This window comes from Balaenoptera physalus (assembly GCF_965194825.1).
Source record: "Balaenoptera physalus genome assembly, chromosome: 2".
Taxonomy (NCBI): Eukaryota; Metazoa; Chordata; class Mammalia; order Artiodactyla; family Balaenopteridae; genus Balaenoptera; species Balaenoptera physalus.
The window spans coordinates 6,272,329-6,344,180 of NC_138883.1; the positions used below are offsets into that span (position 1 = coordinate 6,272,329).

General features: G+C 45.2%; 2 long non-coding RNA genes across 2 annotated transcripts in view; one reads left to right on the top strand and one right to left on the bottom strand.

The window, feature by feature from the left end:
- Positions 1–18,606: 18,606 nt before the first annotated feature.
- LOC309654874 lies at positions 18,607–29,566 on the bottom strand. The gene is made up of 3 exons (XR_014260477.1): positions 27,174–29,566; positions 21,651–21,860; positions 18,607–19,658 (listed from the first exon to the last, which is right to left on the bottom strand). It is a non-coding gene; the product is annotated as an uncharacterized lncRNA (long non-coding RNA).
- Positions 29,567–61,423: 31,857 nt separating this feature from the next.
- Positions 61,424–71,852, top strand: part of LOC309655104 — a 16,509-nt gene continuing 6,080 nt past the window's right edge. Inside the window, exons 1-3 of the long non-coding RNA XR_014260621.1 lie at positions 61,424–63,052; positions 63,466–69,304; positions 69,573–71,852. The exon at positions 69,573–71,852 is cut by the window's right edge and continues 6,080 nt beyond it. This is a non-coding gene — a long non-coding RNA (uncharacterized lncRNA). The remainder of the gene's footprint in view (positions 63,053–63,465; positions 69,305–69,572) is intronic.

Consider the following 71,852-nt stretch of genomic DNA (forward strand, 5'->3'; position numbering starts at 1 on the left):
ACTTTCTCTGGATCGTTAACGATGGAATGTCAACAGAAAGCTAGGCCTGACACCCCACATAAGAAATGACTCTCGAACCAAAGAGAGGAAAAAGGGAACGAATCAAAGGATCCTTGCTCCCTCCCTTCAAAAAGTCACACTTTACTATTCCTCTCTCATTTTCATCAATCACCAGGGCAATACCCCCTAGATCAATGCATTAACTTGTTTGTTTTTCACAATGAAGGGAAACTTCATAGCCCCATCATTCATTCCAGAGTGTAGGGGAAAAAAACAAAAGCCAGCCACCGAAATTTGCATGGTGCTCAATTATACATTAGTGAACATCCCTTGGCAATCTGTTCATATCAATTTAATTGGATTTTAATACTGCCTCTGATCTTGTTTTCTAATTAACAGCAGTGCTTGGAAATAAAGCAGGACCAGGCACCCAGCAACACCTTTGATCTCGACCATATGGAGCTCTACCAAGCTCTGGAAAAAAAAAATCTCCCTTTTGCCACAACTGTCCGAGAAAAGTGGGAGCCTCCAGATGGCCAGATACCGTGGACTCCCACACCCCATGGGCTGTCTCACCCTCTGATTGGTCCCCATGGCAAACGCAGAAGACTCGATTCTGGTGAGCTGGAGGCAAGTCCGTGTCCCCAGCCTTGGGTGAGGTGGATGGTTTTTGCAGCTCGGTTTTTGGGGACAAATATTTGAATAAACAAACCTGACCCCGTGAGGTCTGCTTTAGGGCGGGGTCTCACCGGCAGGACGGCGGGAGTGTCACATCCCCTTGTCAGATGCGCCTTCACACCTGCGTGGTACGCTTATGAAGCTGGTCTTCCAGCGGAGACTCTGGCTGCAGGAGGTGCCTCCTCTTTGCCTCTTTAAAAAATTTTTAACATCTTTATTGGAGTATAACTGCTTTGCAGTGGGGTGTTAGTTTCTGCTGTATAACAAAGTGAGTCAGCTATACATACACATATATCCCCATATCTCCTCCCTCTTGCGTCTGGCTCCTCTCTTTTTTTCTGTTTCTTAAATCCTTGGGTCTCGAACCTTACTGATTTTCATCTCGTGGGTTGACCATGTGGAAATCCTGATCAGAAACTGAGACAACCTGAGAAGAAAAAATAAGACCATGATTAATGAAATCAAGGGTGGGCGGGGTCCCAAGGGAAGCCGGGACAGTGCAAGGGAACAGGTGGGATGTGACCAGGGCCAGGACCTGCATCTAGGTCCTCTGTTCACCAGCATGGGGCCCTGGCAGGTGAAGAGGCATTAGGGGAGTTGGGTGTGGAACGATGGTAAAGAGTCCTGGCTCTTGGTAAAGATCCTGGTCCATAGTAACAGTCATGTGACCTTGGGCATGTCATTTAACCCATCCCTGTCCATAGTAAGAGTCATGTGACTTCGGGCATGTCACTTAACCTCTCTGTGGTGCCCCTTGTTCATGAATCATTCTGCAATTCTGAAATCCAAAAAGCCCCCAAAGTCTATTCTTCTGCAGGTTTATAGCAGACTCATCTGGCATCAATGCCTGACCTGAACTGATGTGAGACTCTTTGTAGTCTTTATTTATCCTGCTTAATTTGGATATTCATTCATTTTGCTGTAGAATAGTAATGTCTGGGATGATGGGGGGCAGCCCCAGACTCACCTCGGGTATTATGTATTTATCTTTCTAAGACCCAGAATATTCTGGATTCTGAACCACATCTGGCCCCAAGGGTTTGAGATAAAGGACCCTGGGCCAACGCCTGCCTTGGGGATGTGAGTTAACCCACCTACAGCAGTGATCCTCACCGGAGAGGGAGGTTACCCCCCAGGAAACATAGCCAATGTCTGAAGACATTTTTGATAACAACTTGTGCGGGAGTGTTATCATTGGCATCTAGTAGGGAGATGCCAGGGATGCTTACTAAACATCCTCAAAGCACACGACAGCCCTCAGGACAAAGAATCCTCTGGCCACGAATGTCAGCGGTGCTGAGGGTGAGAACTGCCCCGTAGATGCCAGCTTTCTTCTCGCTTCACACTCTGAGCCTCCCTTTCTACATATGCCAAATGCAGAGAATGGACATCTGCCTTTAAGGGTTTGGGGAAAATCGTATCAGACAGTACCAACGCATGATATAAATCTCACCACTCTATAGGAACACGAAGGACCATTTAATTATTCAAAGGATAAAATGTGTTTTCCATAACCTCTGCCTTCAGTGAACACTTACCCACTTACCTGTCTGTACACCTCGGGAACCAAGCAGCGTGCAAAACACTTGCAGAGAGAGACTAGGGTCTCATTTTCATGTAGCTTACAATCTAGTTCCTATCCGGTTAGAGGTGACCAGACCACTGATAGCTTGGTCTGTAATCTAGGTGTTCTTGAAAGCAGTACTTCGTTTGGCTTGTTTTAACCTTTAGATTTCCTGCTTACCAAAGAACTCCTACCAATGCACACACACCCCTTGTTACTAATTAGGGAACTTTGGTGCGTGGGCTAAAGCTCTTATAAGGAAACTTAACTTCAGTTGCGAGTCTGCCTGGCTCCTGCATTTCCTAAGCATCCGTCCCTGGGACCACGTCACTCCTACCAGAAGGTGTAACCCCAGCGCTGCCCTCTAGGACTAGCATCACCTGTGGTGTGGGCTGGGACAAAGGAACTCTCCACTCTTCTAGCTCAGCATCGCCTCTCAATGGGGCTAACCCACCCCTGCCATGGTGGACTGTTTGTAGCCTCTAGGTTTTGGCCTCGTCCCAGGTCCTGGTTTTCTAACTGGGTCCCAGTTTTGGGAACCAGGTTTCTCTGCTGGGGGTGATTCTTGGTGACTGAGGTCATTCCAATCCCTTCATGCTTGTGGTGGTAGAAAACTCCCTCAGACTGTGGCTCTGCTCAATGAATGAACGACAGACTATCCAGATGTTGCCCATCTATCCCTGGACCCTGTTCCTGGACTCCCACATCCCTGATCCTCCGAAGTGGGGCATGGTGTACTATGGCATAGGTCATTCTGGGATCCAGAGGTCAATTCACACTGTCACTACTGGAGCGAAGTGGTGTCTGCATGCAGCTTTGTCTGACTGCACTCCTCTCTACTCTGTCCCATGCTCACGCTACTGTCTGGCGGTTTCCACCCCACCTGATCTGTTCTGGAATCAAATAGAGTGTAGCTTTTGAGTCAGACTTTACTCATGTAGCACAAAGCATTTGAGATGCATCCACATTGTTTCGTTTATCAAGAGTTCATTCTTTTTTTATTGCCAAGTAGTATTCCATTGGATGGATGTCACATTGAAAAATTTTAGGTTGTTTCTAGTTTGGGGCAGGAAACATGAATAAACCTGTTATAAATATCCACATATAGGTTTTATGTGAAATTAGGTTTCTCTTGGGTAAATATCTAGGAATGGAATTACTGGGTCATATGGCAACATTTAATTTTATGAGAAACTGCTAAACTGCTTTCCAAAGCGCAGGTGCTATTTCGCACCCCTGCCTGCAACATGTAGGAGCACAGCTGCTTTCCTTCCTCTCGACCCTTGGTAATTTGTCTTTTTTGTTTTAGCCATTCCAAGAGGCGTATAGTTTGCATCTCCCTAGTAACTCATGATATTGAGCGTCTTTTCATGTGTTTATTTGCCATCCACGTGTCTTCTTTGAGGATATTCTTCAGATCTTTTGTCCATTTTGTTATTGTTTCCTTATTTTGAGTTGTGAGAGCTATTTATATATTATGAATACAAGTTCTTTATTAGATATGTGATTTGCAAATATTTTCTTCCAGTCCTTGGCTTGCCTTTTGAGTTATTAACAGTGTCTGTTGAAGAGCCTAAGTCTTACTTTTGATTAAGTCTGATTTATCAAATTTTTCTTTTAAGATTGTAGTTTTGGTACTGTATCCAAGAAATCTTTACCTAACTTAAGGTCACAAAGATTTTCTCCTGTTTTCTTCTAGAACAAAACCCGTCTTTAGTCTTGACTCATGAAAGGCTTTTAACATTTACTTTTGATTTCTTTGGCAATGCGTGTCCCTCAAGAACTTAGTAAGCTCCTGATCAGCTTGATTTGTCCCATTCTCCGTACCAGAAACCACACCCAAAGTCTTACCTTAGCTTGAACAGAAAGGACACGCCCTTAATCTGATCTTTGCTTTAAGTCACTTTATCCAACTCAGAGGATTTCCTGGGCTTTTGCCCCTCCAACTTTTAAAATACCGTTTCTATTTGGGACTAGAAGCAGTGGCTTTTCCAACCTTGGAAGGCCCCACATTTCTGGGCTTTCTATTCCCTTCCTATTCGGCTTGCCAACTGGTCAGTTATTTCCTGAGCTTATCTCTTTCTTTATAATCTCTTCTCAGATGTGTCCAGCTGTATCTGACATACACAGATTATTGCTCTGTTTTCAAGTTTTTTCCCTAGAGCCATAAATTCAGTAGGCACAGATTCTACCCTCCAGATTATCATAGGCAACTGTCTTACAAAACGCTTACCCCTGTATAACCTAGATGTCCATCCCTCCATCCGAATATATCTGTTTCTTTACTTTCCATGGGGTGGGGGGAGGGAGAGAGAGAGAGAGAGATAATGGAGGATAATTTTCCATTTTCTAAAGGTGGCCATTATGTCAAGCCCCATTCCACCGGCCAGAACCTAGTCACATGATCCTAACATAATTGTAAAGTATGCTGGGAAATGTAGTCTTTCTGTGAATCCAAGAAGAAGAAACAAGAGTGGTAGGATCTGGCTGCATGGACCCATTTCTTTGGCTGGGAGCTGGGGGCCCTTCCTTGAGTCAGATCGCTCCTTGCTCTCCTAAGGCTCATGTATTGAGTAAAACCTCAGCATTTCATTTAATTCCACCCATTCAGTGATTCCTTTAAACAAGCATTGGGGAGAATCTCAGAGTGGTAGGTATAATGCTGGCATGAGAAGTGGGGGGTGGGAGGGGTGGCGCTAATATTTCTGAAGTGGCTGCTATATTTCTAGCCCTTGAACTGATTAATTCCCACAGTGATAGACCTATTTTATCTCCATTTTGCAGATGGGCCAGCTGGTTCAGAAAGGCCATCTTGCCCAAGGTCACAGAGCTAGTAACTTAATCAACTGTGATTAAATCTTTTATTCATTCTAAGTGGCTTGGTTTTATTGCCTATATTTATACCCACCAGGTTATAGTCTGGTGGGGGAGATACAAAACCAAACAACTGCAATTCAGGGAGACAAGTGGACAAGGTATTGTCAGAGCACTGACCACTACACCAGGATGTAGGGGAGGCATTGGGAAATCTTCCAGGGGAAAGGGCATTTGAGCTGGGGTTTCATGGGGTAGTCAGGAGCTCACCAGATGGAGAAAGAGGAAAAGGTTTTTGCTACATATATTTCCCTGTGGCCTTTGCTCTAGGCTAGGCCCTACATGGGAGGGGCCCCCCTCAAATTTCATTTGGGGGTTTCTTGTTTTAATTTGTGATGCCTGTGATCGGGGCTTCTGGGGGAAGATCTAGAGGAAATTGCTGTTCTGAGTTGGCTGGGCTGTGTCCCCAGGAGGTGAAGATGTTCTGATAAGGTGCTGTGATCTTGGCCTTGCAGATTAGCCCCTCTGGGAGATAAGGGCAGAGGAGTTGCAGAAGGAGCTTCCTGCCGCGCTGATTGGCTGGCAGATCTGAAGCTGTGGGCTGGGCCGGCCCTGCGGAACCTGCTGATTCGGTCAGTGAAGTGCTGAGGCTGCACCTCTGGCTCCCTCCTCCAACACTGCTTCTCCAGTCACCTGGTCCACACAAGAATCCTTCGAGACAGTCAGGGCAGGGGAGGGAACTGGGTTTCAGCCCTGGCTCTGTTATTAGTTAGCCATGAGGCTGTGGGAAAGTCACTTCACCAAGGAAGGCCACCAAAGGAAGCCACTTCTGGGCTTCCTTTCCTGCATATAAAATGGAGTAATCAATCTTTACTTCAAAGCACCCTTGCTAGGAGTCAGCAGTTAATGAATCTGAAGTACCTACACAAGTACTTGGTATAGAATTGATGCTCAGTAAAAGGTGGGTACTCTTTTTATCATCTGTTATCCTGGCCTGATTGTGGCTTCTGGGTGTCTGTTCCAGATCTTTCTGGAGCTCTGTAGCAATGCACCAAGCCCTGGGGATACAGCTGTAACCAGTCCTGCCCCCTGGACCCTCTGGGCTTTTTCTTATGCCTCCCTTTCTCCCTTCCTCCCTCTCTCCCTTCCTTCCTTCCTTCCTTCCTTCCTTCTGATGCTGATTCACAAATAAAACTTTATGCCCCTGTTAGGCAATTTGTAAGCATTGCTGGGGCACCTTACCTGAACTCTGATGTCACACCTCTTCCAAGGGCATTATGAAAACAATTTGCTATCTAGAGGGTTCTGAATGCCTCAAATGGCAGGGGAGCTTTCCTCTCTGTGTTTCTGTTTCTCTGTCTCTGTCTCTATTTCCCCCTGTCTCTCTTTGTCTCTCTCTTTCCGTCTCTGTCTCTGGTGGCTCTGGTCCCTCTGTTTGCTCTGTCTCTGTTCCCTCTCTCTCTGTCTCTGTCTCTCTCTGTGTCTGTTTCCCTCCAACCTTGGGGGAGGAGCCACAGCTTGGGCTTGGGGAATGGGCACTCTCCAGGGGTAGAGAGAATGCATTTTACTAATTTACTCAGCAGCAGCTCCAGGCCTAGCCCCGGGCCCTGCTGGAAAGAACATTCCAATGTAGGCTAAAAACTTCAGAAACTAACAAGTGATAATATAGGAGGTGGTTATTCACATGGATTGAGAACGATCATACGAACTGCCAGAATATTAATCGGTGTGCCATGTTCATAAAAAGAAGGGAGGGAAGAGGGGAGCTTGAAATGACAGGGACAGAACAGTAAAACAGTTGATTCCTAACAGGAAACATTAAACATGCATACAGTGGTGGCAAACTGGGTAAGTTCACAGAGGAATTCCTAATAACATAAATTGGCTGTTAGCCCCTTTATAGACTGCTGCGTGAAGCTGGCATCTTGATTTGGAGTAAGTTGAGAACTTTAACCCTGTTAGAGAATGCCAATGGGGGAGGGGTGCCCTGAACCTTCTTCCCTCCCCTCGACATTCATCCTCATCCGAGGCATCAACTTGTGAAATCCACAAAGCAGGCAAAGAAGGCACCGCTACCTCCTTGGCTTCTCAATTCAAATGTTCCTCCTATCCTTCCTCTCACATTACATGCATTTCCCTCCCATAGCATACTGCAAATTTGAAGTGCTTATTTATTTGGAGTGATGTCTGTCTCCCCAACTAAGCTATAGACACTAATGTTTAAAAAAAATTTTTTTTTATTAAAGTATAGTTGAATTACAATGTTGTGTTAATTACTGCTGTAGAACAAAGTGACTCAGTTATACATAGGTATACATTCTTTTCCATATTGTTTTCCATTATGGTTTATCACAGGATATTGAATATAGTTCCCTGTGCTATACAGTAGGATCTTGTTTACACGCTATTGTTTTTGCCATGACATTCTAGGAGCTGGTTGTTCTACCTTGGAACCTTGGAGATCAACTTCCATTTTCACTGAGTGCTGCCTGCTTACATGCCTTGGGGGCTCTCCTGGGATGAACCTGTGGCCCCCAAAACAAACACAGCTCTGGTGTCAGATCTGGGTCCAAGTCCAAATTTTGCCTCCTAGAGTTCTTAACAGTGGGACCTTGGGCAAGTCTGATTTCATCTCTCTGCATTTCAGCTTCCAGGTCTGCACGATGGAGGGAAGAATCGGATGAGATGGGGTGTCACAAGGCTGCAGTAGGTTCCAGGTCTCCAGACCCCAGGCAGGGACTCTGTCCCATTTGATGGAATGTTCTATGTTGGTGGTTTTCAGAGGGGAAAGGGTGCATTGAGGCACTTGTCATTGAAGACAAGGAGAAAATACTAGGACTGTTATTTGTATTCATCTCAATCAACAATGCCTGTGTTTAATTTATAGATAAACATACACGTAGGAAGTATGTGCTCCAACACTCATTTTCTGATGAAGCACTTTGGAAGTGGTGCTCAGCTGATAGCCTCAGCCATTTAGGTACTGACCACCTTTTGTTTTAACCACTTTAAATGGGAAGTAATTTCCTCTTAGGCAGAGGCAATGCAATATGACTTAGCTTTGTCTCTGGAATTCCTGGTTCCCATTGGGACATCAGCTGATATCGCACTGGAACACTCTGGTGCCTTCCATATAGGACTGTTGTTTTTCACTGACACTAAATAGTCCCAGACTTCTCTGTCCTTTTTCAGGTCTTTCTGTCTGCTTTTCCTGGTTATTCTGTCTCTTTCTCAAACTGCAGCATAAAGGCAAGAGCCTGAGGGGAGAGTTGAAAGATTTGGGATTTATATTCCATCTTGGTCACTAACTTACTGGGTGACCTTAGGGAGATCCCATCTAGCCCCTGGGTTCTGGGTTCCTCACTTGTAAAATGAGTGAATTGGCCCAGATCATCATCTTGAAGTCCTTTCTAGCTCAGGGATGCTGTCACCTTTCTAGTTGGCCAGCATTTTTTTTTTTTTTTTTTCAGTATCCCCTTCCCCAAACGTGAAATCTACTGCAGGTTGGAAAAAAATCCCCAAACATACACCAGATGTTGCCTTAGGTCTTATGCATGAACAAAAAAAGTAAATAAGCATGATTATTGCAACAAAGCCCAAAGGAAGTCTTGAAGGGAGAATTGGAGGGCCTCTCCCTGGGACAAATGTGTGAATGTGCACATGCCTATGTTTTTGTACAAACTTTGCACACAGCTGTCTTAACTGTTGACAGGGCTGCAAGTCTGACCCTGGTTGGAGGGAGGGGCACTGGTCTTTGTGAGCAGAGAGCACTGCAGTGCAAATGCTGGATGTGAGCCTGGAGCTACAACTGTGTCCGAGTCCCAGGTTCTGAAGCAACTCCTAGAGCTGTTTGGGGAGATGGTTGGAATATAAGGCCAGGACCTCAAGGTGAAATGTCAGAGCTGGCTGCCAGGATGCTTGACTGTGAGGAGGATCTCTTTTCAACTTGTAGCGTAGAGTAACTGGCAGAAACACGGAGACATTCATTTATCAGGAATTTCCCACTAGTGTAAGATCCAGGTGAGTAATTCAGGTGAAAGGACCAGGGTTGTGGGTCCAGGAAGCACAGTCCATCATAATTTTTGACAGCTTTATTGAGGTATAGTTGACAAATGATAAACCACACAGGTTTAGAGTGTACAGTTTGATAAGTTTTGACATACATATACACCCATGTCACCACAATCCGGGTAGCAAACGTATCCATCACCTCCAAACGTTTCTCCATGCTTCTCTGTAAACCCTCCCTCCTGCCCCTCCCCACTGCACCTCTCCCTGCCCCGTCCTCGGGCAACCACCAATCTGCTTTCCGTCCCTAGAGATTAGCTTGCGTTTTCTAGAGTTTTATTTAAATGGAAGTGTACAGTTTGTACTCTTCCACACCTGGATTCTTTCACTCAGCATAATTACTTTGAGATTCATCAATGTGGTTACGAGTAGAAATAGTTCCTTCCTCTTTATTGCCAAGTAGGATCCTGTTGTGTGGCTGTACCATGATTTATTTATCCCTTCACCTGTTAATGGACATTTGGATTGTTTCCAGTTTTGTGTTAATACAAATAAAGTTGCTATGAACAATCATGTACGAGACCCTGTACCAACATATCTCTCTCTCTATTTTTCTTGGGTAAATACCTGGGAGTAGAATGGCTGGGTCATATGAATGGCTGGATTTTTAGAAACTGCCAGACTGTTTTCCAAAGTGATTGTACCACTTTACGGTCCCACCAGCAATGTATGGGTTTCAGTTGCTCACCAACACTTGGTGTGGTCAGTCTTTTGAATTTTAGACATCTTAAGAGGGCGGTAGTTCGTTGTGCTTTTAATTTCCATTTCCCGAATGGCTAATTATGTTGAGCATCTTTTCATATACTTATTTGCCATCCTTTTTTTTTTGGTAAATTATTCAGATTTTTGCCTATTTTAAAATTAGTTTTTTTTATTATTGAGATTTTAGAGTTCTTTATATATCTTTATATATTTTGCCAATTTTAAAATTAGTTTTTGATTATTGAGATTTTAAAATTCCTTATATATTCTGGTGATGGTTCTTTATCAGATATACCATTTGCAGATATTGTCTCACATTCTGTGTCTTGCCTTTTCAGTTTCTTATCAATGTCTTTTGAAGAGCACAGGTTCTTAATTTTGATGAAGTCAATTATTATTATTATTATTTTTTCCTTTAACAATTGTGCTTTTGGTGTTGTAGCTAAGAAATCATTGCCTCATTGAGGATTACAAAAATTTTCTTCTAAGAGTTTTATAGTTTAATGTTTTACATTTGGGTTTATCATTTGTTTTTAGTTAATTTTTGTATATGGTGTATGGATTGAAGTTCTTTTTTTTTTGCATTATGATTCTTTGATTGTTCTAGCACCACTTATTGAAAAGACTACCTTTCCTCCACTGAATTACCTTTACATCTTTGTTGAAAATCAATTTCAATTATGTGGGTTTACTTCTAGAATATGATTTATTTGCCTATCTTGACACCAATACCACACTGTCTTTATTACAGCAGCTTCAAAAATCTTGAAGTCAAGTAGTGTTAATCTTCCAATTATATTCTTCTTTTCAAAAATTTTTTTTTTTTTTTTTTTTTTTCCATTCTAGGCCCTTTACACTTCCATAAGAATTTTAGAGTCAGTCTGTCAATTTCTGTAAGAAAGCTTGCTGGGATTTTAGTTGGGATTGCATTGAATCTATAGATCAATTAGAGGAGAACTGACATCTTAATAAGAGTGAATCTTTTGGTTCATGATTACAATAAATCTCTTCATTCATTTAGACCTTAATTTTTCTCAGTAATGTTTTGTAGTTTTCTGTGCTCAGGCCTTGTACATCTTTCATTAGACTTATCTGCCAGTGTTTCTTATTTTTTAATGCTACTGTAATTATATTTTTTCATTTCAATCTGATTGTTGCCAGTATATAGAAATATAATTGCTTTTTTAATATCATTCTTTAGCAACCTTGCTATACTCACTTATTTGTTCTAGTCACTTTTTTTTGTATATTACATAGAATTTCCTATGTAGACTATCATGCCTGTGAATAAAAACAATTTTACATCTTCTTTTTCATCTGGATTCCTTTTATTTCTTTTTCTTGTCTTTTTGCACTGCTTAGAACTTCCAGTACAGTGGTGAATAGAAGTGGTGAGAGTGAAGTTCTGTGACTTGTTCCTGATTTTAGGATGAAAGAAGTCAGTCTTTTCACCATTAAATCTGATGCTAGCATATGTTTTTGGAAGATGCTCTTTATTGGATTGAGGAAGTTCCCTTTTATTGCTAGTTTGCTGAAAACTGGATGCTTGATTTGGCCAGATGCTTTTATATATTGATTGATGATCATATGGTTTTTCATTTTTTGGTCTGTTAATATGATGAATTACATTGATTGATATTCAAAAATTAAACCAACCTTGTATTGCCAGGAGAAAACCCACTTGGTCATGATGTACTTTTACATATGTAAAAATTTTTTAAAATAATTTTTGCATTTATTTTCATGTGGGCTATTGCACTATAGTTTTCTTTAGTATCTTAATCTTGTTTTCATATCAGGGTTGTGCTCGCTTTATAGAATGCACTTAGAAATGTTCCTCCTTTTATTTTCTGGAAGAGTTTGATATTATCTCCTGCAGTGTTTGAGTAGGATTCACCAGTGAAGCCATCTGGCCTGGTCTTGTCTTTTGCGAAAGTTTTTAACTAAAATTTCAATGTCTTTAATAATTAAAGTGCTGTTTGGGTTATTTATTTCTTCTGCTGTGAGTGTTGGTAGTTTGTCCATTTCATCTAAATTGTTGAGTTTTTTGCATAAAATTTTTAATAATGTTCCCTGATTATCCTTTTAGTATCTGTAGAATTTATAGTGATGTCACCTCTCTTATTTATGATGTTGGCAATTTGGTTATGTCTCTATTTTCCCTAATTAGTCTGGCTAGAGTTTCATCAATTTTATTGATCTTGCCAAAGAACCAGTTTTGGTTTTATTGATTTTTTTCTATTGATTTTTATTGGCTTCTATTTCTTTGATTTCCCTTCTGATTATTCTATTTCCTTTTTGTCTGCTTAATTTGGGGCTTATTCTTCTTTAGCTAGCTTTTTAAGGTGGAAGAAATCACTGATTTGAGACCTTTCTTTCATCTTTTCTAATATAGCATTTAAAGCTGTGCATTTTACCACGATACGTTAGCAACATCCTATAAATTTTGATTATTTTCGTTTTCATTTAGTTCAAACTACTTTCTAATTTTCCTTCTGATTTCTCCTTTGACCCATGAGTTATTTATTTAGTTCCAAAATTCTTGTAGATTCTCTAGATATCTTTGTGTTATTGATGTTCAATTTAATTACTTTGTGGTCAGTGAACATACTTTGTATGACTTGAATTATTGAGACTTGTTTTATGGTCCAGAATATGATCTATTTTGGGGGCTATTTCATGAGCACTTGAAAAGAACACATATTCCACTGCTGTTGGGTGAAGTGCTCTACAAATGTCAATTAGGTCAAGTTGGTTGATAGTGTTCAAGTGTTATTAATGATTTTCTGTCTGCTTGTTCAGTCAATGATTGAAAAGGGGATATTGAAATCTTCAACTAAACTTGTGAATTTGTCTGTTTTCCCATGCAGTTCTAACAGTTTTGCTCCACATAATCTGAGGTTTTGTTGCTAACTGTATAAACATTTAGGAGTGGAATGTCTTTTTGATGAATTAACCGTTTTCACTATGAAATGCCCTTTGTTATCTTTTTGTTATTCTTTGCTCTGAAATCTACTTTGTCTGATATTAACGTAGCCACACCCACTTTCTTTGGTTTGGTGTTAGGGTTTTTATATTTAAAGTGAGTTTTTTAGCATAGTGTTGGGTCTTGTTTTTTTTTTTATCCAATCTGACAAACTCTGCCTTTTAATTGTCATGTTTAGATCATTAATTTTGATGCTATTATTGCTGTGGTTTAAATCTACCATCTTGCTATTGGTTTCCTGTTTGTCTCATCTGTTCTGTGAACTTCTCCCCCCCTTCTGCCTTTCTTTGGGTTGAATATTTTTATTATGATTCTATTTTGTCTCATTGATTGGTTTGTTAGCCTACTTTTTTCTTGAGTTATTTTGGTGGTTTCTTTAGGGTTTTTAATATGCATCTTTAATTTAATGTATAGTATAAGAACCTTATAACAGTATACTTCTATTTCCTCTCTCTTGACCTTGTGCTATTGTCACATGTTTTATTTCTACATGTGCTATAAACCAACCCCACAGTACGTTGCTTTTACCTTTCCTTTAAGTATTGGGGTGGCCAAAAAGTTCATTCGGGTTTTTCTGTAACATCTTATGGAAAATCCTGAACGAACTTTTTGGCCAAACAAATAGTTGGTTATCTTTCAAAGAGTTTTGAATAACAAGAAAATCACCTTTATATTCACGCATGGAGTTACCACTTCTGGTGCTCTTCATTCTTTTGTGCAAATCCAGGTTTTCACTTACTATCATTTTCCTTCTGTGCAAAGAACTTCTAACAGTTCTTCTGGTGCAGGTCTGCTAGTGATGAATTCTTTCTTCTTTTGTGTGTCTGGAAAGACATTGTTTTTGTCTCAAAGTCTCCACAAATCTGCTGACAGTTCCCCTTCCACTTCTCCCCAGAGCTATAAGGGGATGTGTGGTGGGAGTGGCAGGATTTAGAATGATTTCTTTTCTTTTTTTCCAGGAATCTCATGATTATTAATTAAATTGAATTAATTAATTAAATTTTTTTTTTATTTTTTGGCTGCATGGCATGTAAGATCTTATCTCCCCAACCAGGGATCAAGCTTGCACCCCTTTCATTGGAGGCATGGAGTCTTAACCACGGGACTGCCAGGGAAGTCCCTAGAATGATTTCTTTTGTGTGGAATATTTTACAAGAACATAGAGGAATCTGTCCTGCACCCAATCATTCACTGAGGCAGGAGCCAATGGGGTTGATTCTCCATCCTGGAAGCAGGGGTGATAATGAGTAGTCAAAGGACAGTATATGAGGGATGGTAGTTTATCACTAGCATGAATCACATGATTGAGGAGGAGAGGACATATATTTTTAACCTGAGAAAACAGCCTTTTGGTGAACCAGTGATGAAGAATAAATATCTTTTGCTACCAAAATTAACATCTTTTATGCCTCAGTGACAAAGTTTTGGGTTTCCATGTTGCACTGAAGTCAAGTCTACCTTTCATGTCGTGTGGAAGGGACTAGATTTGCAGAAACTGTGATGGAGATTTCTGTCCTCTTGGCTATGGGGCCCATGTCTGGTTCCCTCAAAGGCAACCTTTTCCTTGTCCTCTAGGGAAAGACAACATCTCCTCAGCTCAGATGAAGTTCCAAAGTCTATATTTGCATGTGTAATTGGGGCAGCAAAAGGAAACTAGACAATCAACCCTCATGCTTTCTTATCAATTTTTCCTCTTTATGGTGAATTTTACCATTTGAACAGTCCTGGTACTCACACTTGAGCTCAGCCAATTTCTCGAAGATAGAACTTAGGGGGAGAAGCCACAAAAAACACAGTCAGGTATGGGTCACTGTAGGAGTCTCTAGACCCAGGCTGCCTCGGGTCAAGTCCCACCTTCCTCCTCCTTTCTAGGCCTCAGTCTCCTAGCTGTAAATGGAGTTTTGGTAGTTTCCCTTCCAACACTAATATTAAATAAATCTACCATCCAGACTATATTAATTCCCTCCCTTGTATGAGCACACATTGGATATCTTGTCTGTGTCTGGCATGTTGCCAATGTAGTCCTATATTTTCTTAATCAGATCACTTCATTTTTGTAAAAAAAAAAAAAGTTTTGTTTATTTTTCATAATGATTTTTATATTATAAAAATTAGCATGTTAATTATAGAAACTTTAGAAGGTAGAGATTTGCAGAAAGAACACAATCATTCAAAAAAACTCACACTCCCCAGAGATGACCACTATTTTCAATCTTTGGTTATACATCTTTCCAGTCTTTCTTTCCTGTGTATGTACTCACATTCTGCATATATTTCTCTCTCTCTTTTTTTTTTTTTTGGCTGCTTTGGGTATTCGTTGCTGCATGGGCTTTCTCCAATTGCAGCTAGCAGGGGCTACTCTTCGTTGCGGTGTGTGGGCTTCTCATTGAGGTGGTTTCTCTTGTTGTGGAACGCGGGCTCTAGGCACGCGGGCTTCAGTAGTTGTGGTGTGTGGGCTCAGTAGTTGTGGCGCACAGGCTTAGTTGCTCCACAGTATGTGGGATCTTCCCAGACCAGGGATTGAACCTGTGTCCCCTGCATTGGTAGGCGGATTCTTAACCACTGTGCACCAGGGAAGTCCAATCTTTCTTTTTTCTTAATAAAATGGCATTATACAGAATACATTGATTTGTAATTTTTTTCACATATTATTCTGTCATCAGCTTTCTACATAATTGAACATTCTTGCATCATGTCGTTTTTAATGCCTATCAAGTTTTCCTTTTTAAGATGTGCCATGATTTATCTAACCATCTCTGTTTTGGGACATCTTGAACAATTCTAGGTTGAACTTCCTAAAGTGGAGACTTTGTACCCATTTCTGATGATTTCCTTAGGATCAATATCTAGCAGCAGATTTCTAGAACAAAGAACATTTACTTAATTTTTTAGGCTTCGAAACATTCCAAATTAAAATCCAGAAAAGGTTTTATGAATATAAACTTCCATTCATGAAACAAGAAAGCATCTTTTTCCAGCTACCTTATCAATCCTAGGTATTATTTACAGGTTTCAAGTCTTTATCTGTAATTCTGAGATCCAAAATTTTCTGAAAATGAAAATTGTTTCATCATTTATTTGGTGGATGAATCTGACCTCAATTGACATGGAGATATTTATTGCCTCTATTTTATCTCATGTAGTGTGAATATTCATGTTTTGCCTTAGAACTATCTCAGTGTTGGATTTGGGGGTGCTACTTCACATATTTCGGGGTGAGGGGGGTGTTTTAGTCCATTCGGGCTGCTATAACAAATAGCACAGACTGGGTGACCTAAAAACAACAAATGTTTATTTTTACAGTTCTGGAGGCTGGAAGTCTGAGATCAGGGTGCCAGCAGGGTTAGGTGGAGGCCATCTTACCAGATGCGGACTTCTCACTGTGTCCTCACGTGGAGGAGGGGACTAGGGTGTTCTGTGTGACACCAACATTCAGACCCTAGTGGGATGGTTGCCAATGTTCCCCGTGTGCACCAACATTCCTTTCTAGAATCTGAAAATTTCTACGTTTACAGACACATCTGACTTCAGGAATGTCAGATAAGCAACTATGAACCTACATCAAACAAATAATTAACATATCAACAGGCAAACAGGATGCCTCACTTATTTTAACTTACATTCCCTTGTTTATTAGCGAGGTTAAATGTATATTATATATCTTTAACATCAATACTCTTTTTGGTTTTTGTGTATTTTGATAGAGTTTTTACTTGTCTAGAGAACTTCTTTGAAGGTCACTGTTTAATTCCTCAAGGGCAAGTGAAGGATATACTTTCAAAGTCCTTGCCTTTTGAAAATTCCTTTTCTTAGCTTCATCAATGGGCAGCTTCTTGGCAGGGATAGATTATTGGGTCACTGTTTCTCCTGTTCCATGGAGAAGGCTCCACTGGGTTCTGTCATTTGGGAATGTGGAGGAAAGGTCTGATGCTGAATCATTTTTTTACCCTAGTGTGGAATTTTTTCTTTTCATCCTTTAGATTAAAAAAAAAAAGTCACTAAGGCATTAGGCGCCTTAATTTTGTCTAGTACTTAAAACATGAAACCTCAACACAAAGAGAGATTTTCTTCATCTCAGGGAAATTTTTTTCTGTTAGTCCTTAAGTCAGTGCTGACTTCCTGTCTGACCTGGGCTCTCTGGAATTCCTGTATTGTAGATGTTGTGTCACTACGATAGAGTTTTCTTGCCTTATATCATCAGTTTGCTCATCATGCTGGCTATTGGTCCTTTTTCCTGGGTGGTGGTAGGATTTCTCCAGCTAATGCTCCACTGCACTGATCTGGTTTTCTGTGTATCAATTCTGTTCTTCCCTTTCTCTCTCTATTGCCTCCTTTGTGTCTATCTTCATGAATATTTCCTTAATCAGGAGGATGGTTAGAAGGGGGTCAGTGTTAGTTTTGAGGGCACCTGGCATTTGACCATGACAACGTATCTGCTCAAGGAGCTTTACGGTTCTTGATCTCAGTCTTTCCACCTGCAGGGTAAGTGGGTGGGAGTCTGACCGGATGCCCTCTGAGGCCCTTTTTAACATCATTTTTCTATGAGATATCCTTGAACTTACTGTGGAAAGGGGCCCGCTCAACACTTGCCTCCATCTCCCCTCTTTCCCTTCAACTGGAGACACTAACTGGCCGTTATACTTAGCGCTTTGGGCCACAACAGATTCCGATAAGGATACATTAAGGTGTATTCAGAGGAAAGTAGCCTTTGCTCCAGAATGCAAAAAAGCACTGTCCTGGGAGTTGGGGGTCTGTTGTGGCACTGCTCCACAGAGCCGCTGGAGTGAATCCTTTCTCTGTGTGTCTCGGCGTCCCCTCCTGCAATACGTATGAGCTCAACTAAGCACATCAAAACCCCCTTCCCTTCCTGCGTGACCCTGTGGGTCTGTTGGAGGATATCTTTCAATGAATGAAAATGGTAATCAGTTCTTTATGAGTGTGTTCATTTTTTTTCTAGGGGCTCTTCAAAACTGTGGTGAATATAAGACAAATGTATTCCCCAAGGCGCCTGGTGTCAGATCAACGCTCAAAGAGAAAGAGCACAGAATTTTTTTGTGCCTCATAGCTGAATTCACCTATTTGAGTTCACAAGGTTTGTCCACTTCCTGAGAGCCTCCAGGAGATGGCCTTTCCATGGGTGTTCAGTGTAAATTTCTAAACAATGAAAGCTGGCTGAACACAGGGTTTGTCCTGTTTGAGGGTCAAAACTAGGGGGAAAACCAGTTTCCATTGCAAGAGGGTTCAACACGGCAAATCTCAAGGGAATTTTTGACCCACAGTGACCTGAGTTTTCTGTGTATAATGAAACCTGCTTGGATTTGCATGAATTGGAAGTATGCACCGGGCTGGAAGTTCTACCTCTGAGAGAAGGCCTTGGTCTCTGACATGCCTTCAGCATCCTGCTCCCCGGGATGAGGTGCTGTGTCTTACGAAGATCTTGGGAGGCGGATAGATCATGGATCAGCTCAGCTCTGCCACCTTCTGTGCGACCGCAGACAAGTTATTTAACCATCAGGGGCCTCAGTTTCCTCATCTGTAGGATGGGAAATGCAAATGAGGATGGGGATACTAATGAGGTAAAGATCAAATTAGACCACACGTGAACACTATCTGCCATTCCTGTTTTATTCTTTAATGAGTTGGGGCCAGATCTAGATCTAGAACAAGTTTTCTCCACCTCAACACGATTGATATTCTGGATGAGTCTGCTAGGGGACATGGGGTTGTCCTGTGCCTTGTAGAATATTGTATTGCTGTCCCAATGTTGTGTTGCTGTCTACAAGCAACATTCTACAATGTTGCTTGTAGAATGTCAGTATTGCTGCCTTTTACCCAGTAGGTACCAGTGGTAACCTTGAGTTGTAATAACCCAAAATGTCCTGACTCAGCCAAATGTGCTGAGGGCCAAAAATCATCCCCAGGTGAGACACACTGCCCAGAAGCAGGCAAGGTTTCCCGCTGGACCTTGGCCCTAAGCACTCAGTAAGGGGGTGATTTTTGTGCAGGTAGAAAAGATTTGGTGGAATGACACCTATTTAAAATGATCTATTTCCTGTTGATGGAGATGGCATACTTAAATTAAGAGGCTAGTCTCTGATTGCCGGGGTTGGGTGAGAAGAAGTGACTTTCCAAGGTTACACAGGGCACCTTTCTTTCTGTGGTAATGAGCTTTCCATCCCTGGAAGGGTTCAACCCTGGGGACTCCCGGGCACGGTGCAGGGGAGCGTGCCAGGCCACGCTGCAGAAAGCCGATGTGCTGGTGAGAGCAGGGAGGTGTTCTCACTCTGGGGACCACACTCATCTTCCTTCTTTGGAGGCCACCCAACTGGTTCCCAGCTGTTCCTATCTCTTCCTGCCTCTCTTGGATCCGGTCTCTGTCTTCCCTCTGAAGCGAACTTGCTCTCTAAGTTCTAACAAGAAATACTATGATCTAACTTCTTGTGGCTTCAGGAGATACAAATCTGTGGTAACACTTCAAATTAAGTGTCATGAATGAGTAATTACTTTATGAATCTGAGGAGTCCGATTGAATGGGAATCATTATTGTGTGTTAATTACAATCCTGCTGATGATTAAAATTATATTTTGGTGTTTTAATAACTCTATAAGGGACATGTAGATAAAGCTCAGAGATATATACTGGTATGGATGTTTGTTAAACCCCCATAAACATTGGCATTAATTCAAACACGTACTTACTGTTTCATGGAACTTTAATGGAATTTACGTCCGAGATGGGTCAGGATGTCACAATAACGTCTGTGTCTCTTTGGAACCTGAATTCAGGGATCTTTTGATCTTTGTGGGGTTTGAGTTTGGAGCAAGCGTCTTCAGAGTGCACGGTGGCTGGGAAACCAAGAAGGAGATTTGGGTGGTTATGACATGCTCCTGTCAAATTTCTTCTGGGCCATTCCAAGGATCAGAGTAGAATCGAACTTGGAATCTTTCTAGAATCTGATTATTATTAGATCATGTACCTGTGAGCATTGAGTTGGTAGGAATTTCAAGACATTTATCCACCCATTCTCTCCCCGAGAGGCTGAGCGGGTGGGGTGCACCCAGTCCAGCCCCTCAGGTGTCTGTTTGCCCATGAGGGTCTGGTGAAATATCAGGGGCTTTTTACCTCCTCCTTCCCACTCTTCCATTGCCCCCGTCCTTTCTCCCACTCAGGGGTCTGCAAAAGCATCCTCTAGAAGTGAGCGTTAATTGGGAAACTCACACATCCTTGTCCTCTCTAGGGCATGGGCTCCAATGTTCCAACAGCCCAGGGCCAGCCCTGCCTTCCTGTTTCCAAACAAGGGAGCTTCTCTCCTCCCCAGAAGCTGAGCTCACCACTGGACATCCTGGGGATCTAGAAGGGGAGATAGTGGTGCCCCAGGAGCTAGATGGAGAAATGGCATGATCTACCCGAGGAAGCAGGTGGTTTTGGAGGGCCCAGTTGACGTGGCCATCTGAACATGGCTGTTTTTGGTACAGGATGTGTATTGGTCAGGCCCTGGCAGGAAATGGCACCCTCGAACTGGGTCATCTGGGGAGAATTGAGCAGATGTGCCATCTGCAAAAGGGTGAGCAGGGAGAAGGGAGCTTCTAAGAGATACTGCGGTGCCCAGTGCCCTGGGCTGGAGGTGGGGAGGGAGGGAAGGAGGGAGACCCAGGGAGGTGGGGGTGGAGCAGCCTGCCTGAGCCCGAGGGAGGGAGCTGGGGACCCAGGGCTATTAGTTTGCAGGGCAGCTTCCTGGGCCCAGAGGAGGATGCTGGAAGGCGGATGGGGAGAGGAAGAGAAGCACAGGGATGGAGTGTGGCTCTGTGAGGGGACCGGGGCGGTGCTGGCACCCAATGCTTGTAAGTGACCCAGGGGCAGTTCTGTAGAGGGTGTGACCTCTGAGATGACCTTGATGGGGGGCTAGAACTGGGACTGGTGGAGCTGGTGACAGCGGGTAGAGGTCCAGGAGGAGGAGTGAGGCTGGAGAGGAGGAAGCACGCAGGTTGGAAGTGGGGGGTGCAGGGAAGAGGAACAGGCGTGTGGGTTTGATGGGAGCCCTGGGTGGTGGTAGCCCAGGAGGGACAGGTGAGTTGAGAAGCCTGACTCAATTCCTTGCTGGTGAAAGAGTCTGATTTTACAGGATGTTAGCGTCCACCGAAAGGGGTGATGGGAGCAGGGCCATGTATGGGGAGGAGGAATATGGCAGGATGGATGGACTGGGCAAGGCTGGAGGCCGGGGAGTCTTTAGGGGTTACAGTGTTGGTCAAGTGAGGAGTGAATAGGGTTTGGTCCCAGTGGCCACTACAGGGATGGAGGAGAGGGGGACAGAGGGAGAGGGTCCGAGGTTCTTGTCGGAGAGAAAACTGATGGGATAATGGGGAGGGGAGGGAGGGGGGATGCCCTGGTCCCTAGACAGGTGATACCATCAGAGAGAGGCTTAAGGCTGGATGGAATCGGAGGGACTAACGACATTTCCCGGGTCCTATGGGTATTGGGGGTGTCGGGGTCTCCTATGGCCGTGATCTCACTGCATCCCCCACCTGGCTTCCCACCAGAATCACCTGCAGAGTCCATTAGATATACAGCTCCCTGGGCCCCAGGATCAGATGGCAGGACCGGCCTGGGAACCTGCATTTTAAGGTGCCCTCAGGACTCTCTGATGCAGCTGGGCTGGTCGATGCTGCTGTTATTTCCCTTCATCCTCCCAACGTCCGGGAAGGTCCGTGTGGTTTTTCCCTTCCATTGGTGTGGAAACTGAGGTATAGGTGACAGGACTGTGACGGGGCCAAGTCTCAGCCCTGTGGCCTCGTAGATCCAGGTGGGGTGGGGGCCGACTTGGATGCCTTTAATCTCACCTCTTGGGCTTCAGGCAGTTCGCTGGGATGTTGTCTTCCCCACGTCAGGGCTGCACAGGGGGTGGGCGAGAGGGTGCCAGGCCCTCCCTGGTGGCCAGGACCTTGGCAGACAGAGGCTGACAGAGTCCGTTTGGCCTCAGCAAGCCTGAACGGCTGGAGCTGGGCTGGCTGGTGGAGTCGGGCGGAAGGAGCTGGTCAGCTGCTGGGTCCCTGGAGGATTCGCCATGAAAGGATTGCAAGTAATGAAATGCGTGTGTACCCAACCCTCTTGAGCTGGAAACTCTGCCAAGTCAAACAAGTCATGCTTCAGGGATTTTTTCTGAATTCACTGTTCTCTACCCGGGCAAGGGAGGTGAGCTCAGTTTGTCTAACCTGTGAAATGGGAACCGATGTGGAAGTTTAGAGTCATACAGTCAGATAGACCTGCCAGTTGCCCCTGACCCTTAGTTTCTTCACCTGCAAAATAGAGGTGGCATGTCAATCTTGTTGTGTTGTTACTGGTGACAAATGACATCAGGTGAGTAGCACATACAGAGTGCCTAGCACGTTGGCAGGCTTGGGGCAGGTAAAAGTTACCCAATGTCACAGGTGCTTGGCCAAACCCAATGCATCGTGCAATTGTTGGTCAAGGCAAATATTGAGTGTCTATGAAGTGTCACGACTGTGTTCATTGCTCTGGGGATGCACACAAATATACACAAGTATCTGGACCTTGGCATCCAGAAGCTTCTAATCTCATGGGGGTTAGGAGGCAGCAGGGAGAAATCCAACTGAATGGACAGCACACATCTGCTTTCTCAACACCTTCTGTGTCTCACACATTGGCCTAACCCTTCTTTGGTACCTTGGAAAGGTAAACAAGAAAAAGAAGAAATTTCTTAGCATGCTTTATGGGCCCCTTCATGTGATGGGGCTGTCCGGGGATGCTTGTAGTCAGCCAGACTGAACACTTGACAACTTTTCCTGACCTTGTTCTGCACTTTCCCTTCTTTACGGCTCCACAGACTCTTATGCATCCTTGAAAACCCCACTCAGATGGTACTTCCTCTAAGAATTATTTCCCGACCTGCGTGGCCTTCTGGGCTGGTCAGGGGCTTTCTCTGCTATCACAGCCCGGTGCTGGCACCCTTAGAGCTCCGATCATGCTGCGTGGTGAGGGGTGATTGTCCGACCTCCACTAGATCGTCAGCCGCTGGAGGGCACACATTTAACTCAACTCTGTGTGTCCGGTGCCTAGCCCAGGATGGGGCAGAGAATAAAGGCCCGGTTGGTTAAAGGAACAGATGGACATAAAAAGGAAGAGATCAGAGTCCCCGCCTGAAGGAACACTCATGGGTACAGGGCCATCAGACTGTAAAAGCACAGGGTCACACATGATGGGGCAGGAGTAAGTGATGCACTGGGGGAACCCAGAGTCCTCAGCGGTTTTCCCCAGGGGACCCAGAAGGACTTCCAGGAGCAGGTGGCCTTTGAGATGGGATTTGAAAGGTGACATCTCACCCCTAAAACCATTCTTCTTTGTCTTGCAGGGTGGGGCCTAGGGCTGGAGTTCCATCCAGAGACGGGGTGGAGCCAAAAATGACCAATCGGAATATCCTCTCTGCCAAGAGGCAAACACACATTCTTCCAAGTAAGAGAGTAGGTCTCCATCCCTTCACGACCCAATTGGCCACAATTCACTTTCAACTCAGTCGAGATTTTCGCTTTCAGAAAAGGTGGGACAGGAGGGCTAGGGCAGGACCAATGGGAAATCAAATGGGGCAGAATGGCAGGTCCCCAGGCCTCAGACTGGCCCCGCCGGTTGGGGGTTCTGGGCAGTGCACAGGAATGGCATGTCGGGCTCGCTGCCCCCAGGAGATCACAGGGGAAAGAAGCAGACAGGTCAGGAGCTGATCAAAAGCCTTAAAGCCATCTCGCACCTCCCAGGGTCTCCTCTACAGAGACGGTCGACAAGGTAGAGGGCTGTTCACACACACGTGCGTGTTCAACAGCTGTGTGTGTGCCCAGCATTGTGAACAAGACAAAGTCCTGCCCCACGGAGCTTACATTTGAGTGAGGGAGCCAGGCAATTATCAAAGTGTTGCCGGTAAGACCTGGGGACTCTGGTAAAAATGACCTTCTCACTGTGCCAGAGGTTCAATGACATCTCGGGGGGACTCTGGGGAAAACTGAGGAAGAAGAAAATGGTAAAAAGGTAGGAAAAGCCAAATGCTTCCATGTCCAAAAGATGGGAACCTGGGAGCCTGGCTTCAAGGCTTGTGTGCTGGGGTGAAGATTCTGTCTGTACCTTCAAAGCACTGGCGAGGCCCAAGAACTTGTTTCGGGTGGGGATGTGTCACGTGATCAGATTGGCCTTTTCGAAAGATGACAGTGGTTTTGGCGTGGACTTCCTGGAGGCACAAGAGCAGAAGCTGTCCAGTGGGCAATGGTCCCAGTGAGAGACGATGTGGTTGAGACAGGGCTGCAGCAGGGCTGGGTCCACATGGGGTTCACTGTTAAATATTCCGTCTAAGCTTGTTTCCAGACGTGTCTCTGAGCAGTGCGCATTCATCCATTCTTTACTGAGTCTCTCTCTCCGAGAACGAGGTGGAGGTGTCCTCTGCCTTCCCGTTCAGTCCAGTAGAGTTTGATGCAAGAGCACAAAGGCTGTGCCTGGACCTCCAGGTCTCCATGCAACCCTGTGGCCAGTGCAGACCCCTGGGGAGCTCCCCGCCCAGGGCAGCCTGGTGGGGAACCAGGAGGCAATGATGGAGCTCGCTCTGCCCTCTGCGAGCCCTGAAACCCCCTGAGGAGCCGGGGAAGGAGCTCTGCCTGACTTGGTGCCTGCCTGAGCCCTCTGGCTGCAGAAAGCAAGGAAGGGGAGCAAACAGAACAGCACACACGAGGCAGGGAGGCCTGTGAGAGCCTGGCGTTTGGGGAGGGTGATTAGGTGTCGTTAGAAAGGGAACCGTCAGGAGGAGGCGGGGGCAGAGAGATGCCTGGCCAAGGTGGGCTGTTGGGAGGAGCCCAGGTCTGGCAGGTGGGAGGCGGGTGCTGGGGCGGGACGCAGCCTGGGCCTGTTCCAGGCAGTGGTGGGGCGCTTCCCGCAGGTGGCCCTTTGATCTCACCACAAATGGCCTATTCAGCATCTCCAAGACTGGGCCGGCTCCTGGCAGCCAGGGTGGGAAGGTGACAAGACACGGGATTTTCTGCCTGGTTCCAGGGTGAGGGATCCACTGCTCCGTGACTCTTACTGCCCACGTGGAGAGTAGCCAGGTTCCAGCTGCCGCTGGGATGGCCGCTTGCCAAGGATGCCCCTGACAGGCCTCCGGGCTGGCCGCCGGGCTGGGGGCAGGGGTGGGGTAGGGATCCCCTGGATGGGGGCGTGTGGGAGGGTTGCGTCCGTGTGCACAGCCCCTTCTGCCAGAACTGACTGACTGGAGCCCCTCCCGGCACTGGAAACATTTCCTTGGGGGAGACTCATTTGCTGGGAGAGACAAGGCTGGATACTGTGGCCCTAATACTGAAAAGGTTGAGGTCTCCTCCCCATCCCCCAACCTGCCGCTCCATAGTCAATACTCAAACCACAAGAGACAATCTTGTTTTGTTTTTTTTTTAAATGACACTAAACGGTAATGAGTGCTGGAAACAAGCAGCTTCTTTTTCAACTTTTGGGTTCTTTCTCTTTATTCATTTGTTTTGGGTGTCTCTGCTTCTCTGATTCCCTAGGAGTACATATTTAGAAGTCCTGTTGGATGAAGGATGATTCTGGAAAAAGGCTGGCTTGCAGATCACCGTGTTAAGAGAGGAAGCTTGGCTGCGGCTAAAAGGTGTTTGGAGGCAGTGTGTGGACTCACACAGTCCCGGTCTTGGACCTTCCTGTCTTCACCCAGCTGTGTGTCCCCAGGCAAGTCACATAACCACTCTGAACCTCAGTCTCCTCCTCTGGAACCTTGTAACAATACCCATTTGCAGGGTTGCTGGGAAGAGTAAGTGTGCTGACAGTGGTGTATGTATCCATAGTAGATGCTCAGTGAACATTAAATGCTCCCCATCTCTTAAGAAAGAAGAGTTGGCTTAGGAATAAGCTTTAATTAAAATGTTTTTGTTGTGCTAAGAAGAGGCCAAAAGTCACAAAATTATTTAGAGATTGTTTTCACTGAGTTCAAAAATCCAGGAGACTATTTAATCAACAGTCTGTTTTCTTCCTCACAGCCGCACTGATGTACTCATCTTGGAAGATGCAAATTAAGTAATTGAAGTTTTCAAATTTATTTTATTCATTACTCACTCATTCACTTATTCTGCAAACAAGTAATAAACACCTACTATGTGTGAGGTCTGGTGCTGCTCCCAGGGATGCCGAAAAGAGGAGGGAGGGAGCTTGGGGCTGTGGGAAAGGGCAAACTCATGTCGGATAGGTCCCTGCAATTTACTAACCGTGACCTCCAGTGAGTCATTTTAACTCTGTAGCCCTCAGTTTCCTCATTTGGATAATCAGGATAATAATACTTCCCTTGCAGGGTTATTGGTGAGGATTAAAGATAATGCATGTAAAATGCCTGGTGCATGGAGCCAATGGCAGCAGCCTTGGTACTAAGAGGTGGTCCCTGCCCTTTAGTGCCTGCTGGTCTCTTGTGGGGATAGCGGATGAGCAGATACAACCCAGAGTGATCTGTCCCGTGCAGAACTGCATCACTCTTTCTGCCTCTGCGTGCAATGGGTGGGACAGGTGGGCTAGAGGACTTCTCGGAGGAAACTGATCCAAGGACATTTCTTTGGGGGTGGGGTGTCTTTCTATCCTGCCCATTTGCAAAAGACCACGGAAAACGAACCGAGTCCCTGACATGCTTTTCAAGAAGTTGCTTAGCACTGCAGCAGAGCAGGGCACTGTCCCGAGTCCTGCGGCAGGTTCTTGGGGGGGTCTGGCTGTCTGGGTGCTGGGCTTGGATGAGTGGGAGCAGCTGCAAGAAAAGGCAGAACTAGTTCCTCCAAGTGTGTTTATCTTGCCGATCTGACCTCAGAGTCCAACCATCCTAATGATTTTTAATGACTATAATGTGTTCTCCCGTCTTGACTGGATCCATTGGCCACGCTACCCGATGGCCGGTTTCCCATGTGCGTCGCCCAGTGGAAGTTGGTTCAGATGCCAGGTGGGATTACGTGGTTGGGCTTTTAGCTAAAAAGGCTTTCACTGAGGGCTCCACGTGAGCTCAGGGGGATGGCTCCAAACCGAGCCCCTTGGTAAAGCCAGCTGGAAGGGGGCGCCGGCTTCTGGAACCAGCTTTGAAGTCGGGGAGAGCTGAGTGCAACCCCTTACTGGCTGAGCTCTCAGGAGACCAGCTCTGCCTCTCTGGGCTCTGATTCCTCTTGGTCTCCGTCAGCAGGCAGGACACGAGCTGTCCGCGTGTCTCCTGATCCCTCGCCCTCTCTGGGCTGGAGCAAAGTGGACGATGATTTCTCAAGCACCTCCCAGTGTCGTAATCCTATGACTGACTCTTTAGCCAGCTGGATCCCTCTTGCCAACACCCACCTGATAAATACCTGCCCGTGGTGGACGAGATGAACTTGGACAAGCAATTTCCCAAGAAGGGCTGTGGCGGCCTGGGGTGGCCGCCCTCCTGAGGCCTCACAGAGCTGGCTGAGTTCCACGGAGTAGCCTGGAAGGTCACTCCACGCCGGCTGCCTCCAGACAAGGAGAACCAGGAAATACCGAGGGCCCTGAGTCCTCCTGTGAATGCTCGAGATGCAATTGTCTCGGGAGAGGCAGAGATTTCTAGAAAGTGAGAGCTCCTCGTCAGCCAGGCGGGGCTCAGGGCCGCTCTCAGCCTCTCAGGCAGGTCCCAGCTCTGGCTTCACCTGGATCCACCCTCTTTTGTAAGCGGTAACATCCCTGCCAGCTGTGTCACGGGCACTCCGGCCAGAAAACGGTAGCGGCCCCGTGGCCCAGACCCTCCTGGGAAGGCCGTGTAGCTTCCTGACTGGCTGTGCAGGTGGGAGCCCTGTCCCTGGGGGTCTTCCATCCCCCCCGTCCCCACTTCCATTCTACAGACACGAGAACCCTGTAGCAGGCAACATTTGCAGCCACTTTCCTACGGCCTCGTGGCCGGGGAGGCGTGGGGCAGCTTTGTCCTGGGGCCTGAGTGCAAAGCCCTTGCTCTTATCACTGTCATTTCTTAAAAATCTTATGAGTGTTAGGTGAGAAACTTGAGGGCTTGAATTTGAAAGTGTCCCTTTACAGATGACACTGGTTTTCAGCTGGGGGCAATTTTGTCCCCCCATAACGGCCCTACACCCTGTCCTATTGGATTTATGTCCACAGTCACTTTTCCATCCACGGCTTCTGCACTGTTTTCATCTCTTACCTGGAAGTCTGCACTCTCCTCCTCGTCTCTCCAGGTCTCTCCTGGGTCAAATCTTTTGCTCAAATCACTGTGAAGTGAAGTGTATCTTTTTTTTTTTCTCTTCTAAATTTTATTATTTATTTATTTATTTATTTATGGCTGTGTTGGGTCTTCGTTTCTGTGCGAGGGCTTTCTCTAGTTGCGGCAAGCGGGGGCCACTCTTCATCGCGGTGCGTGGGCCTCTCACTATCGCGGCCTCTCTTGTTGCGGAGCACAGGCTCCAGACGCGCAGGCCCAGCAACTGTGGCTCACGGGCCTAGTCGCTCCGCAACATGTGGGATCCTCCCAGACCAGGGTTCGAACCCGTGTCCCCTGCATTGGCAGGCAGATTCTCAACCACTGCGCCACCAGGGAAGCCCCCTGAAGTGTATCTTTCTAAAGCCAGTCTTTGTTAGTACACTGGCCCAAAATCCTTCATGGCTCCCTTTGCTAACAAGAGAACATCACTTCCTTAGCGTGAGGGCCACAGTTCTCTACAACTGGGCTGCTTTTCCTGGGGTCTCCAGAACTGATGGGATTCATCCAGGCTTTGAGAGTATGTGGGTTTTCAGCAAGATGTGGGCTTGGAGGAGGAGACAAAAAGAGAAGAGAACATTGTCCTGACCGGGTCCTCTTGTTCCCTTTACTGTGAGGGAGGCATCCGTGTCCCATTTCACTGAAGGAAACTTGAAGCCCAGAGAGGGGAAGCGACTCGCCCGTAGTCACACAGGGACTCGGGACCCAGCGGGTAGTACCGCCCAGCAGGCAGACGATTGTGCCGGAGCTTTGGAGGCCCTGGGTGTGAACAGGGTTCCTCACTCCTGTGTGGCCTGGGAGGATTATAGGACAACACCCGCAAGGGCTGAGCAGAGAGTCAGCTCCCGCTGTCAGCTGGTATCACTATTGTCATGATTAGAGACACCTTTTGTTTCCAGACCCAGATCTGCCTGCACTCCTTGTGTGACCTTGGAAATTCCTTAAAGTCTCTGATCCTTGGAATAAAATGTGCAAAACTGGGCTGACAGCACTCCCTGTCCCCCGTCCCCCAGATGCTGGTGCTAAGGGCCTCGTGTCTTGCTTAGCCAGTGTGAACTGCTATTTTTATTTCCATCTCTCTGTAGAGGTTGTGAGAGTTAAAAAAAAACAGGAAAGGAGGTTTCAATGCTGAAGAAAGACGGGTGGGGACCAGGGGAGCTGGGAGTCAGCCCCTTAGTGATTCTGGCTTTGGGCAATTTCCCTGGGCTTCTCTGGAGGTGTTGGTAGACACCAAATGTCCCTCTTGCCTCATCTGGCTGGGCATTGCGACATCGGCAAGGGATGAAGGATAACGCTGTCCTGGGAGGGCCACCGTAGTCATGGGAACCAGGGAGAGCTCTCCCGGGAGTGTCCTGCAGGCGGGCAGGGCCTGGATGGCGGGGTGGGTGGTTAGCCAGGGGCCTGGCGGGAAGGACCTCGCTCTGCAAGTCATCACCTGGCAGGAGCGTTCCTGGCCTCCATTGAGCCACACCTGGTGACTTCTGTGTGCCCAGTGGAGGCTGGAGGGGCGGCCCTTGTCTCACAGGAGAGGGGGCAGGCACAGCCGGGAATCCTAAGGCCTCCGAGCTTGCTGGGAGGCGGGCACCTAGCTGCTCTCCCTCACTCCGCCATCCACTTGCTGGGTGCACCTGGGCAAGTCTGGGCTTTAGGGTTCCCGTCTGTAAAGGAAGCAACACACCTAGGCCTCTAACACCCTCATCAAGTGTAAATTCCTCTACTTTGGGCTCTTAGCTCCTTATTCGGCCCAGAGTCTGGCACATGGTGGGCCCCCAGTAGCTGTGATGTGAGTAAATGAATGAATGAACGGATGATGGATCAAAATACATCTCCCCCACTTCATTCCAGCCCACAGGATGCTTTGCACTGGGGTCAGCTCAGAGAAAAGTCATCCTCAAAGACAAGGTGGCTGCCTGGCCCAGGTACAAAGATGCTCTCAGAGAGGTGTCGGCGGATTAGGACAAACCAATTAAGGGCCTTAGTGTATTTAGCATTTTACACTCAATATACTTAAGGAGGAAGGGTAATGTTTTGAAATCAGGTACATCTTGGTTAATGTTGGTGTAAGTTATTTTTGGAGGTAGGGCCTGGACATGGAGGCCAGAGCTCATGTGTAGAGGCGAGTTACTGATACATGAGGTTATGTCTAATTACCTGAAATACCCTCCTCTGTTGAGTGAAAAATGCAGTTTTCATCAGCCCTGTATTAATTATGGCTGCCTAGAGCTGCAATTGGCAAAAGCATGTTTTTAGCTCATGACTCAAGGCTGACTCAACATTGGGGACCGTGCTTTCCATGGCCCCAAGCTGGGCTCCGTTTTTTTCCTGGAAACGCCTAAGTTGTTTGCCAAGCCCTTTGACCGGGCCCGTGGAGCTTCTCTGGGAGGCTCAGCACCTATTTTTGAGCCCCTGGCTTCCCAGCTGGGGGTGGAGGGTGGGGAAGTGACCCAAGCTCCCACACTGACTGCACGGCCACCTGAAGACGCCTTTGGAAAGGTGAGCAAACGACATTTAGATTCGAAGCTGTGGGGCTTGGATTTGAAGCCAGCATTTTCTGACTTTGAACTTATACTGTTTTTCCCATTGCTCTTTGGGGGCCTTGTTCAAGTCACTTGCAGGGCTCAGGGTGGCTGTCCCAGGAGCGAAAATGGTCTCAGGAAGGTGGATCTTGTTTCATCTAAGCCGTGGCCGTGCTACTCAGGACTGAACTTGTTTCTGGTTCCATCTGAAGGCCTTTAAGGACGTGCCAGATTATAAAATATGAAGGACTTTCTGGGTGGGGAGAGAGGACTTGGTCATAAATCCTGGCCTTGCTTCTGGATGGATTGATTGAAAATCCACTCCTGTTTGTGAGACAAACAGCTTCCCATCTCATTTATCTTCTTACCCGAGACTGTCTCCTTTCTTGAGTTGCCTCCCAGGTCTGACCTCAGAATGACTGCTCGGAAGGTTTCTAGGTGCCCGGCACGAGGGTGTGTGTGATGTGAGATGCCTGGAAAGCTCCCCGGACCCCCCCCAGAAAGCACCCATTTCCCTCCTGGCCACTTGGTTCTCTGAAGCTGACAAACCAGGTCTCATTTCTTGTCCTCTTCCAGCTCCACTCCTGGAGGTGGGACTCGTACACCCATTTGACAGATGAGGAAACCCAGGTTCAAAACGGCAAAGTGACTTTTTCCAGCCAAGATGAGAGACCAGGTTCTGGTTGGTTCAGACCTGCCTTGGACTTTCTGGAAAGGATGAGGTGAGGGTCCTGGTGAGGTGAGGGTCCTATTAATCACCAACCAGTACCCTTCCATGGGCAGCCAGGGCATATGATGGCCCAAGAGTGTAATCAGTGTAAGTTACCCTCTGGGTGGCGACTCCATGCTTAGCTCTTTGCATCCATGAGCCCATTTTCTTCCCTCCTAGGCACCTGAGGGTCTGGGTTTTATCATTCCATCTTTTCAGATGAGTAAAATGAGGCATAAAGAGAAGTTAGGCATCTCATTCACAATGACGCAGCCCAGATGCTCAGGGCGACCCAGCTCAACGTGGTCCAGCCTGACTGCAGCCCTTCCAAGGGCAGGTTCCTTACAGCTCCCTCTATGGCATGTCTCACTCATCGTGTGTGTGCTTTGAAGGACGGTGTGTGGGGAAGGAGGCCAAGGAGGCAGGGGCGAGACAGATGCTACCTCCTTGGGGATTTACAAGGCACACCAGCACTTTGAGGACCTGAAAAAGATCTGCTGTCATCGTGGAGTTAACTTTGTCTAACTCTCCAGTTCTCTAAATTGTCCAACCACAGAAAGTCTTTTCCTGTCTTTTTGTTTTGTTTTGTTTTCTCTTCTCTTCCTTTTCCCTTCTTTCCTTTTCTTTTTGCTCTCTCTCCTTTCTCCATCTCCTTCTGTATCTCTTTGTCTGTCCCTCTCTCTCTTCCAAATCACCAGAGACCGTAGACTCTTTGGGAAACAGGGCCTTGGGGTGCTGAGGAGGAAACGGCTCAGATTCAGCCTGAACAGGTATTCGTTTCAGCGCCTGCTTTGGGCCTGGTCTGGGGAAGCCTCACCATTCCTGCTGACAACCAGCACAGGCTCCGTCACCGTCCTCGTTTCCGCAGGGAGCACAGAAAGCTCCTGGTCGGCAGTGGCGCCCGTGGCTCCCAAGGCTGGTGGTCTGTGCCTGTGCCTTGGGTTCAGCCCCCTCTCCACTCCTCCCTCCCGTGACCCCGGATTCTTTAAATGTGTTGGGTTGGACCCAAGTTCAGCTGATGTTGCATCTTCTACTTCCGGCTGACCGCTGGCATCCAGTTACCCTTCCCTTGGCGTCAGCTCTTGGGCCAGAGGTTGAGACCTGCCCATCTGTTGTGAAGCTGGGGGTGAGAGGAGGGGGCCGATGGTGATGGCTCATCTCCATACAAATGAGCTGGCCAGTCCGCACTTGCACCCATCCCCACCACGGCAACAGGAAAGACGGGATCCACCAAGACTGTCTTCACGTCTTGTTCTCTGGTCAGAGCTGTTCCCAGCTGTCAGAGTGACATATGGCTCCCTGACACAATGGCCATTGCAACACTTTTCTTTTTCTTTTTTTTTTCTTTTTTTAAAGGTTTTGAATGCTGGGAAATGTTCAGCTCCTTCGAGATACCTTTTGTTGACTCTGATGCTTAATTCTCGTCTCCCAGACAGGGCCTTGCTCATCCTTTCCTCTAGCTGCCAGACCTGTTGTTTTTAATGTAACCTTTCTCTGACGATCTTAAAACAACCTTTAATCAAATAGTGATGATTCATTTCTGGATGGGACAGCAGAACAAAAAGTTTAAGATTTGCAGTTCCTCCTGGATCAACTCCCCTTTTATCTCCTCATCTCCTTCCCTTTCTTCCTTCCCTACCCCGCCCAGCATCCTTTGGCCTCTTCTTCAAGCCTCAATTAGCTGATGGGAGGGGCTGCTTGGTCAAGGGTGTTGTCATGGGTGGTCCAGACTGTTGAGGGCATTTGCTCTCTGCATCTTCAACTCTGGGGAGATGGTCTGCTGACATAAGTGGGAACGTCTTCCTAGGAGATTTCAAAGCATTGGAGACTCAACTGTTGTTGGTGAATTACAAAGAAAAAAAAAAAGAGGCAAAATATCCCAAAGGCACTACTTGGACAAGGGCATCTGACCTCACCACCGCCCCCCTGCCCCCAGCATTCAAATCCCATGATCTCAGGTTTCCCAGATCGTCAGAGTTTGCTATTGGTGGGCAGGAGTAACACAGCAGAGAGGAAGGAAGACAACTAATGTTTGTTGAGAGCTTCCTCTGTGCCATGTGCTGTTTTTGTGCCCACAGATTTTGTCACTCTGAGCCAATAATACTAACAATGAGGCTAGCAAACACACACAGGGCCACTATATGCTGGACATTGTTCTTGGTGCTTTGCGTATACTAATTTAATTTTCACAGCAGTCTTATCAAGTGGAGACTATTATTATCCGATTTTACAGTAGAGGGCTTTGGAGCACAGAGACGTTCAGTAACTTGATCAGGGCCACATAGTTCAGAGGTGATGGAGCCAGAAATCAAACCTAAATTGTCTGACACCAGGGTCTGTGCTACTTTCCCTTTCTTCAGACTGCAAATTACTTAATAGGGGTGGGTTCTCCCAGACTTTTGTAGGTGCTGGGGACAGGGATGTCGACCGGGGGTGGGGGCCTGGGAGGGCTGCTCATCTAGACCTCAGCTCTAACACCAATATGAGCACAATTCTCCCAAACATGCTTCCATGGGTGAGAGCACGAGTTGGGATGCTCTCTCTCGGGCCGGGGATGGTAGGGGGTGGCTGTGTCACCATGACACCTAAGCAGACCCCTGCTCTGGGGAAATGACAGGAAGTGGGCCACAAAATAAATCTTACGTGGACAGGGATGGACCGTTGTCAGTTACGGCTGCTGCTGTTGGACCATTTCTTATCGAGGAGCTCTCGTTGAGATCAGGAGGTAGTTCTGTTGACTACACAAGAGACTCTCTGTGGTCCTGGCTCTGGGGGGTTTCCGACCTTTATCAATTCACCCTTTGGTGGCCCGAGTTGCAGTATCCCTGCCGACGTTGTTCCAGCCAGTGAGGCAGAGATGGGCCAGGCCGGCAGGTGGGATGGAGGTGCCAGGATGATCAGAGGCAGGGTCTGGCCCCGAGTGTGGGAAAAGCGAATGGAATACTGTCCGGTCAGGTGTGTTCCTGGCATGTGTGTTTCCTGATGTATATTTGCATCTACTCTTGTTTCATCTTATTTCATTCTCTTTTCCTCTTATGGAACGGCTCCGTGCAGTGGGGGTCGATTTCTACTCTCCCAAGTGGAAGCAGAGATGAAGCGGCCCGTGGTCCACACAGGGCACGTGTCTGGAACCAGGATCTGCATTTTCCTCTGGGTTGGCCTGTGGTTCCACCGCTTGCCGGGCCTTTGCCTTCAAGCCCGTGGCTGTTCTTTCTTTCCCTTTTCCTTCCTTTCTCCTCCGAGTCTTTGGTGGCACAGGGTGGGCGAGGAGAGGGGGGCCCCCTTCTCCTCGGCCACTGCAACAGGTCTGGAGCCAGCTTGGCCTTGGAACATGCCAAGTTTGGCACCGAAAGCAGCAGCCCCTTTGGAGTCGAGATTTGGTTTCCTCTTGGAAAAAGGCTGCTTCCTGATTGCTAGAGAAGGAGAAGAAAGTCTTAAAAAGGCTCTGGTGTTCCTGTTGGCTTCCAAACCAACAGCCTCCAACATTTTGATGATTTAAGTGTCGATAGATTAAAAACATGTGGTCCATGTTTCCCCTGAATTCAAATGCATGTTGAACTTAAAGCAAAGTTTAAAAAAAATATATCAGAGAAATAGTCTGGGATTTACTCAATGCCCTGTTGGAAAACTTGGCATAAGGTATTTGCAGAGTACGTGGGCCCTCAGGAAATGTCTTCAGTTGGCCTGGAGGCAGAAGGGACTTGTATGGACCACACATCCCCCCAGGACTAGACCCAGGTTGGTTTCCTGTAGCTCTGCACACTGGGGAAGGCTGAAGTTTCGAGGAAAAAAAATAAAGCTTCAACATTCTCCTTTCTGGAGACCCCCTGCCATCCTAATTTTTCCCAAAGTATATACATATCTGGCCAGTGAGCATCTATGGGGCATCTACTAGGTGCCAGCATTCCTGGTGGATTTTATTTAAGCTCCTCGTGCTGGTTCTTTCTTGTCCCATGCTCCGTCCAGGGGAGCCACTCACTGTTCCCGCCTCTCCGCCTTTGCCCCTGCTGATTTCCCTACCTGGCATGTCCTTTCCCAGGCTTTATCCAGATCTTATCCGTTCACACCCACAATACACACCCCGATGCTTTGTCCAGAATCTGTGCTCCATCAGCATTTGGAGTGATGTCCAAGGACTCACAGAGAGATGAGCCTCTGGCAGATCCAGGACTTGTGATGAAATCCATAATTAGTCCTTCTTAGACTCAGCACGTTGGGCTGCACGGAGGGATGCTGGCGTTGGCTCCTGCCACCAAGCTCCACCCCATCATTTTGGGAGGGTTTTCTCTGGCCCCTTCCCTCTCCTTCTTTGTTTACTGTAGGCAATGATTTTCACTTAATAGAACAGGGAAGGGATTCCGCTTTCATGTGGTTGGGAAGCAGAGGCCCACACAGACATCCATGGAGCTTATGGCCAAGCCCGGGAGTTGGTAAATTCGTTGGGGAGAGCCCTGATCCCAACAGCTCGCTGGGAACAAGGCCTATAAATAGCTGCTGCCAGTCAAAGCGTAATGATTTCAATCTTCTCGCTGTATAAATAAACAGTGTTGTTCAGGAGTTCTCCTTGGCTGCAGTTTTGGCCTGTATGACTCAAAGGCTTGCAGACGATACAGCTGGAATTTTCGGCGAAGGCAAAGGAACTGACGTTGGGGGAGTGACTCCCGTGTACCCGATCCCGTGGGAGACATTTAAATAGGTAAGCCCAGTAAACCCTCCTGCCGACCCAAGAATCAATATTGTCCCCATTCAACTTAAGAGCAAGAGGAGATCCAGAGACAGCAGGAAGCGTACCGGCGATCAGAGGCCAGGGACAGGGAAATGAACTCACATCTGTGGGGTTGCAGAACCCTGGCTCCATCACGCTCCCTCATTGTCTCAGGCATCCTGCAACAACACTACAAGATCAATATTTTTGTAAGACTTGTGTTTTCCCTTGGTAATATAAATAACACGTTTTTTTCTTTACAGGAAAGTTTGAAAATGGAGAAATGCACCAAGAAAATGAAAATTACCTGTATCCTTGCCACCCAGAAAAAGACACATAAATATGTTTTGTTTACGCTCTCCTGATGTTTAGACAGATAAGCACTTAGATCTGAGAAAGAGAGATGACCTGACAGACGCACGCACTGACGGATAGACATTTTTAAAAACAGAGCTGAGAGAAGAGAGCAGACTCTGTTTTGCAGGGTTTTTTGTTCACTTAACATTGATGATGCGGCTCTGATGGCCACTTTCTGTGGGGGCTCAGGGAGGTGAAATGACTCGTCTGTGCTTACACAGGTGGGTAGGATCCACTTGCCTTCCTGTCACCTCCCTGCCTCCTCTCTCTCTTTCCCCATATTCAGGTGCATTGGGACATAAATCAACAGGTCCATTTGTATCTTTCCAGATGCACTGGATTGCTATAGGTTCATGCTCCAGTCCTGACTCTGTGACTTACTAACCATGTGACCTTACAGGACTCAGCTTTTTTTGTTCATCTCTAAAATGGGTACATTTTGATTCAAAGTTCTAGTGAATCTGAAAGTGTTGGGTGAAGAGCGCTCTACAGATTATCTTTCCAGTTTTGGGAACATGGTAGAGCATAGGTTTGGGTTTTGAAAAGCTAGTTTTGCCACTGGTTTACTGTGAAAGCTCGGGAAAGCCATTTAACCGCTGTCTCAGTTTTCACACCTGTAACATGAAGACAGTGATATCTCCCTCATGGAATTGTTGTGAGGATAATAATAATATCCTGAGGTTTATCCTGAGAAACTGAGGATTGAGATTATGCAGCTAGGAAAACGGATCTGAGATGCACAGATACCATTTGAAACTGGAAATCCTTTTTCTATACAAGACTCAAGTCAGGCTTCTGGTTAAACGAAGTTGGATAAGATGTTTTTCTGTATTACTGTCACTCAAAATGTATCCCAGCCAACAAAAAATGAAATGAAACAACTTTTCACTTTCCTAAAAACAAGGAAAAGTCACAAACCCAAATGGTAGAACATAAGGCATATTTTCCAAAACCTGTGAAATGCAGATTATTGGAGGGTGCCCAGAGCTGGTACCCAACTCCTTGGACCCTGAGCAGGAAATGTATTTCCCCAAGAGTAAGTGACCCAGAGTTAAAAGGCACATTCAACAACCCATTGCTTATGACAACATCATCTAGGCCATGGGCAGGTGAAGTCCCTGTGGACTCAGTTTGACACCATGCGTTGATGGAGTGGTGGAGGGACAGACATGCTTGGTCCATGCCTGGACCAAGGTTCCTGGTTTGAGGAAAGTGCTGGATATAAAGAAAGGTGGTGGAGGACAGAAGGCAAGAAATTCCAGACCAAGTGCAGAGACCTTCCCTTTCAAAAGGGAAGTTCCCTTTTGAAAATCAAACAGGATAGAGACATCCCTCAGACATCTCTCAGGATAGAGACATCCCACATGGAGCAACAGACAGGCCCCAGACAACAGACAGTGTCCAGAGTTCCTTATCTTTCCCCTCTGCTCCAAGTCAACACACAGTTACACAGAGGAACTAGGCTGTGACCTATTATACCATAAAAATGAAATAACTGCAAACATGGAGGGAAAAAGTTGTTCATCAAGAGGCACATCAAGGGAATATAGAACATAAATTGCCCAAGAAAATAGTCAAAAAGTTTAGACAAATACTTCTCTATAATATTGAAAATATTATTGAAAGTATAATCCTTTTAAGATAGAGCACAAGAAGAAATTATAAAACAACATAGGTGGATGTAAAGTGAGCTGGCAGAACTCAAGAAAAAAACTGATGTGAAAAAGACAAATGTTGCATAAATAAAAGCCCCATTAGAGTCTTTAAAAATTAGAATTAACATGACAGGGATGTCCCTAGCAGTCCAGTGGTTGGGACTTTGCCTTCCAGTGCAGGGGGTGCGGGTTCGATCCCTGGTTGGGGAGCTAATATCCCACATGCCTCATGGTCAAAAAACCAAAACATAAAACAGAAGCAATATTGTAATAAATTCAATAAAGACTTTTAAAAAAAAATCCACATAAAAAGAAGTCTTAAAATAAATTAGAATTAACATGACAGAAAACATCATCAAAGACATGATGGCCGGGCTAACTCTTTCAGCCCTGTTGGCATTTTGAATAGGACATTTATCATAGGGCTAGATTCCTGTATGTTGAAGGACATTTAGGATTCTGAACCCTCATCCCCCAAATGCCAGTTATGGCCCGCCCTGCCCTAGTTATTGTGTCAACCAAAAATACCTTCCCACTTTCAAAGTACAAGGATATGAAAATTATTAAAAAGATGATGTATCTTTATAATAGACAGGTAGATAAGAGAAATATGACAAATGCAGATTTGTCTCTCTTTAGGAAGAGACCAGAACAAATGACACAGAAAAATATAAAATGATATAACCGAAGAAAACTTTAGTTAGATAAATAAAGGGCTGATCAGAATGTTCACGATATCACAGGAGAACATGAAATAGAATAAGTGAGCAACACCAATGTACACCCTTGTGAAAAATCTGAATTTCAAGAGTAACGATAGGGAATTCCCTGGTGGTCCAGTGGTTAGGACTCAGCACTTTCACTGCTGTGGACCCAGGTTCAATCCCTGGTGAGGGAACTAAGATCCTGCAAGCTGCATGGCACAGCCAAAAATGGAAAAAAAAAAAGAGTAAGGATAGAATTCTATTGGCTTCTAGGAGAAAGTGAAAATTTTAAGATATAAAGGAGAAAAAAAGGGTTATCTTAGAATTTTCCACAACTATAGTGAACACCAGAAGACTAATGTCTACCAAGTGGTAAAGGTAGGAATAAAAGGTGGTCTTCAAGAATTTTAAGCCAGTCCTAACAAACCCCAAACAAATACCTCTTTATTTCAATCAGAAAAAAAGATTTAAGCCAAGTTATATTGTCTTAAAATTCAGATATAAAGGTTTTAGAAATATTGACAAGCATGCACAAACTCACAGATTGTACTACCTTAGGAGTCTTTCAGGGAAAATAAACACAGTTTATTTCCCCAATTAAACATCCTAATTTATTTTGTATTTTAACAAATTACAACAAAAAGATGAACTAAAATAAGTAATGCAGGAATGGTGACTTCATGGTTAGATGGTAAATATCATAGTTATTATCAATAAATATAAGACTAAGACTGACCAACTGAAATTTTTTTCACTGAACAAAACATAAATATTGTAAAGCTGGACAATAGTAAGATAACAGAAGTATGTTGAGAGGTAGGGAGGGAGAAGTATATGGCATTAATTTCTTCCTTCTTCATATCAAGGAGTTAATAGTCTAAAATTAAAATGTAATTTAAAGATGACTCCAATTCAAAGTGTGCTATAATCTCTTTTCTTAATTTAGAGGGATCTTTTAGGAAGAAGATCATATCCCATGTAGTGAAGAAAATGGATCTGAAATAAGTCTTCCAATTTTACTTTGGCTTCTTTCTTCTTCCATTCAATTAAAATATAAGAGAGTTTAGTACTTTTAAATATTAAAAATAATGTGCATAACATGTTCCTGTTATCTTTCTTTCACTTTATCATCTGTCTGTCCTTTTATCTATCTTTGAACATAGAATAATGGCTGGAATGACGTTTACCAAATATCGATTACCATTGTTTCTGAGTGGTGGAATTTTAGATAATTTTTTTACCGGCCCTTTTGGACTTTTTTGTATTGCTGATGTATTTTCACAATGGTCATGTATTATATTTATTAAACAAATGAAGTCAATATTCTAAACAAAGTGAAGCAATCACAATGGAGGAAAAAGGCAAACCTAATTTTTTTTTTCATCCCCAGTCTAAAATGAGAGGTGCCCATCTGAGCTGCCCATTCTCTGGACTCAAATTCTAATAACGGCTGTAAACTGACCTTTCCTGTTCCTATTCTTCTCCCAAGAATATCTGAAGTGCTTTAGAACTCAGGTTAAGTCTAAAAGAAATGGAGCCATACAATGGGATCGAGGACAAGGTCATACGCATTGAAGTTGGTTATAAAGGACATATTTATTTAACTATGATTAGATGACATTATAGACCCCAATACTTCTTTCCTTGAGAATTGTCAGACACAGAGGCAGGTATGACTAAGGTAATCTGTTATGACTCATTTGGATACTGACTGGTGTCATCTGTTGATTCACTTCCCATAATATCTCATAATAATAATGTGTAGTTAAGGTTTAGTATATATAATGCTCTTTATTTGCACTCTGCTAAATACTTTCACATATGTAATCTCATTAACAATCTGTGGGAGAGGCAGTATCATAACCATTTTACAGACTAGGAAACAGAGGTTCAAATGACTCCGACAGAAGTCTAACTTTCAAGTCAGAAATCTGAACTAAGATCTTAATTTGTAGATGAATGTGTGGGAAGCAGCAGGTTAGTAACTGAACTTTAGAATTTATTTCCTAAGCCAGTGGTTTATCACTTTATGAAGCCCCAATATACCTAAGGACATGTGATAGCCCCTCTCTCCATCCATGTCATTTGGATGGGACTTACTTCATTCTACTAATCCAAAATGGTGCAGGTGACCTGGACAAGGGCTCACAGTGCATTCCATTGCTCTGGGCACCATGATTAGTTCAGGGATAGGTACTCCAGGTAGTCCATGGGAGTGAACACTGGGGCTTTTACTGGTGTGGCCAGTAAAAAGGAATTCAATTTTCTGTGAGCATAATAGCAGCAAGGATGATGCAAGCCTGTACCTACTAAGGACCACCACATGGATCCCAAGAATAAAGCCAACACAGAGGAAAAGAGAGCCAAGAGATGGGGCTAGACTAGATTCCCTTTGCATTGTGGAAGCTCCTGGATCCAGCTGTTCCTGAATCTATCCACCATGGACTTTGGAGATACACAAGACAAGTCCACTTTTTGCTTTATTGAGTTGGCTTTTGGTCACTTGAGACTGAGTGGCCCTTATGTATTTGGAAGCCTCAGACAAAGCAGAGGAGCAGCGGTAATTAGCTCTCCTGACTCCCAGTGTGGACTCCTTCCACCGGACTCTCTAAGATACCCTGCAGTAAATCGCACAACATTTCAGTCCCCTCAGGATGTGACTTTGTTTGTGGAAGAGGATGCCTTAACTCACTTATTTTGAACCTTGTGTCTCAGGAAAGGCTTTCCCATGAACACTGAACTGCAATAGATGAATGAATTGCAACGAAAATGCTGCCACTTGGAAAGTTTTGTTTTAAATGATCTAAATTAAAGGAACAGTCTTTCCCTTTTTTTTTTTTTTTTCAGTCTTTCCCTTTTAATGTGCATATAAAATCACTGCACTTTCCTGGTTAACAATATAAGTCCCATTCTCATTATCAGAATCATAAAAATGAGCGAGGTGACAGTTTCTTTTAAAAATGCAAAGTGTTTTACGTCAGAAGTGATGAGAAATTAGATGGCGACTCTCCATCTATGCAGGTATAAAAGGGTGAGTTTTCTTTCTGTCGGTATTTTCCACAACCATGATCCAATTTTTTTGCCTTAAAAAAACATGGTTCTATATACCATTGCTGAAGGAAACAAGAAAATACACACAAACCCCTGCATTTTTATGGAGACAAAGAGAAGGCAGTGAGCTGTTCAAAAGGAAAGTTATAAATGTAATGATAAGAAGGCCACGTGATGTGCATTAATTCAAAAGGGACCCGTTATTGGATTGTGATCTGATTGTGTTTACAAATATATAGCCAGAAGGCTTTTAATTTTGGGACAATTTCATTGTTCATAGATAGATATCCAGCTACAGATATGAAATCTATGAAATTATGTGCTTATGTGTTTTAAATGAGATACAACTCCTCTCTTTTAATGCAATAATATTCCTATTTTATGATCTACGGTTGCCCAAAGTTGGGGCAATTTTATAACAATCTTATTTGAAATACCATAATAGATGAAAGATGTAAATAATGTGATGTTTAGAGACCTGGTTGAATTTTGAATTCACTGGAATTTCGTCACCGCTGGCGCTAACAAGGACAGACTTTATTAAATTGCACAGATTGGATTCTTCTTGCCTTTCCAGCCACTTCTTGCCTCCTTGCTGTTTATTTTTCTTTTAAGCCCGAGTTCAATAAATAAACCTAACTAACAATTAAAAAGTCCCCGAATGATGCTAGATTGAAAAATTCAAAAATAGCCTGGCTGGCACTGCACTTGCAGTGGAGTTTGATTAAATTCTCTAATTGCATTCGAACGGGTGGGGATGATCACAATGTGTTGGTGCTTTTAGCACGAGCTGTGGATGAAAAACTTCAATTACCACTAAAAATGGAAAATGTTCATAATAGATAAATGCTCTTCCTATTTGAGAGCTGCCTTTTAAATATTACGTAACTGATTTGGATGAGATACTATTTATTCTCTTCCTATTGTACTCTGCCAATTGATTTATACCCTTGCCCCAAACCTAGAAATCTTTCTCCTCTGGTGGAGACCCATTGCCAGCAGCTGGCTTGGCCAAAAGAGCTCTTTTCCTAGCCAGAGACTGGATGTCCTGTGGTAGGGATGATGGAGTCTGAAAATTTCTTGGAGAGGAGGAACAAAGACTGGGGAAGATGTTAGCGGTACATTTGGAGCAACTACTGTTGATTTGGACTCTGCTGTGGAAGGTGGGTGAGTTAGGGACAGGGCAGAGGATAAGACAGGTCCTCAGAGAGCTGCCCATTTCCAAATGCTGCCTTGAACCAAATGTGCCTCCATCTTCTGGGAAAATGGGCGCTCATCACACAGCTCGGTTCAAACATCACCTCCTCCAGGAAGTCTTCCCTCCCTGCCTCCTCTGAGCTCCTGGGATGCTGTGTATCCTCTCTGGTGGCATGGTCTGCATTTGATGGGGTCATTGTTCAGACCATCTCCTCCTGTCCCACCGCACCCTCGGAGCTCCCTGGGTTCAAAGCCCATAGCTGGGTTTTCTGTGTCTAGCCAGGTGGTTCCCTGGAGCTGGTCATCACCCGCTTCTGTATCTCCTCCTCACTGGAAGGCAGGAGCTTTCGAATCACACAAACCTTGAATCCTGCCTTGGCAATTTGCAGTTGGGTAGCTGTCTTCACTCTTTGAGCCTTGGTTTCCCCATCAGTAAAATGGGGTAAGACCACCCATCTCATAAAATTGCTGAGCAGGGTTAATGGAAATATAAAAGGTGAAGGCAGCTAGTAGGTGCCGAGAGCATATAGTAGACCCTCAGTAGATGCCAGATTATTTCCTTTCTGCTCTCTTTTCCTTGATTCACCTTTTTTCTTCCTGATTTCCCTCATTTTAACCACCACCACCACCACCATCATTGACACCATAAAATGAATATTTACTCAGTGCTGAGCACTGTGTGGAGGGCTTTTCCTAGATAATCTCATTTAATTCCCCTCCTTCTTCTCCTATTTGTCACACACTGCCTCGGTGTCCCCAGCTCCTGGGCTCCCTACAGCTTCTTGTACAGGTCCCACAGGAGGACCCAGCCCAGCCTCACTCCAGGCCCTGTGACAATCCTGGCCACAGTCGTGACCTCACTTTCTGATGGGGCCAGACTTATATTTTTGTAGCCTAGCGACCCAATGTCCACAACATCAGAGAGCAGCCAGGGCATGTTCCCACAAGACTGAACAGATCAGATGGCACTGCCTTGAACCGCATGGTGCCTGCCTCTCCCGCCGCCCCCCCACCCCCGGTCCATATATCTGGTCTCTGTCCCCCTCCCCTGCCTCGGCTCTGCCGTCCAGAACCTCCAAGTGACAGCCTCCCCTGACCTGCCCCGGGCTCCCGCGATCCTGAGCTCGCCTGCCACTCTCAGCCACACCTGCCACCTAGGTTACCTCCCATCATGCCTCAGGCCTACCTGAGTTCCTCCAGCTGTGACACGTTCCCTCGGTCCCCTCCTCTGTTCTTTCCACAACCCTCCTGCTCTTCTGGCTTTTGCTGCCCTTCCCATCCTTCCTTCTTCTTCGTTCATTCTCTCTCTTTTCTCCCCTTTCCCATTGGCTGTAACTTTTTGTGGCAGGTCCTAGCGTTTCTGATGTGCACAGGATAGAACTGCTGCTCTGGAGGAGGCTGAACCCAGTGGGGAAGACAGAACCACGACCACAAAACCCTTTACACTGTGGAACCTGGATAAATGCTGTGTCTCACGCATCGGTTCAAATAACCAAAGTGCAAGGTCAGGATGGGGCGACTCAGCTTTGTAGAAACACGTGAGGGAAGTGCCTTGGGGATCTTATTCAGTATAGGTCCATTGGATGACATGACAGTTCATAAAAAGCTGATGGGATTTGAGGCTGCATTATAAGGGGGTCAGAGTTTCGAACGAAGGGGATGGGAGCTCTGGGCTTTTCTGCTTTGTTCCCTTATGCCTCAGGTGTTAGATTAGTTCAGAGTTGGGAGTGGGTGTAGTTAAAAAAAAAAAGCAAATTGGAGGATAGGTACAGTACAGCCATCCGACCTTCCTGGTCGGAGGTCAGGGAGGTCTTGTCACCTGTACAAGAGCGGAAGGATTGAGTGAGTGCCTGAAGGGCAGTGGGCTTGTTTCACTGGGAGTAGTACACGATCCTGCCCACAGTTTTCCAGGGGTGGGGCTGCCTGAGAAAAGAGGGCACAGGCATCAGAGGGGTTTGGGAGAGGAAAACGAGACACACATCAATGGGAAGCTGACTTCGGTAGAGACTAAGGAAGAGCTTTGAAAGCAGCTGAGCCGAACCCACCCACCTTTGTTTGAGGGATGTGTTACCCTGACTTTGAAGATGCTCAAGCGGGAGTGTCCGATCCGAGGGGACGCTGGGCAGAGGGTTGGTGTCATAGGCCTAAACCCGGTCTCCTTGCCTCCCAGCCTTTCCATAGCTGGTACCTTCACGAGGCTGAATCGTAGCATGTGGCACTGTCCTCCTCTTCCTCCCTCACCCAACCTTCAGAGCATCTCAAAGGCGATCTGGGGGAGAACTCAGTTGGATCCTATTCCAAAGGAATTGTCACCAACCTTAGACATCATCTTCTCCTCCAGTTCCTGTTTCTTTCTCTCTTCCCTTTCCCCTCTGCATGAGCATTGCCCACCGGAAACCTGCAGTCCACACTGGTTCCCTCTCTCACTATCCACAGACAGTGGTGCCCTCCACTCCCATGGCTGCTTCTCACATCTCCGGCTTCCTCTCCTTCCCCACTGCCCACATCTCAATGTTCACCAACCCCTCGTCTCTTGTCAGCAGTCACAGGCTTGAAATGGGTCCCATCGGACCAAAAGAGGGTGTTGCAGGACTTGATTCCTTTTGGAGGCTCTAGGGGACATTCCATCTCCTTGACTTTTCCATTTTCTGGAAGTTGCCAGTTCTTGGTGCGTGGCATCTTCTTCCCCATCTTCAAAGCCAGCAACACCGCATCTTCAAATCTCTGATTCTGACCTTCCTGCCTGTATCATGAGGATCTCTGTGATGACATTGGACCGAAATCACCCAGGATCACTTCCCCATCTCAGTATCCTTAACTTAATCACATCAGCAAAGTTCCTTTTGCCATCCAAAGTGACAGATTCACAGGCTCTGAGGATCAGGACATGGGCATCTTTGGGGGCCATTATTCTGCCGACCACAAGCCTCCACTACACTGCCTGCAGAGTTGCCATCTTTGATCCCACATGGGGCCTCCAGAGGCCACTAGCTCTCACCTCTCCCTGGCGACGGGCAGGTTCCTCAGCCTAGTGCACAGCATGCTGGGACCTGGTCCCACCAGCCTTTTTCTCCTTCCTCTACGGAATCCACTTCCCGGAACTGGGCACTCCACGCAGCACCCTCTTCCCATCAGTGCCTTTCTCTGCAGCCACTTTTGCCCGGAAGCCACCTGGGCCTGTTCTGCCCCAAAGCAGCCCACCCTCCACGGCGCTGCCCCCACTGTAGCCAGGACTCAGGCCTGACCTCTGTGGTTATCGCTCCCCAATCTTCCACATGCTCCTTTAACACCAGCCGGGTCTTACTCCAGGCTGTTTTTCTGACCAGTTTTCTCTACTGACCCCTCCCCTAACCACGTTCTGAGCCATTTCAGGCCGGGTCATATTATGTCTAGAGCAGACAGCACTGACCACGCATGAATCCACATTTCCAGGCATTGAGGTCTGTAGGGGCTGGTACTCAAGTAGGAAATCCCACCCGAGGGACCTGTGTGCTGTGTCCTCAGGCTGACGCTCCTCTCCAAGCCTTCAATGCATCTTCAGTAGCTCTTTAGATAAAGAACAAAGTCCCTACTGTGGCTCCCCAGGCATTGCTGGACCTGGCTTATCTCAGGCTAGGGTCCCCTTTGCTCTCAGCCCAGCGACCCTGGCCTTATTGTGATTCATCAGTACCTCCCTCCCGCCCGCACCTCGCCTTTTGCTCACACCTGGCCATCTTCTGCTGGATGGCTTTGCCCCGTCCTGTGTTCACTGACCCCTTGCCTACTCATTCCTGGGGAGTCTATCAGCTCAAATCCTCTTCCATGGGGAAACCCTCCCTAACCCTCCAGGTGAGCTCAGAGGTTCTGATGAGTGTATGGAGCTCCATGTACCTTGATGCACAAACCCATCGCAGCACCTCACATGGTTTGAAATTTCATACTTGTGAAATTCACAATTTCATACTTGTGATTGTGTGGTGATGAATTTCCTCTTGTCTCCCAGGGAAGACAGACACTGTAGTGGATACTGTGGTTCATGACATGTGGACCCTTTTAGGACCAAGGAACTCATTTCCTAGCTACTCTGGGGTTATTGGCCTGGGCTGGCTCTGAGCTGTATCCCTTTCTGGGAATTGCTCTTGGCTGAAGGAAGCTGCCTAGCCCAGAGTGACACTCTCCTCCAATAGGTCCCATATGGTGACTGTGATTGGAGATATAAAAGCCTGACCCCCTCATCTCAATTCAGGACATCTCTGATGGGTTACCCCAGGTTCAGAGTGGGATAACCCATGGGATTGGCTGGGAACTTTATTGTGACTGCATCACAGTTCAACTCCTTCTCTGCTCAGCTCTTCTCCTCTTGCTCCCTTGCAAGTGGTGTTCCTGAAAGCTCTCCTCAATCAACTGCCATCATGTACATCTTATTCCAGTGTCTGTTACCTGGGACCCCATTAACCGGTGTTAATGAAGTGGTCCTAGGACACGGACTCTAGAATAGGATTTTGGAGCTGGATCTCCTGCTTGCTGACTGGCAGTGAAGACCCCATCGCTGGTCGTAGGTACTATGTGGAGAGCCGCTGGCATGCTGCAGCATGGCAATTGTCAATCCTTTTGCTGGTGGTGAAACGGGATGGGATATTAGAGAAAAGGAGGCACTGGCAGGTGCAATTTCTCAGGTGAGGAGGGAGGGGATAGTAATTAGAAGTATTGTGGTATTGGATGCTTGTTGCTGGGGGCAGCCACTGCATTGCAGAGAGACAAGGCACGGCTGTAGCCAGGTGACTAAGCATCAGTTAAAGGCTAGGTGTGACGGCCAGAGGGCAACCTACAAAGACACTCATCCTCCTGCGGGGTAGACAAGTTGAGGATCAGGCCCAGGTCTCTTTGTTTTAATTCATACTGGGGTATAGGTGCTTTACTTGTTGTATTAATTTCTGCTGTACGGCAAATTGAATCAGTTATACGTACATATATGTCCCCTCTTTTTTGGATTTCCTCCCCATTTAGGTCACCACAGATCATTGAGTAGAGTTCCCTGTGCTATACCGTGGGTCCTCATTAGTTATATATTTTATACATAGTAGTGTATATATGTCAATCCCAATCTCCCAATTCGTCCCACCCTCCCTTCCCCTTTGGTAACCATAAGTTTGTTCTCTACATCTGTGACTCTATTTCTGCTTTGGTAATAAGTTCATCTGTACCATTTTTCTAGATTCCACATACAAGCGATATTATATGATATTTGTTTTTCTCTTTCTGACTTACTTCATTCTGTATGACAATCTCTAGGTCCATCCACATCTCTGCAGATGGCACTATTTCATTCCTTTTTATGGCTGAGTAATACTCTATTGTATATATGTACCACATCTTCTTTATCCATTCATCTGTCGTTGGACATTTAGGTTGCTTCCATGTCCTGGCTATTGTAAATAGTGCTGCAATGAACATTGGGGTGCATGCATTTTTTTCCATTATGGTTTTCTCTGGATATGTGCCTAGGAGTGGGATTACTGGGTCATATGGTAGCTCTGTTTTTAGTTTTTTTTAAGGAACCTCCATACTGTTCTTCATAGTAGCTGTACCAATTTACATTCCCACCAACAGTGTAGGAGGGTTCCCTTTTCTCCACACCTTCTCCAGCATTTATTGTTTGTAGATTTTTTTGATGATGGCCATTCTGACCGGTGTGAGGTAATACCTCATTGTAGTTTTGATTTGCATTTCTCTAATAATTAGTGATCTTGAGCATTTTTTCATGTGTTTGATGGCCATCTGACTTTCTTCTTTGGTGAAATGTCTATTTAGGTCTTCCACCCATTTTTTGATTGAGTTGTTTGTTTTTTTGATATTGAGCTGCATGAGCTGTTTGTATATTTTGGAGATTAATCCCTTGTCAGTTGCTTCTTTTGCAAATATTTTCTCCCATTCCGAGGGCTGTCTTTTCGCTTTGTTTATGGTTTCCTTTGCTGTGCCCAGGTCTTAATTATAAGAGTGGCAGAGTGTTCAGAAGAAGTTGAATCCTCAAAGCCCGCAGATATGCTATGCCAGGGTCAGATCCCTAATTAGGATGGAGTGGGGCTCATCAGAATTCAGCATCTCCCTCTGTCCAGTCCTACTTCCCTTGCTTCTTTAAGTTAGATTTTACTGCTGGTGAAATGAGATGGTTCATCTCAGGTCAGCCACCTGGACCCAGAGGGACGCTGGCCAACAATCACAGCATACAGGACACATAGCAGAGGATGGAGTGGGGGGTATCAGATGTGGCTACGATACCTGGGCAGCAGCAGCAGCTGTAGCTTGTCCCATAACCTTCCTCTTATCATTTTTCCCAGGAAAAAGAGACCCAACAGAATCCTGGAACAGTTGTTCCCAGATAGAGTGAACTTAGTGCATGAAACTAGTGGGTCCAGGTGGCACATGGGATGGACTGTAGTAGATGCTGTGGTGAGTGACCGAGATCCCACTTCAGGGCAGGAACACTAACCTTCTCAGATGCTTGGAGTGTTGGCTATATCATTCCACTCTGGACGTTGCCCTCAGCCTCAAGAAGCTGCCTTGGCCAGGGTTACACACCCTCATCCTGATGGATGACTGGATAATGCCAGGGTACAAAAGCCCAGCACCTGTGCCTGCAATTGGACCATCTCTGAAGGTCCATCTTAGATCTAGAATTTCCTATGGGATCAGCATCTGCTCCCCTTGTAACTGAACCACAGTTCAACTTTTCCCTCTGTCCAGTCTTGCTTTCCTCAACTCTTTTTCTACCCCTCCCGACATGTTGCTCCCAAGGGCACTCCTGAATACAACTCTCAGAATCTCGAAGTCTATTTCCCAGCGAACTGGACTGTGTATACATTAAGATCTGGGCTCTTGTCTTCTCCATCTCTCTCTCTGCTTGGGCTTCAGATACAAGGTCTGCTCCCCGACAGGAGTCCTGAGCCTCCCCGAGAATGATGCTGCGACTCTGTGCCTGTCTCCTGTCACCTCCCTCTCTGGTCCCATTCCCACCACCTACCTTGGCTACTTTTCAAAAGCTCTGGGCTCCAGCCTCTCCTTCCTGGCCACCCAGCTATGAAATGAGTCCTGGTCTTGAAGGAAGAACCGGAGACGAGAGGAGGTATGACCTTGGTGACACCTGGCAGAGGCTCAGTGAAGACAGCATGCAGCCTACCCTCCCTGCCACTTAGGAACCCTTTGCTCCAAAGCCACACTGCTTTGGGAATGACAAGAAAGAGGAAGTAAGGTGTGGTGTGAGAGGTGGTGTCGGTGCCACTTCCCTTTGCAGACACCTGAGCAGATGGGTGGGTCACGCCAGGAGGGCTTCGTCTGTGGATTTCATTAGCTTTTCCTCTAGGCACCCAGAGTCCACTCTGAGCTGCAGAATTAATGGCTGGGCCTCCAGACCATAGTTACAAATCTTTCAAACGTTTGTATTTGGTACGGCCCCAAGCGTGGTTTTTTAAAGGACAGTCCTCTACCCATTTCCAAGCCTCCTCTGCTTTGAGGACCTTTAAATCACATGTTTTGGATTCGTTTACATGGAACTCATCAAAGTCCTATTTTGTAAGATGGGTTTGATGTCTGAGCAGCTCTTCTAAGCTGTTTTGGTTTTGCTCCTCGACTGGATGAGGTATGTTTTACTAATACCGAAAGGACTGCCTGGTGCTCTCATAAAGTTCAGATTCTTCTCTCTGGGCAGACTGTCCAATGTCCTGGTGAGATTTCATAGTTGGCAAAGGAGATTGTCTCTTAGACCTAATAATTTCCATGCTTACCCTTTCATGAGAAGGAATTGCATTTTGGAAGAACTTGACTTTTTTTTTTTCCTTTCGGTAGCCTTAAGAGGCAGCCTTATGAAAAGACAGCAAAGGCAACAAATTATCTCCCCAACTTGCGGCTTTGCTGCAAAGGCCTCTGGGAAGCTCTTTTCTACGTGCCTCGCTGTTGAGCTGACCACATCCTGCAACTCCGCAGGCACAGCTAGACCTGAGGCAGCCGGGGGCAGGTCATCAAGTTTGCTTCTCATTGGAACACGCAGTCTGGCTCAGCCGCCAGGAGAGAATGGGTCAGGGCCACTGTAACTGTTACCAGGGTGACCCGAAGGGGGAGGAATTTACTGAGCATCTTCTCGCTTGCTGTCTCACCTGATCCTCCCTGGAGCACCACCAGGTGGGCATCCTTGTGCCAATTTACAGACAAAGAAGGCAAGAGATCGCACAGCTCTCCTGATGACCCCAAAGGGGCCTTTCTTCCTCCTATAAGCATCTTGATGGCTGAATTGTTGCTGCTTATTGCCTCGGAGAGTTGAGAACATTCTAAATGGAAATGGTGTAAATGCGACAAAGAGGGCTTGGAGCCCATCCCCACATGGCTTCCAAACTTGCTGCACTGCAGAGGTGTGGGGACATCTTCCAGGGCAAAGAGCTTTGAACTTGGGCCGGGTTGCTGGCCTGGCAGGGTGTATATTGGGCAGACCACTCCAAACTGTGGTTTTTCTGCCTATGACATTGGGCTGATGGGGGACTAGTGAGAAAAAGCACGTGGTGTGCTCAGCCCAACACCAGCCACACAGGGCAGATTTCTGCTTTTCATTATCACTAGGAGTAGGAGTCCATCCTCACTCCTTCCTCCCTGGCTGGTGGCCCCTGGGATCCAATCAGACTACAGCTGTCTCAGAGTATTTCATGCAAGTGAGGGCTTTTAGTCCAACCTCACTGGGAGGTGGCATGGAAATAGGTAGATTGGAGTGGCCTACACTGTGTGGTCTCCAGTGGATGGGACATGTGATCCTCTCTGCATATCAACCTGGGTGAGAGGAGCTGGAGGTCCTGGGATGTATGGTTCTAAAGGGAGGTCCTTGCCAATGGGCTGAACTGGTCCCTGGGTGGAGACATCTTAGAACTCCCTGGGGGTCATTCTGCAGAAACAGGCTGGTGGTTGTCACTTCTACAGCCCTGTCATGTGATGTGTGTGTGCACACGTGTGCACGTGCAGACACGCACACACAAGTAGAAGAGAGGCGGAGTCCACAGGACCCCATGGCTGCCTCTCACCATGGATCTGGAGTTGATTGTTTCTTCTCCCATCTCTTTCCTTCCTTTTTTTCTTGCCTTTAGCCTGTGCACAATTGATACCTTTTCCACATGAAACGTCACAAAAAATTAAACTAAAACATGGTTTAATTTCAATCTGGCTGGAAAAAGACAACTGATTAGGCAGGGATCTGGCCCATCTGTGTGCAGAGCTCAGAGGGCTAAGACCGGGGAGCCACCTGAGTGACTGTTTCACCCAATCCCTGCAGGCGGCAGTGAGGAAACAGAGGCACACAGAGGGTAAGGGGATCGCTGACAGTCTCCTAGCTTGTTAGCAGCATAGATGGGATCTGAACTCAGAATTCTTTGAGAGTGTTTTTTTTTGAAAAAATATTACAGTCACTTTACATTCCTAAAACCCCAAATTAACCATTTGCCTTTTTTTCATATTTGTTTCAGTTACTTTTCTATGAGTAGAGTTGAAAGAGTCTGACAGCAGATACTTTAAAAACTATTAAGACCGTTTAGATAAATCTCCAGCTGTCTCCCATGACCACTACTCCCATCCTGGTCCATTCCCTTTTCCACAAAAGTAGCCATTATTATAAGTTTGATGTTCTTCCTTCCAAGCCACAAAAATTACACACACACACACACACACACACATAATATGTAGTATTGTTTTTGTGACTAAGCCTTTCTTTACATATTTACATAAATAGTATCTTGTATCATATTGTACAGGACCATCGGGAACCCATTTTTGTTTCCCCTCGTGATGTGTTTTGGGGGATCTGTTTGTGTTGATGGAGAGTGATCATTTTCCTCGTGGCTAAGCAGACTCCTTTGCACGCTCCTGTCACTTCTTAGTTGCCCACACACTCACGGATTATGATCAAGATGCATGGCTTGCCTTTCCATGAATTTCTGAGCAATGAACTAGAAACCAGAAGGACTCTTTGTGGCTTGTTTCTGCCCAGGACTTGAAATTACAGGAGGACCCTGTGTGAGTCATGTTACCATTCTGTGCCTCACATGTCTTATCTGTTGAAGATAACTTGCCAAAGAATTGTGTGGATAAATGTGAAGTCCTACCACAGCCTCGGTTGTCCCCACACTTAAGGGTATAAGGATGAAAACTCTTGTGTCCATTATGGGGCTTGTTTGGGGTGGAATAACTCCCCTCTGTCCCCTCTTATATTGCTCTCTTTATGTGTGTAACTTTTTTCATGGGAATGCTGTGCTTTCTGTAACATCTCAGGATATAGTGGGTCTGCAATGGGAAAGTCACCCAAGGAGTGGAGAAGGAGGGGTCCCTCCTGAAGGGTGAAGTCATTCCCAGTCTCTGTTACCTTGGGAACAGATGGATCCTCAGATGGAAAAAGCCCAGGGCAGATGGTGATCATGAAGAGGTCAAGATATTTCTATAGCAGCTCCCAAAATGGTGAATCCCTCCAAGAGGGGATAGCTGCAAATGGGAGATGACTTTTCTAAGATTACAAAACAAGCTTGAAAAAAGCTCTGAAGTCAAAGTCAAGGCTTGGTCTGCTGTCTGTGTCATGATGAAAGAGAAATGAATGAAGAAACTTTGGCTTGACTCAATGGAATGCTGATGGTGCAATTTCAGGCTAACAGCAGGTGAAAGAAAATTAACTCTGTTGCTGTATCTGTGAAAGCCTTCATCTGGGTGGTGACATGTGAGCTGAGTTTTGAAGTATGAATAGGAGTTTGTCAGATGAGGTAGGTAAAAAGCCACTCCAGGCAGAAGGCATCCATGGTTAAAGATGTGCAGGTATGAAAAATGAGGGAAGATCCAGGGGATGGGAAATGGTCCAATGTGTATGGAGGATGAGGAGTACGTGGGGACATTAAGAGGCTAGAAAGATAGACTGGGGTATGACTACGTCATGAATGCTGCAAGGAACCATAAAAGAATCAAGATCAGGGAAACAACAAAGTGAGATTTGGGGCTCAGGAAGATCACCAGGCTGCCACAGGGTAGAGGATGGAATGTAATTCAAGGCAGAGGGACCAGTGAATGTTGCAGTAGCGCTGGTGAGAGATGCCAGTCATGGAGACTTGACAGTAGAGGATGGGAGATTTATATGGGAGCATGATGGTAGGGGTGGGTGGGAAGGGAAACCTAATGGTTATCAAGCATGTCTTACATGCTTTCGCTTGTAAATTTTCACCATAACTCTGTGATAAAGGCATTACAGTATTGCCCCTGTTTTACAAATAAGAAATCAGAGAACCACAGAAGTGAAGTAACAAGGTCCCACAACTTCTGTAAGTCTGTGGGATTCCACAGTCGGGTCTGTTTCCCCTACTTCATGGCTAAGGGAGAAAAAAAATTCAGCAATCCTGGAAGACTAGGGTTTCACCCTTGGGGACCTGGGTGAACAATGATATTGGCAGACATCCCTACTGCTAATCAATATCCAGTCTCCTTTCCTGTGGTTAATTGTGGCCATGTGACTAGTTCTTGTCAATGAGTTGTGAGTGAAACTGACATATGTCACTTCTGGGTTAGAGTGTTTAATAGCTGATGGGATGCCCTCCAGCTCTTCACTTCTGCACTGGTGATCAGGGAAACACACCTTGAGATGCAAACTCCACCAACCGGGAGACCTGGGTGATGATGACGGGCCAAACCACCCGCCTACCCGTGTTGCCATGGAGCGTAAGTGGGGCGTAAATCCTTGCTTTAAGTCATGGATATTTAGTTGTTTGTTACTGCAGCACAACCTACCCTATACTGTCTGAAAAGGTGATGCCCTTCCCTGAGCAAGGGAGTAAAGGAGAAGGAGCAGGCTGAGAGCAAGTGTGGGAAAGATGACATTTCTGGACTTGGGAAAGGCTGAGCTGTGGCAGAACACTATAGTAAAAGGAAGTCAGGCTTTGGAGACCCACAGACCTGGGTCCAACCTCACCCCAGGCACGTGCTGTTTGAGAGGTGCAGGTAAAGTCTCCCAGCCTCTCTGACCTTGGTTTCCTCAAATGTGAGGTAAGAGTTGCAATCACTACCTCACTGGGCCATTCGGATGGCTCCAGATGAAACGTGCAGAGCTCCCAGCATGGAGGGCAGTCTGTGGGAAGCACTCTGCAAACTATGGTCCTTACCCCAGGAAGCTGATCAGAAGGAAGTTGGTGATTTAAGCTTTGAGAGACCAGACATCTTTCACTTAAATTTCTCTGGTACTGAGAATGGTGCCCAGGCACAGTAGGTGTTAAAGGTACTGCAATTACTTACTTTATTTACCCATTTCCTCTCACAACCAGACTGGGAACTCTTTCATGCGAGGGACCTATATATTAATACATCTGTTTCCTCCATGCTAAGTGAATATCAGATCTTAGGAAATTTTCCTTGAAAGAATGAGTCATCCAGCGCTTTAGAAATAGCCAGATCTCGAGGCCATTTCTCCCTGACACATCGATACCAAGCCCAGCCTTGGTTTTCCAGGAGACCCCCACTTTCCCAACTAGCGGGTCTCTATTCTGACCTCTGGCGTTCCTCCAAGGACCCTTCAGGCCCTGGGTCCAGGTGCCTAGGAAGCCCACCATACCGGAGCCATCTCTCTCATCCATCTTTTTCCCAAATTGGGCAGCGTCTTAGATGGCCCCAACATCAGACTCTTCCTGCACCCGGCCGGGTGCAGACCTTGGCAGGAGTGGGCTGGCAGGATATTTCTCTCGTTCCCGGGCAGGTGAGTATGTAGCAAGTCTGTTTATCAGGCAACGCCTTATTGTAGCCAGAGGTGGTGGCTTAACAGTGGCAGAAACGCCCGCATTGCCTCACACGCTGCAAGTTACTAAGATGCGCCCTTGGCCTCAGCGGGAAGATAAGCACCTGCATTGGAGAAGGAGCCCTTGATCATGGGCTGATAAGCTCAGGAAAGGATAAAAAAAATTCCCAACAAAAACAAGAAGCTGAGCGACCCGCTGTTGGAGGCTTTTTCATGTACACATGGGCGTGTTACTTGTCTTCGCCAACACACGGCGTGAAGCGAAAGGTCTGATTTTAATTTAATTTGGTGGTCACGCAATCATGGAATGAGCATGTCAGAGCTGGAAGGGACTTTAGGGATTGTCTACTTGAATGATTTAATCTTCCAGGTGAGGACACACTTAGGGCCACAGAGCTGTAGTGACTTGTTCAAGATCATCTAGCCACATTTTGGCAGAGCTGGAACAAAACCCTGGGTCTCTAGACCCCCAGGCCTTTGATCTTTCCCCCAAATGGGATTGCTTCACAGGCTGCCACGTGATTCCTCAGGTGCATTCTGTAGGCTGTGCTTTGGTGCCTAAACAGTCCTCTTTAATAACACCGATTGGCCTTTTCTACCTCCAGGGTCAGACTGCCTCCCGCTGCCTACTCCACTGCTGCTGGGGTTAACCGGTTAGCTCAGGGTAACAAGGTCTGATGCTTCAGATCCCAACCGTTCCAAACCCTGTTATTTTATATTTGAAAGAGGTCCTGATCAGAGAGATGACTTGCCTAGGTGATACAAGTAGAGAAAATGAAACATCTGGGTCTAAAATTCCCAACATCCTGACTTCAGTTCTTTCCATAAATAGTGGATTAAAACCCAGGAGTAGGTGAGGGTGTGTGGAAAGCCACCTGGACTCTGCATCTTTCCTTTGTGGGCTTCTGTTGGGGAAAAATCCCATATGTTACCTGAAGGATAGAAATGGAGTTTGGCAGCCTTAGCAGAATTAAAAACAGCCTTTTTCTTATAGGCACTCAATAAACCAATAAATGATAGGTGAATGAATCCTTAGTGGTTTTATTCACTTAAAACTTGCTTTCTGGGTTTGATTTGTGAATGAAGTGAAACAGAGGCGTATAGATTTTAGTTTAAAATCATTTCTAGATGAAAGTGATAGACCGCAGCAGCAACGACAAACTAAGAACATCTCAAGAATCATATATGAAATTGGTACATCCCAATCTCACATTAAAACATGAAGTCAAAATAAGTTAAAAAATATCTGAAAATATTTATTAAATACCTATTTTAAAAAAAATCACACAGTAGAGATATATTTCTCTTTTTTTCACATCTTTTTTGGAGTATAAATGCTTTACAATGTTGTGTTAGTTTCTACTGCACAACAAAGTGAATCAGCTATATGTATACATATATCCCCATATCCCCTCCCTCTTGAGCCTCCCTCCCACCCTCCCTTTCCCACCCCTCTAGGTTGTCACAGAACATCGAGCTGATCTCCCTGTGCTATGCAGCAGCTTCCCACTAGCCATCCATCTTACATTTGGTAGTGTATATATGTTAATGCTGCTCTCTCACTTCATTCCAGCTGCCCCACCCCACCCCCCCGTGACTTCAAGTCTGTTCTCTATGTCTGCATCTTTATTCTTGCCCTGCCACTGTGTTCATCAGCACCGCCTTTTTAAATTCCATATATATGTGTTAGCATACGGTATTTGTTTTTCTCTTGCTGACTTACTTCACTCTGTATGACAGATTCTAGGTCCATCCACCTCACTACAAATAACTCAATTTTGTTCCATTTTATGGCTGAATAATATTCCATTGTATATATGTGTCACATCTTCTTTATCCATTCGTCTGTTGATGGACATTTAGGTTGCTTCCATGTCCTGGCTATTGTAAATAGTGCTTCAGTGAACATTGCGGTACATGTATCTTTTTGAATTATGATTTTCTCAGGGTATATGCCCAGTAGTGGGATTGCTGGGTCGTATGGTAGTTCTATTTTTAGATTTTAAGGAACCTCCACACTGTTCTCCATAGTGGCGGTATCAATTTACATTCTCACCAACAGTGCAAGAGGGTTCCCTTTTGTCCACACCCTCTCCAGCATTTATTGTTTGTAGATTTTTTGATGATGGCCATTCTGACCTGGGTGAGGTGATAACCTCATTGTGGTTTTGATTTGCATTTCTCTAATGATTAGTGATGTTGAGCATTTTTTCATGTGTTTGTTGGCCATCTGTATGTCTTCTTTGGAGAAATGTCTTTTTAGGTCTTCTGCCCATTTTTGGATTGGGTCGTTTGTTTTTGTGATATTGAGCTGCATGAGCTGCTTGTATATTTTGGAGATTAATCCTTTGTCAGTTGCTTCATTTGCAAATATTTTCTCTCATTCTGAGGGTTGTCGTTTCATCTTGTTTATGGTTTCCTTGGTTGTGCAAAAGCTTTTAAGTTTCATTAGGTCCCATTTGTTTATTTTTGTTTTTATTTCCATTTCTTTAGGAGGTGGGTCAAAAAGGATCTTGCTGTGATTTATGTCATAGAGTGTTCTGCCTATGTTTTCCTCTAAGAGTTTTATAGTGTCTGGCCTTACATTTAGGTCTTTAATTTATTTTGAGTTTATTTTTGTGTATGGTGTTAGAGTGTGTTCTAATTTCATTCTTTTACATGTAGCTGTGCAGTTTTCCCAGCACCACTTATTGAAGAGGCTGTATTTTCTCCATTGTATATTCTTGCCTCTTTTTTCAAAGATAAGGTGACCATATGTGTGTGGGTTTATCTCTGGGCTTTCTATCCTGTTCCATTGATCTATATTTCTGTTTTTGTACCAGTACCATACTGTCTGGATTACTGTAGCTTTGTAGTATAGTCTGAAGTCAGGGAGCCTGATTCCTCCAGCTCCATTTTCTTTCTTAAGATTACTTTTGTTACTCAGGGTCTTTCGTGTTTCCATACAAATTGTATGATCTAGTTCTAGTTCTAGAACAAAATTTCTTGCTCTAGTTCTGTGAAAAATGCCATTGGTAATTTGATAGGGATTGAACTGAACCTGTAGATTGCTTTGGGTAATATAGTCATTTTTAGAATACTGATTCTTCCAATCCAGGAGCATGGTATATCTCTCCATCTGTTTATGTTATCTTTGATTTCTTTCATCAGTGTTTTATAGTTTTCTGAGTACAGGTCTTTTGCCTCCTTAGGTAAGTTTATTCTTAGGTATTTTATTCTTTTTGTTGCAATGGTAAATAGGATTGTTTCCTTAATTTCTCTTTCTGATCTTTTGTTGTTAGTGTATAGGAATGCCAGAGATTTCTGTGCAGTAATTTTGTATCCTGCAACTTTACCAAATTCTTTGATTAGTTCTAGTAGTTTTCAGGTGGCATCTTTAAGATTTTCTATGTATAGTATCATGTCATCTGCAAACAGTGACAGTTTTACTTCTTCTTTTCCAATTTGTATTCCTTTTATTTCTTTTTCTTCTCTGATTGCTGTGGCTAGGACTTTCAATACTATGTTGAATAACAGTGGCAAGAGTGGACACCCTTGTCTTGTTCTTGATCTTAAAGGAAATGATTTCAGTTTTTCACCATTGAGAGTGATGTTTGCTGTGGTTTTGTCATATGTGACTTTCATTATGTTGAGGTAGGTTCTCTCTATGCCCACTTTCTGGAAAGTTTTTATCATAAATGGGTGTTGAATTTTGTCAAAAGCTTTTTCTGCATCTATTGAGATGATCATATGGTTTTTATTCTTCAGTTTGTTGATATGGTGTATCACATTGATTGTTTTGTGTATATTGAAGAATCCTTGCATCCCTGGGATAAATCCCACTTGATCATGGTGTATGATCCTTTTAACGTGTTGTTGGTTTCTGTTTGCTAGTAGTTTATTGAGGATTTTTGCATCTATGGTCATCAGTGATATTGGTCTATAATTTTCTTCTTTTGTGATATCTTTGTCTGGTTTTGGTATCAGGGTGATGATGGCCTCATAGAACGTTTTTGGGATTGTTCCTCCCTCTACAATGTTTTGGAAGAGTTTGAGAAGGATAGATGTAAACTCTTCTGTAAATGTTTGGTAGAATTCCCCTGCGAAGCCATCTGGTCCTGGACTTTTGTTTGTTGTAAGATTTTAAATTATAGTTTCAATTTCATTACCTGTGACAAGTCTGTTTATATTTTCTAATTCTTCCTCGTTCAGTCTTGGAAGGTTGTACTTTTCCAAGAATTTGCCCATTTTTTCCAGGTTGTCCATTTTATTGGCATATAGTTGCTTGTAGTTGTCTCTTATGATCTTTTGTATTTCTGTGGTGTCAGTTGTAATCTGTCCTTTTTCATTTCTAATTTTATTGATTTGAGTCCTCTCCCTTTTTTTCTTGATGAGTTTGGCTAAAGGTTTATCAATTTTGTTTATCTTCTCAAAGAACAAGCTTTTAGCTTTATTGATCTTTGCTATTGTTTTCTTTGTTTCTATTTCATATTTCTGCTCTGATTTTATGATTTCTTTCCTTCTACTAACTTTGGGTTTTCTTTGTTCTTCTTTTTCTAGTTGCTTTAGCTGTAAGGTTAGATTGTTTATGTGAAAATTTTCTTGTTTCTTGAGGTGAGCATGAATTGCTATGGAATTCCCTCTTAGGACTGCTTTTGCTGCATCCCATAGGTTTTGGATTGTTGTGTTTTCGTTTTCATTTGTTTCTAAGTATTTTTTATTTTCTCTTTGATTTCTTCAGGGATCTCTTGATTATTTAGCAGTACACTGTTTAGCCTCCATGTATTTGTGTTTTTACTGTTCTTTTTTCCCCTGTAATTGATTTCCAATCTCATAGCGTTGTGGTTGTAAAAGATGCCTGATACGATTTCAATTTTCTTAAATTTTCCAAGGCTTGTTTTGTGACCCAAGATGTGATCTATTCTGGAGAATGTTCTGTGTGCACTTGAGAAGAAAGTGTATTCTTCCGCTTTCAGGTGGAATGTCCTAAAAATATCAATTAAGTCTATCTGGTCTATTGTGCCATTTAAAACTTGTGTGTTCTTATTTATTTTCTGTCTGGATGATCTGACTATTGGTGTAAGTGAGGTATTAAAGCCCCCCACTCTTACTGTGTGACTGTCGATTTCTCCTTTTATGGCTGTTAGCATTTGCCTTATGTATTGAGGTGCTCCTATGTTAGGTGCATAAATATTTACAATTGTTATATCTTCGTCTTGGATTGATCCCTTGATCATTATGTAGTGTCCTTCCTTATCTCTTGTAATAGTCTTTATTTTAAAGTCTATTTTATCTGATATGAGTATTACTACTCCAGCTTTCTTGTGATTTCCATTTGCATGGAGTATCTTTTTCCATCCCCTCACTTTCAGTCTGTATGTGTCCCTAGGTCTGAAGTGGGTTTCTTGTAGACAGCATATATGAAGGTCTTGTTTTTGTATCCATTCAGCCAGTCTGTGTCTTTTGGTTGGAACATTTAATCCATTACATTCAAGGTGATTATTGATATGTATGTTCCTATTACCATTTTCTTAATTGATTTGGGTTTGTTTCTGTGGCTTTTTCTTCTCTTGTGTTTCCCGCTTAGGGAAGTTCCTTTAGCATTTGTTGTAAAGATGGTTTGCTGGTGCTGAATTCTTGTAGCTTTTGCTTGTCTGTAAAGCTTTTGATTACTCCATCTAATCTGAAGGTGATCCTTGCTGGGTAGAGTAATCTTGGTGTAGGTTTTCCCCTTTCATCATTTTATATATGTCCTGCCACTCCCTTCTGGCTTGCAGAGTTTCTGCTGAAAGATCAGCTGTTAACCTTATGGGGATTCCCTTGTATGTTATTTGTTGCTTTTCCCTTGCTGCTTTTAATATTTTTTCTTTGTATTTAATTTTTGATAGTTTGATTAATATGTGTCTCGGCGTGTTTCTCTTTGGGTTTATCCTGTATGGGACTCTCTGCACTTCCTGGACTTAACTGGCTCTTTCCTTTTCCATGTTAGCAAAGTTTTTGACTATAATCTCTTCAAATATTTTCTTACACCCTTTCTTTTTCTCTTCTTCTTCTGGGACCCCTATAATTCGAATGTTGGTGTGTTTAATGTTGTCTTAGAGGTCTCTGAGACTGACCTCAATTCTTTTCATTCTTTTTCCTTTATTCTGCTCTGTGGTAGTTATTTCCACTATTTTATCTTCCAGGTCACTTATCTGTTCTTCTGCCTCAGTTATTCTGCTATTGGTCCCTTCTAGAGTATTTTTAATTTCCGTTATTGTGTTGTTCCTCACTCTTTGCTCTTTAGTTCTTCTAGATCCTTGTTAAATGTTTCTTGTATTTTGTCCATTCTGTTTCCGAGATTTTGTATCATCTTTACTATCATTACTCTGAATTCTTGTTCATGTAGATTGCCTATTTTTTCTTCATTTATTTGGTCTTGTAGGTTTTTACCTTGCTCCTTTGTCTGTAACATATTTTTTTGTTGCTTCATTTCTTTTTTTTTTTTTTTTGATGGGTGGGACTGTATTCCTGTCTTACTGGTTGTTTGGCCTGAGGCATCCAGCACTGGAGTTTGCAGGTAGGTGGATAGAGCTGGGTCTTGCTGCCGAGATGAGGACCTCTGGGAGGCTTCACTCTGATTAATTTTCCCTGGGTCTGAGGTTCTCTGTTAGTACAGTGGTTTGGAGTTGGAGCTCCCACCACAGGAGCTTGGGCCTGACCTCCGGCCTGGGAACCAAGATCCCACAAGCCACATGGCGAGGCAAAAAAAAAAAAAAAAAAAAAAAGAAAAAAAGAAAGAAAAAAGGAGCCATACAATAACAAAGAATAAAAAACAAAATAAAATTAGAAAGATAAAAAAATATTAGGAAAAATAAAAATATAATTGAAACAGCTGCAATAAGGTAAAACAAAACTTCACCAGAAAAAAGAAAAAAAAAAAAGGGGGGTGGGAACAAGACAAAAGGAGCAGAACAATAACAAAGTATAAAGAATAAAATAAAATTAGAAAATTAAAAGATTTATTAGAAAAAATAAAAGTATAAATGAATCAACAACACGGTAAAACAGAACCACAATCTAAAAGAGGAAAAAAGAAAAAAAAAAAAACAAAACCCTTGCCTATGTGGTGGGAGGAGTTTAGGTGGAGGTGAAACTTAGGCAGGGTTTCGGGTGGGGCGTGACTTAGGTGGGGGGGGGTGGAACATTGGAACGTGGGGCAGGGCCTAGGCTCAGGACCCAGGCACCCGGAAAAGGCCTTGGGGAGGGTTCTAGGCGGGGCGCCATTCAAGCATGGACAGGGCCGCTGATTAGGACCTGCCCAGAAGTGGAGAGGCAGCACATCCAAAGGGCTGCCTCCAGAGTGTGGAGCTCCGGAGTTTGGAGGTAAGGTCCTGGGTGAGGGTGTGTGGGTGGGGTTTAGGCCCAGCGCATTGGATGGGGTCTCAGAGGGGGTCTCCGAGTGTAGAGGTGGGGCCCAGGGTGGGTGCAGGGGTGTGGGTTGGGCTCTACATTGCAGGACGGAGGCTCCGAGGGCAGAGGATTAGGCCCCGGAGCCTAGGAGGCTCCCCAGTGCCTGAGTGGACAAGGAGAGCACTGGCCCTGTTCTCTTCCGTTTCTTCGTGCCCTCCCCCACCGTCTCCCCCAGGGTCTCCCCCGTCCCCGCTGGACCCCTAACCGTGGGTGGGTCCCGCTGGGTGTAGGAACTCCTCCCCTCCCCCAGCCGCCCCTCAGGGGTGCAGGCCCCGGAGGTCTGGCCTTTACTTTTGCTCCCCCTTCCCTCCCTCCCTCTCCCTCAGGATCCGCCTGGCTGGAGGGGGCCTCGGTGGGCAGAGGATCGAGCCCGGGATCTCAGCAGGCTCCCGGGGGCCCAAGAGGGCAGGGGAAACCTGGAAACTCTCCCTTTTGATCTTCTGCCCTCCCAGTGGTCCCCCAATTTCCCCCTTCGGGCGTGGGATCTCTTCCCTTCCCCTCCCCCAGCCGCCCCTCAGGGGTGCCAGTCCCATCCCGCTTCCACTTCTTCTCCCCCTTCACTCCCCGCAAGCCCCATGTCCTACCCGGTCGCTGGGGGTTCCTTTTTCTTCTGAGTAAATCACTTTTAATTCTGTTAACTATTTTTGCTTGTTTGTTTTTGTTTGTCCTTGTGTTTATACATATATATATATATATAATATATGATATATATATATAAAATATATCTGAAAGTAATGTTATTTTTGATTGATCAAGTTTAGATATCATATATCAGGGCCCTCCCATAACAAAAGAATTTGTTCATTTGGACCATCACCCACATCTCTGTCCCCCTATTCATTTTATACACACACACACACAATCTTTTAGTTTCTTTATTAGTGTAAATCGCATGTACATAGTTTTTATTCCTTCAGAGACCTACAGTAACATTTGACTCACAATTTATCAGATGAGTGTACGATGCTCCAACCCCTTGCAGCACCTCCTCTCCCACTTCCCTCTCTTCTGCTTCTCATGTCTAACAACTGTACTTTCACTTTTATAATGTTAAGCTGGATAAAATTTATTTTTTGTTTTGTAAATTACAGTCTACCAAGCTTTCTCTATAGGTTGATTCCAGAAGTGGAACATCCATGAAGCAAATCATGTTTACTTTACTGACCATGTTTACTTTACTGTGACCATAAATATCGTTCACCTCATAGCCAAGAGTACTAGGATTATTATTATGATTACTGTTCATTTTCTTTTTAAAAGTTTCTAACATGTTCCTTTATTTTCTTGCTTGGTTTGTGTTTATCAGCTTCGGTTCCTTTATTTTCTTGCTTTGTTTGTATTTATTACCTCCTTGAGGTATTTCAAGTTCTCAAGAATCTATTCAAATTCCTGGAATCTACCTCATTTTTACAGATGACCCCCTCCTTCCTCCCCTCTATTCTTCTGCTCTAAGCCAGGCCAGTTACTTTAGGTTCCATAGAGCTGCCAACCAGACACTTTCCTGGGTTGAATACTATGTCCTATTCATCTTTTTTTTTTTTTTTTTTACTCCCTTCCATTTCATGAGCATAACTTTGATAAACTTCCCTATAAATATTTATATGTCTGATAATGTCATTATTCTTCTCTTATACTTTGTTCTACTCTCACGGTTTAGTCATAGTTTAGCAAGATATGTTAACAAGTTAGCAAGTTTAGCAAGAAAGTCTCAGTTGACACTTATCTTCTCTTAGAACTTTGGAGGAGTTTCACCACTGTGTTCTTAGATCTAGTTGTGCTAATGAAAAATATAATATTGGTTTTATTCCCTTTCTTTTGAAGATGACCCCTGGATAATTTGGAGATTTTCGCTTTATCTGTGGAGCTCCTAAAATTTCATAATGATACAGTTATGAATATTTTAGAGTATTCATTGTACTGACCACTCAAGGGACTTGATTATTCTGAAGCTTTTTGTCCTTTACCTCTGGGAAATTTCTTGCATTATTATTATTTTTTGGAAAATTTCTTCTCACCTTTGTTTTAACCACCTTGTCTTCCTAGAACTTTTATTGGTTCAATGCTAAATCTCTTAAATTGCTCTTCTATGCCTCTCCTCTTTACTTTGCTCTCGTATTTCCATTTCATAGATTTTTTGTTCTGCATTCTAGATTTCCTCAATGTTACCTTCCAACATTTTTACTGAATTTTCTTCCCTTTTTGACATCATATATTTAATTTCCCAGAACTCTTTTTTGCTATATGATTGTTCCTTTTATGTAGCATTCTGTTCTTTCCTTATGAATGAAATATGTTCTTGCATATCTCTGAGAAGACAAGTTTATTTTCTCTGAATTATCTTTGTTTCCTCCAAAGTCAGTTTTTCATTTTTAAAAAAAATTTTGGTCTCTCTTTTATGTTTAATTTCCCTAAAATGTCTGATGATCCTTGGCTAATCATATAAGTAAAGAAATGAGATACTAGAAAAACCAATCAGGGACTCAGTGTATTTGGACAAAACTCGTTGACAGTCAAGCTTCTGTCTGGGGTGACAGGTCAGAGGGCTGAATGTTAATGGGGGGGTGCCCATTCCCCAAATCTAGAGGTCTTTGCTCTCAGGCACTGGTGCTTATACCAGCACTCTTAGTTCTTCCCATTTAATTGCTTTAAAGAAAATTTATCCATTAAAAAAATGGGAGTAGATATTGGCTGTTTTTTTCTCTGTGTGGATGGGCAAATAAAGGGTTCAATTCATCTTCTGTTTTCAACCCCACTTCTCACTCCTGCTTTTTCTTACATGATGTTTCTGATCCTGAGCCTGTCTGAAGCTCCTAAGTCCATCTTCTCTCTCCTCTGCCAAAGGCCCCTCCATGAGTGTTCTGGAGTGTGGTTTCTTCTGCTTTGATTCTTGTCTTCACTCCTCCTCTCTCTCCTTCCATCTTGTAGAAGTTCGTTGACTCTCCGCTGATGCTCTTTTCCTAACCCTTGCAGGTTTATGCTCTTTTCTTTTGTTTTGAATATAGCTGCCTTCTCCAGCCTGGCAAAAGGACTCCTGTCTTTCATCTAAGTCCCCCTAAAGTTTGTGGAAGGGCCTTCCGTACTTCCCAAGTCTGTGCCAGTGGCCTCTGGGCACTGTAGCCAGTATGGCCCAGACCTGTGCTCTGCATGTCTCTGCTGGCTCTGTGCAAACCTCCCTGTGGCCCAGTTCTGAAACAGATTCCCCCTAGGCAAGCAGAGGCAGACATTTCTGAATTTCCTGAAGTTCAGAGATAATGGGAGGGAAGAATAACATGGGGAATAATGTGCAGCACCCTTGAATGGGCATCTGCAGGCTGACATCATCCTCAGCTTCCCTACAAGGCCCTTTCCTCTTGCTGCCCTGTCCTGGGGTCAGCTCAGATACCCCACTGGGTGGGTGTTCCTCTGCCCCTCTGAGGAATCAGCCTATGCCCTCTGTCTACCTCCTCAAGGCCCAGCTCTCCTCCAGCGTAGGCCTGGATCTCTTGCCCTTCTTTCCTCTTCTTAGGACTGATCTTTTCCCAAAATGAAGGAGAGAGGAAATGTTCACTCTCTCCAGGAAGACCCCACCCTTCTCAGGAATGGCCTCACTCTCTGCTTGTTGAGGGCAGTCCCGTCAATCCCCACTTGTCTTGGGTATCTTCGTCATTCATACTTGACTAACATCAAGTGTGACACATGCGACATTTATTCTCCATCTTCATCCTCCCAAGATCCTACCACTTAACCTCATCTCCAATTCCCTCTTTCCCTCACTTGCCTCAGGGCTTTGCACTTGCAGTTCTCCATGCCTGAATTACTCTTTACCTGAAGGTTTTCTGCCTCATCTTATTTAAGTCTTTGTTCAAATGATAGCTTCTCAGTAGACCTTCTCTGATGACTATACTTGAATTGACACCCCTCCTAGGACTCCCTGACCTCCTTCCTTGTTTTTCTCCACAGCATTTAACACCTAATATATATTATAAAACCTCTTTGCTGGTATTTATCATCTGTCTTCTCCATGAGGGCAAGAATTTTTGTCTGTTTTATTCATTACTGCAGTCCCAAGCCTAGAATGGTGTCTGGCACACAGTAGGTGCTCAATAAATACATGTTGAATTCAATATAGAATATGGTGGTTCACAGATATTGTTATATCAGCTGTGGGCCTCTGTTTCAGATCTGAAGGAATTCATTGGGTGTTGCTTTTCACAAAATAAAAACATCTCTTTCTCTGAGGGTGAATTTAAATCCTCACATCTTAAAAGCAAAAATCAGATCAGTTGAAAGCTTTGAAATTACAGACCCCTCTAATCCTAAATGATGTTTTCAAAATCTCAGGACCAATTTTTAGTCTGGGCTGAAGCATAAAGTACTTCTATCCTCCTCCCCTCCATCCTTTTTGCTTCCCCATTGATGTCCCATCAATCCAGCAACAGGGAGGTCCTTTCCTATAAACCTAACTCCATTTGCTTTGTTGAATCTGTGACCCATCTTGTCCAGACACTGAGTGGACTTGAGTCTGGGAAGCAGAGCTCCACTGTCAAAAGTCAATTTAAGGTCCAATTTACTGTAACTTGCATTTCTCTAAGTTCACCTGAGGGAGACCATTGTTAGACTCTGAGCTCACTTTCTCATATCCACGTTTCTTCTCTCATCAATTCTCTCCTGCCTTGGCTGGGTAACTTCGCTGCCAGTCTTTTGTTCTCCGCTGTAAAAGGACAGAATAAAGGCTGCCCTGCCCACCTTCTAGGGTTGCCACGACAGCAAAGAAGCTACTGCCTGGGAACAAGCACAAAGGCTGGGGCGAGCCCTTCCCACTGGCTATGATGTGATGTGGCCAGGAGGCCTGGCTGCGAGTTGGAAGACTGGGACCTCACAGGTCATCTGCTGGTGTGCTGTGTGGCCTCAGACCTGGTCCTGATCCTCTGGGTCTGGGTGAGGCCAAGGCAACACCCAAGGATTGGACCAGGTCATCTTTCTTTTTTTTTGGTATCTGAGGTTCTCTGTGAAAGGAGAAGGGCCATAGAGGGTCTGATGCTGGTCACACCTGTGAAATGGATCAAAACAATCACCATACCAAGGAGAGCAAAGAAAGAAGCTGGGCCAGGGGTTGGTGCCCCCAGATGAAAACCCCTCTCCATGACCACTCCCTTCTCCCAGACATGGCTAGGGTCCTTAAAAGTGTAGGTGAAGCTATTTCTAGAAGATGTGCTTACAATTATCATCAAACTTTATTATTATTATTATTTTGGAAAAAATTCCAACACCTAAGCAGGCAAAGGTTGATTTTTTTCAGGAGTATTATTAGAAGGGATTTAACTGATGTGGAGTGAAGCTGGGGTGTATGGCTAAGAAGGGACATGCATGTGGAGAGGGGTATCTGGTGAAAATTCTAGCCACAGAATGTTCAGCCGACGGAAGGTACAGCAGGGGAGGGGTAGGAAATGGCCAGCAGAGATGGGGAAGTGTGTCACAGCAGCTCAGGGGTGATGATTAAGCAGATAGTAAAGGAAGATGAAGCTGGAGAGGGAGGCTGTGGCTGTTTTAAAGGTCCCCAATGACCGTCTAAAGGCTTCTCTGCTCAGCACCAGGACTATGTCCCGTGTGTATGCGTGTTTCCATCTAGTTCACCCTTGTACCCTTTGAGACTCTGATTTTCCATAAGGAAGGTCTTCTCTTGGATTCCCCACCTTGAATAGACTCTGGTTTTTATTTTATGTCCCTTGTATCCTCCAAGGCTCTGAAAAACTAAGATCCAGTTATCCAGGTATACCAAATGTCCTCAGGACAACAGTGACTTTACAGGTCTTCTTTCTCTGACTCCCACTTAGATTTTGACCGAACTTCCTGTTACCTTACCAGCTGTTTAGAGCATTTAAGAAGACGTTGTGTACGTTTTACCTAGAGTTCTTCATGCTCTCCAGCATACCTGACTGGTTCTGTTACTGGGATGGAACTCTGCCTGGCTCTGTGGCTGCTGCAAGCTGTTCTGGTCCTTTCTAACCTGTCATGAAGATCGAATGATGCTAATGGATATAGTCTTGCAATGATGCTAGCTCTCATTTGTATGACTGTTCGGAGTTTAAACAACGCTTTTATATCCAGCCTCATTTAGAACTCAGGACAGGGGAAGAATTACGGCTCTCATTTTTACAGCCAGATGTCTGAGCCGCAGGAGGAGAAGTAAGTAACCCAAGATTACCCAGGAAGAGGCAGCATCAGGATTGGAAACTAGTTTTTCAAATTCCATATCCCCTTTGCTGTTCTCTTCACTTTTACCGGGTCCTTCCTCTTACCGGGAACCACAAACCACTGTGTAAACGGGGTCGATGAGTTTGATCCCACTGAGGGATGTAAGTAGGGTGGGTGAGGCTACACTCTGGTTCACTGGGATCCCAGAAACTGACTATGGTCTGGGTACTCAAAGCTCTGTTTTCATCACCTCCCCCAGCCTGAGAACAGCTCAGGATGACGGCGGGGATGGCGCCACAGACGGGCCGCGTCCTTCCCTCTGAATTAAGGACTAGGCTAACCACTCAAGATGAAAGCTCGGCTCCTTGTCACAGATATCCTGTTACAGATGACTAGGGAGGAGCCTCTAAACCTTGGACTTTCTCTCCACCTGTCTTCTCTAGGTGGAAAGTGATGGTATGGGGATTATGATGACTCAGTGTAAAAGGATGGCAACTCTGTACACAGAGATGCAGTAACAAACAGAGAATTTAAGACTGAAGCAGGAGAATTCTGGTCTTAGTCAGTCTATATGAGACCAGTTCTATTACTGACACAGAGCAAGTCACCATTCTTTTAAGACTTAATTTGTTCTTTTCACGTCAAAGCAGCAATGGGATGCAACTGCCTATCCGGCAGCTTTAAGAAATTATTTATGAAAGGACAAATTCCCCACAAGACCATCCAGAGAAGGGGGGATACCAGAGGAGCAAAGGGAATAAAGAAAGGACGGGGCATGAACACAGAACCGATAGACCGGGCGCTTGACACTAAAGGCTTAACATCAAATGCAGCCAGAAATCCATTTCCACAGTTTTATTGGCCATTCTGGCTGCCTCATTTCAAAGGGAAAGATTTGAATTCAGAGACATAACATTCCCTTTGTTCTCTTGCCCTCCAGCCTTTGGTGCCAGTGTGGACTGTACCAGAGGGAGAGAGTGAGATCAAAACCCCTCTCCGCTCAGCTACCTGCCCCCAGAGCTGGCCCTTGGCATGCTTAATGAAATCAGCTTTGCTATAGATTGACAATGCCCTGTCAATTATAATCACTTATCTTGGCAAGCAGAGCATTTGAACACTTAAAAGAGCAGGGGGTTCAGTGGGCCCAGAAAAACCAGAATAAAATTATACTGCATGGTAATCAGAGCGAGAGTATATTGCTCACATAAAATTTTACTTTAACTGTCAGAAGGACCGATAGGATTTTCCATCTCATTTTCTGCCCATTGGGGTGTTTGTGGTTCCATCTGGGGTCACTTTCCCCTAACTGGGGAAACAATAGGGGTATTGTGTCAGTAGAGGAGGGGGACCACGCAATGCACAGGGAAGATTTGGGGTACGTTGGGGACACTGGGAGGGGGTGCAGTGGCCTGTGACACAGCAAGAAGTACAGGATTTGAGGGGATTCCTGGCTCCCCCGCTTTCTGACCGTGAGCCTAGATACACTGTCCCCCCCACGCAGGGTCTCATTTGTCTTCTAGGTAATGGAGCAAATAGAGAATATCACCCTTATGGCGCCACTGCGGCAGACATACTTTTCTTCCTTCTCACTTACTATTGTAAAACTTGGGTTTTAGCTGGGCAGTTACCCACCCAGAGGATCTCCCCAACCCTCCCTGATCAGCTTTGGGTGGGAGCAGCTAGAGCAGCCCTGGGGGAATGTGAGGGGCGAGATTGAGGCCCCGCTGATTGCACCAAGAGCAGCCGAGCGAGGGGTCTCCCTGCATCACTATCCCACACGCCTGCACAGTGGCATCTGTCTAGGGAGCTTCTGGTAGGACCTGAAATCCTGAGGCGTGGGGGGCTGCTGACAGAGGGCTTAGGGACTCAGGAGAACCTCCTGAACCTAGGACAGGAGGACCTTGTGAATGGGGAGCCCGGGACCAAGGCAGCCACTGCCCTCAGATACCCAGCCACAAAAACAAAGCCAGAAGCTGACCAAGGCCAGTAGGTGCTGAGGATGGTTGTGGGCTGGACCCTTCCTTCCCAGAAGCCAGAATGATCTCCTCTTCCTCTTGATTCCTCACACCTTTCCTGGAGAGAAGGAAAGGGGAAAATCTCTGATCAAACCGGGGACTTCTCCAAAGGTGACAGTTTAAATCAGATGACCCTGAGTCATCAGAAACTGATGGTTTTCTGCCATCAGCAGGAAAGAGGCTTGAGAGCTGTTAGTTCTCTCTGCACCCAGGACTTGGCCTACGAGCACATGGAGACCTGCCACATCGTTCTTGCTCTTCTGCCGTAACCTGTTGGGAGAACTTCGGTAAATGACGTAAAAATAAAACCTACCTGCAGCAAACCTGGAAAAGCGTCCCCCTTCCTGAGCGGCCATCTCAGGGGACATTGAGCTGCCAATAGCCTGGATCTCAGTCAGACACAGCCCCCGTGAAGGCACTGGCACTTGGTACTTTGTCCCGGAAGGACGGGGAAGAGGAGGCAGACAGGTGTGCATGTTCCTGGGGCCAGGGGTGGGGTGGGGGGGTGAGGTGTGGGTGGGGAG